The 72089-nt window shown below is 33.7% G+C and overlaps 3 protein-coding genes, 1 long non-coding RNA gene and 1 pseudogene across 14 annotated transcripts; 3 read left to right on the forward strand and 2 right to left on the reverse strand.

Annotated features, from left to right (window-relative positions):
- The first annotated feature begins 4911 nt into the window (after positions 1-4911).
- Positions 4912-23548, forward strand: LOC107950433 (protease Do-like 7). Its single transcript, XM_016885281.2, has 24 exons — positions 4912-5325; positions 5681-5751; positions 6076-6210; positions 6503-6561; positions 7275-7311; positions 8126-8251; positions 9069-9158; positions 9973-10038; positions 10135-10191; positions 10287-10352; positions 10871-10978; positions 12006-12086; positions 12261-12310; positions 12789-12954; positions 14711-15181; positions 15396-15578; positions 17921-18026; positions 18400-18570; positions 18658-18737; positions 18851-19078; positions 19245-19457; positions 19663-19820; positions 22315-22426; positions 23008-23548. The coding sequence occupies exons 1-24, from the start codon at positions 5040-5042 to the stop codon at positions 23182-23184; spliced, it is 3297 nt and encodes a 1098-aa protein (XP_016740770.2). The 5' UTR covers positions 4912-5039; the 3' UTR covers positions 23185-23548.
- Positions 23549-32581: 9033 nt separating this feature from the next.
- Positions 32582-38484, forward strand: LOC107950441 (protein AAR2 homolog). The gene is made up of 13 exons (XM_016885293.2): positions 32582-32897; positions 32987-33069; positions 33554-33611; positions 34049-34108; positions 34521-34650; positions 35202-35425; positions 35526-35618; positions 35695-35766; positions 36807-36839; positions 37113-37244; positions 37469-37525; positions 37949-38044; positions 38147-38484. The coding sequence occupies exons 1-13, from the start codon at positions 32799-32801 to the stop codon at positions 38204-38206; spliced, it is 1197 nt and encodes a 398-aa protein (XP_016740782.1). The 5' UTR covers positions 32582-32798; the 3' UTR covers positions 38207-38484.
- Positions 38485-38950: 466 nt separating this feature from the next.
- On the reverse strand, positions 38951-44348 carry LOC107950451 (pre-mRNA splicing factor SR-like 1). Of its 11 annotated transcripts, none has more exons than XM_041075787.1 (7): positions 44116-44287; positions 43381-43682; positions 42127-42207; positions 41242-41313; positions 40477-40529; positions 40297-40377; positions 38951-40005 (listed from the first exon to the last, which is right to left on the reverse strand). In XM_041075787.1, the coding sequence occupies exons 2-7, from the start codon at positions 43666-43668 to the stop codon at positions 39951-39953; spliced, it is 630 nt and encodes a 209-aa protein (XP_040931721.1). In that variant the 5' UTR covers positions 43669-43682; positions 44116-44287; the 3' UTR covers positions 38951-39950. The 11 variants fall into 11 exon arrangements, 9 of the variants coding, with proteins under 9 accessions (XP_040931721.1, XP_040931720.1, XP_040931718.1 ...); XM_041075786.1 differs by having other exon boundaries at positions 40297-40380; XM_041075784.1 differs by lacking the exons at positions 40297-40377; positions 40477-40529 and having other exon boundaries at positions 43381-43526; positions 43621-43682; positions 44116-44269.
- Positions 44349-50517: 6169 nt separating this feature from the next.
- On the forward strand, positions 50518-51486 carry LOC121204939 (uncharacterized). Its single transcript, XR_005900082.1, has 2 exons — positions 50518-50833; positions 51148-51486. It is a non-coding gene; the product is annotated as an uncharacterized lncRNA (long non-coding RNA).
- A 16639-nt stretch (positions 51487-68125) lies between these two features.
- The window catches only part of LOC107953687 (nitrate reductase [NADH]-like), a 4426-nt pseudogene continuing 462 nt past the window's right edge, over positions 68126-72089 (reverse strand).

Below are 72089 nucleotides of genomic sequence, written 5' to 3' on the forward strand. Positions count from 1 at the left end.
AGGTATCAGTGAATATGTTCATGTGTTGATGTGTTTAGGGTATTTGTAATATATACATTTGCATGTCATGATATTGGTAGTTCTGATGATATGTTCTGGTTCGCTATGTCTATATAAGTTTGTATAATGTATGATTTTGTTAATTTGTATTTTTGAATCTGCTATGTAACCATTCATGTGATTTCATGGCAAAACTGATGTGTTTCTTAAAGGTTTAATAAATTTATTTTGTAGAGCATAGACTTCCATGTCATCTGTTTTTGTTACTGTACGTCAGTATGTTCTCCATACGCACCATTCTGATTTTGTACATGTATGCCGTGACAAATTGCATGGGGTTTGGGATAACGTTAAAGGAGGAAGATATTGTACTCGCACTTTAATGATCTGTGTATTTAGTACTCAACCGCATATTTTTTGTTTCGACAACTGAGCTGCAATACAGTGGCTTGACCACATATATTTGATTTGATAGTTTAACTGCATTGATAAGCCATTGTTGCGGGGCAACTCGGGGTGACGGGTCATCGTTGACAGGCAATCTGGGATGACCTTATTAGTGTATTATGGATAGATGAGTTCAGAGGAGAACTCTATTTTGGTGTGTAGTGGAGTTGGGTAGGACGCTTTCTAAAAAATCCGCATTATGATTTTCTGAAAAATACTGCATTGGCATAGTTATGCATACTCAGTTCTGTTTGATTGATCGTTCTGAAATTTTCTGTTTTGTATATCGTAATCTGTGTAATCTCAATTTGAGTTTTAGTTATACATTGAGCTCTATAACTCGCCTGTTTGTTTTATTTCTGACGTGCGGGAGCTCGAATGGTTTTATCAGTTAAATTAAATTTGGTGATTTTTCATAATTATTTATTTTAGACTTTTGGGGATTGTAATTTATTTTTGGGTTTGTTTTGGTTTTCGTTTAATTTGTCGATATTGATATATGCAAACTTGATACTGCAAAACCTCACAGGTTAAAAATTAAAATTTGGTTTTCAAAATTAAAACTCTGAAAGTTTTCTATTTCAAACTAAGTAACCCTTAAAATTTTTTCTGTAAATAAACAAACGACTTTAACAAGTGTTTACCTCAACACTAGAAATGATTTGTTGAAATAGATACATTCAAAATTCACGATTTAAAGTACAAAATTTTGGGTTTAGAGTGAGTATTTTTTAGACGTAACTTTTTCCAAATGTTTGTGAGAAGTTTTCTTAAACTTTATGCTTTTTAAATGCACACATAATTTGATTAAATCAAAAGTTCCTTAATAAGCTATTGTAATCTCTCTAGACTTGACCGTAACGTCTGGGTCGGGTTTGGGGTGTTACAAATTAGCTCTACTTGAAGAGTTTACTTAAGATAGTCATGGTAGAGACTCATCTGTTTCTCACTTACTGCAGTTCAAACTCTAGATCCAAATATCCATCCCGAACTAGCAACAAACATTGCTTAGAAATGTAATTTCACTATTACTACTATTGTACATACAAATTACTTACACTTTCATTCGTTGAAAATCTCATGCAAGAACCATATACACTTACAGTCTTACTGTTTAATTACCATATACAGATTTACTCATTCAAAACTTAACATGCAGAACTGAAATACTTACCCTGATGCGAAATAACTATTGATCATAAAAGAACCATAGCTTCTAGATCATCGATGTAAAATACATTCAAACTTAAGGATAGTACCAATAAATACCACTTAATGGAAAGGAAAACGAAAGAATACCCTTTTCAGAACTCATCTCTCACATATAAATATGACTCAACTTACTTAGTGAAATTTAACAAGTGTCATATGTTTCAGAACTTGCATTCTTAATAGCCTACGATTTTTGAGAGAAATATTAATAAAGGTCATGCAATCACAATTATCCAATTTGGTTATCTAGTTGATTTCTAACCAAGTTACTTAAAATCTAACTAGCACAATATTCCAAACAAATCAGGCGTACTGTACATTTGGCGAATACCCAATCCATACTTCCCCTTTATCTTATAATACTAACTTCTCCTAATATAACAAAATATCATGAAGTCAAATTCTTACTAACTCATGTGGCAGTTGTGGCAGTTACTATACGCCTACACGTATACGCCAAAATAATCATTTGGGTGGATAACAATACGCTAGACATACTATTTACTAATATATGCCAAACCTTTAAATACAAGTTTTCTATCCTTAGTTCTCTTATGCCACAAGCCAACATTGCACCATACTTCAACCAATTAAAAAAAATCAAAATTATACAAAAAAAAATCACTTATAACAACCATCCTAAGTGCCTAGCCAATATATTACAATTGACACCTCAATCAACAATTCAAAGTCAACCAAAATATCACATTCAAACCATACCAATATGCTTGCAAAGGCACCTCAACATGTTCAACTTAGCATACATCATTTAACCCTTTAAGACATATTGAATAACTCAACATCAACCACAAAAACATGCAATAAAACTTATCTCATCACAAGTTCAACACAAACCTACCATTTATAGCTTTCATAACCATGTATCCAAACACATCACTCTTACGGCTTAGACCATTAAACATATATGTCAAACTACTTCAACAATATAATATTAACATGACCATTTCCAACATATACTTATACATTTATATACTTGATTCTTAAAATGCTACTAGTAATCAAAATAAAATATTGTATAATTAATTGACACCTTAGGTATATACCATGACCAAAATTAATACATCACCAACACTTGAGTCCGAGATTGTCACTGGATGCTGAGTTGACGATTGAATCGAAAAGTACCTAGCCTGTGTACGACAAACAAAACCATATGCTGAGTACATTTCAGTGGTATTTTTATAATCGAATATTAAAATATAATATAAATCATATAATACAACGAGCCAACAAACCAATAATTCAAATGCAAGTTAATATGTCAATCTTGATTATATAGTTCATTTTGCTTATCTTAAATCGAGCTATCACAGTTGCAACATATAATTTTTTTCATATATCAATCGAATCAATTAAATCGTGTAATATCAAATTCACATTTTCGAACTTATATTTCGATATCCACTATCCACCCTTATTTCAATTTTATTTATAATCAATTTCTTAATTCCAAATATGAAACAACTTATTTCAGCATAAAATAGATTCAACTGAACATTTACAACAATCTACAATATTTTCAAAACTATTCAATTTAGTCATTATCGCTAACAATCAATCTAAATAAGCTCGTTTTATCATTTCCAACTTACCTTATGGTCTTACAATGCAACAAAGTTCATAAATGCAACAATTGAAAATGTTTGAATTATAGAAATACAAACAATAAACTTCGAGTTATTCGTCGATGACTTTATCCTTTCCCTTCCTTTTCGAGGAATTCGAGTTGATGTTAGCTACGGATTAACAAAAACACATAAAACTATCAAAATACAACCAATTTCAGAATCAATCGTCAATTTTTCTCAATTTTCTTTTTATTCAATTTAGTCCTTAGAATCGAGACTAACATAATTCACAATTTAGAACTCCAAATTTCAAACTGATTTCACTATAGTCCATTTAGGACATTCTATTTCTTAATTAACAACCAATTTTACAATTTATGCACTTTAGTCCTTAATGCTCAAAACTTTCAATCAACTTTACAATTTAGTCATTTTCCACCTCTAAGCTTAAAATCTATCAATTTAGCCCCTAAAACTTTAAATTCTCAACTATAGTAACTTTCAAAACTTAAAAAATTCTAAAAAATAATACATAGGTTGAATAAATTAGACTCCCAAGATTTCAAAAACATAAAAATTATAAGAAAAAAATTAAATTGCACTAACCAATTAAAAGCTTGAAATTTTAAACCCCCAGGCCGTGGGTCGCTTCTTCTTCATCTAACATTCGGCCATTTGAGGTCATTTGAGGATGAAAAGAGAAATGTGTTCTATTTCATCCCACTTAATCCATTTTATCTTATGTTTTAATATTATTAATATTATAACATATGTTTTTATAAATTTAAAAATTCACTTTTATAACATTAAAAAGCCACCGTTCACTATAATTTAAAGAAGGTATAATTGCTTTCCTAATCTCTGCTACTTGTTTCTAATTACAATTTTTCTAGTAATTTAACTTTTATCACTTTTACAATTTAGTCTCTATACCTTAATAAACCACTAATTCGATAAAATTATTTAACTAAAATTCAATTCACCTATAACAGAACTCCTTACATATTTAGTAAAAATATTTAGGGCCTCTGCTTATGAAAACGAGTTCCCAGAATTGAATTTTCTGATATCATTGACTTTCGAATCATTACAATAGGGCATCCATGATGTTTTTACCTCGTGATTACACATCCTCACATGCTTTAATTTTGTTTGGTTGGTTAAATTCCGTTACTAATTATTGTATTTTACATAGGTTATAGATTTAGTTATTGTATTTTAATTTAGTCATATTTAGTTTTGATATATTTTGAATTTTGAAATTTTAATATTGATTGTACAATAATTGTTTAATTCATTAAATTAAATTCTATCATTTTCAAAATTTTATACATCAAACCTATCGTTACATGTATAATGCCATTCAACTTGCTATTTTCACGTGGATTTAATAGTTACAATTTGAGTTAAAGACTAAAATTTTGTAATTATATTGAATAAGACTAATAGCAAAATTTAGTCAAACAAATTTTGTTGTTACACATTGAGTTAGGATTGGAAATTTTTTTACATAGAGATTAAATCTGTAATTTATGCGTGATGGTAGAATTTGACATACAACCAAATAAAAATGCAAAAAAGGGAAAAAGGAAAAAAATCTCACTTCCCCACTCCAACCAGCAACGCAGTAAGAAAAGCGTAATAAAGTCGAATAGAATGACGTAAAAGTTAAAAACAAAAATCAGCTTTCAATAATTTGGATTTGGAGGACATAAAAAGATTTCGGAAATCAAAGTAATAATACACTTCTTTATTTTTAAAAATTCTCTGAATTCGAAACCCTAACCTTGGATGGGAGACCCATTGGAGAGGTTAGGGTCGGAGGCAGCCATGGGATTAGAATCCACGATCAAAGAAGAGCTTTCCATGGAAATCGATCCTCCGCTCAAAGAGAACCTCGCTACCGCTGAGGATTGGCGGAAGGCCCTCAATAAGGTTGTTCCGGCCGTCGTCGTCCTCCGAACCACTGCTTGCCGGGCTTTTGATACCGAGCCAGCTGGTGCTAGTTATGCTACTGGTTTTGTCGTTGATAAGCGGAGAGGAATTATTCTCACTAATCGCCATGTGGTCAAACCAGGTTGACTTTCGTCAACATTTATTATTCTTTCCTTCTTTATTTTTTTTTTGTGTTGGATTTGCTTGATGCTTTCTGTAATTAGTCTTTGCCTCTTCAATCAAGATGAGGAAAAGTTCGTTACTTATTGAAAAAAAAAGTTATGAATTGAGCTGTTCAGTTATTAAATGAATGATTTTATTGTTGTGTGGATCAATAGATCTCCTATGTTTGAATGAGCCTTGCATTTTAGCTATGTGCTCATTCTACTCAAGTATGAAGAAAGCAAATACTAGGAAAAAGCAATAGCTGAATGGTCTTTTCTTTGTCTTTAAAATGTCGGAAACAATGTTTGACTTTCTCTCTTGTCTGTTTTTAGGACCTGTTGTTGCCGAAGCAATGTTTGTAAATCGAGAAGAAATTACCGTGCATCCTATATACAGAGATCCGGTGAGTAAACCATGCTTCACATATATATTTGGTTGGTATTTTTATGGTTCTGATTTGTAATGTAGTTCATTCTTCTGCACTAGGATTTTTTGACATGACTTCTGAAATGTACTAGTATTGCCTTTATGTATGATTTTGGTTGTTTTCTAAGGAAGCTTGATTTGTCAGTCTATACTGTTTGACATTGCCTGATTTGTTGTATTTGGTTCATCGTCACACCATATGCATTGCATTCAGTTTAGCTTTTTCTTTTGTGCTCTTTCAAACAACACTTGTTATTTGTGGGTTCTGCTAACTGGCGAACGTTATGCTGTTCTTCATTAGGTACATGATTTTGGCTTCTTTCGTTACAATCCTGATGCCATTCAATTTTTAGACTATGAGGAGATTCCACTTTCCCCAGAGGCTGCTTGTGTTGGTTTAGAAATCAGGGTCGTTGGTAATGATAGCGGAGAGAAGGTAATTGAATTGCATTAGTAGTCTTTGCTTTACTTTCGTTAATTTATCACTTTTATTTTGTTAACATTATGCACTTAGTTTAGTATTATGTTTAATTCCATTTACGATGAGTGTAAAAAAATTTCCACTTACGTGAAAGGAGTCCTTTTAAGTTGGCTTTTGAGAAATTCATGGCTTTGCTAACTGGATACTGGTTATTTTTCATGAGTGATATCTTATGATGTAATGCTACTATAGATCATAAAACATGATGCCTAACAATTATTGCTCTGATTTAAATAATTATTTGTAGGTTTCCATATTGGCTGGCACTCTTGCTCGTTTGGACAGAGATGCTCCTCATTATAAAAAGTATGTAATAGTTTTAACAATTTGTATGAATCATCTACTTTACCAATAGATTTACCATCAATATTGTCTTGACAGATTATCATCTGTACCAAAACCCTTTGATAACCACATGATTTTGTACTAGTAAACTGGTTTGTACAGTTGTTGATTTTCTCCATCTGCTTTGTAATATTGATAGCTATAATAGTTTCACATATTTTCATCAGCACTTAAGAGATTTGTTGTTCCAAAATTAATCATGGCAACTCGGCCTTGATTGAATTTTGCTTGTGAGGCACTGTTGTTTTATCATCTATTATACAGTTTCTCAAATACATTTATATGGAACCTGACTGAGATGATTTTAAGCTTTAACTTCTACCAGTTGAAGACATAGTACCCCCTCTATCTTGACTTTGGAAATTATCATTCTAATGCTCTATACCTGGTGGTGTGCGCTGCACGTACTGCTTTTCATTGTAGGAGTCATTCTGTGTCACATATTTTTCTAGTTGGCATACTTTAAACTAATATGATATCCCATTTTCCTTTGATAAGATTATATTGTAAGTAGTGTTTGATGTTGTGTACAGCCTCTTACATTGTAGTCTTGACTTCTGGTCACTAATTTGTTCTATGCTGTCTAGCTTATTATTGTAGAACCTTCTTGCTTCTTATTGGTTCTTTCACAGTTGTATGTGTGTCATGGTTGTTGACATGCTTATTTGTTGCAGGGATGGCTATAACGATTTCAACACTTTCTACATGCAAGTATGTATCATATTCTTTGTGCCATCTATTGGAGGATTTCTTTTTCTCCTTTGGAGGGCAGGGTTCAACCTTTCTGGATTAATTTTTAAAAATTTTCTTCTATTATTCTTTGAATATGAGGAAAAGCACGGTTTTATCATGGAATGTATGAAAAAGTATCTCACGTAACATATCTTATGTAAATTATGTACTTGCTGATTTCTTTATTTTAAGTTTTAACACCAATGTTTGACTTGCAAATAATTTCAGAAACAGGTTTTGACTAAGATTTCTTATATTAAAATTCCATTATTTTAAATATATTTTATGTCTAATGCCAAAATATGTAACATAAAGTAGCAGGAGTTTATTTATTCAAAAGAAGGAAAAAGCACACCTATGCAAAAGAAAGGGCAAATTTTTAATGTCCTAAATGAGAAAAAGATAAAACATTTTAATTGTATAGGTCTCTGTTAGAAGCTTGTGGTAAGTCATTGAAGTAAGTTATATGATGTAATCAAAATGAAGCTTAATACAATCTCGTGGACATGATATTTAAAAAGGTTCAGAATAAGAAAACAATTGTAGACAGTATTAGACTGTTTTAACCTGAATAGCAATATGGTTGATCTGCATCATTCTGATTGAGTATTTCTTGTAATGTTTTCAAACAGTGTTGCTTGTTAAAAAGTCTAAGGATGGTATCATTATTGATACTTCTCTTGGCCATTGTTTTAGTTGAAGGAGCACCTTCTTGGTTCTCCCATTGTCTGACTTTTACATACATGCTTGTCTATGTTTGATTATATTGTTTTACACTTATGCTTAACTTCAGGCGGCATCTGGGACTAAAGGTGGTTCAAGTGGATCCCCAGTGATTGATTGGCAAGGCAGGGCAGTGGCCCTGAATGCTGGTAGCAAGTCATCAAGTGCATCTGCCTTTTTTCTTCCTCTAGAACGAGTGAGTAGTATTTTAACAGCTTGACCTTTCATGCTGTGTTTCTGGTTGGTATTATCTGAGATTCTTTTATTTTTCATTTTTTATTTTAAGGATTGAAGATTGTATAAACTCAATTAAGAGATTTAAACCTATTGGTTCATTTAGCCCATACTTCCAATAATTCCTTAGAACTGGCAACTTTATGGAGCGACTAAAAGACCTTGACCTATTTGCTTGAAACCATTTCTGTGGTTACCCCTGGAGTAAAATTTGTATTATTTTATTATTACTTTTGGTTGTGTGACTTGTAAGTATTATTAGGAATTGCATTCACTTTAGATTTCCATCTGCGAATCTGGAGCTCATAAAAGTCAGTCCTTTTCTGGTTATGCTCTGTGGGTTGAAATACAAAACTTAGTGATGCATATTTGCCCTGTGCACACTGTTTTGTCTTGAAAACAAGTTTCTAAAATAGAGGCTATTTCTTGATTGCAAGAATAGCGTTCTCAAAGTTACTCCAGCAAGCTATTTGTTGACTAGATCAGTACCTGTGTAGCCTTATAAGCCATATTGACCTGCTCAAGATTTTTTTTGTAGGTTATTTGTTCATGCCATGTTTCTCCGCTTATATTCTTGGGTCAGAACTAGCTCATTTTACCTTTTTTCTGATATGTTACCAAAGTACTTCTTACGGATACCTTATACATGCTTCTTAAAATTGCTGTGTGGAACACCAATAGCCTTTTCAATTGATTTCTGGACAAGCAGAACCTTAATTCTTATAGGGTCTACTTCCAATGAAAATGAGATATTGAAACGTTAGATATTTACTTTTCAGGTAGTAAGGGCATTAAAGTTTCTCCAGAAAGGAGGAGATTTGTACATGAGTAAGTGGGAAGCAATTTCTATTCCTCGTGGTACGCTTCAGGTTTGTTGTTGATTTTATCCTTGTAGAGCTTTGCTTCTGTTTTTATCCCCTTTCTCGAGTACATAAGGTTCATTGTTGGTTAGATAATTGGAAAATTTATTGTTCATGTCTCTATGTTCGAGCAATTATATGAAATTGAAAACTAGAACCATCTGTTTATTTGTTTATTTCCTTTCCTGGTATCTTTAGAGTTGATAAGCTATGATGCCATGCTGGATCCTGGTCTTTTCCTGCTTTTTTTTTTTTTTTTAAAAAAAAAAAACTTTTAAGTAAACTGACTTGGTATGCTTGCACTACCTTCAGTTAACAAACACCAAGTATATTAACTTACAAATAGGACAGTAAATGCTTTGTGATCCCAGAGTGAGAGAGACTATGGAGGAGAGACAGAGAAATATTGACTAAACAGAGAATCAAGGATTAGAGGGAATACAATGAGAAGATAAGAGAAAAAAGTGAGGAAGAAGAAGACTGGATATCCAATTCCAATGATTCAATATATTGACATATTTTATAATGCCTAAGTTCCCTCTAGAATCACAAAGTGAACTATATATAGCTTTCTATTCATAATTCCTAACCTATATTGCTGATCTTCCTTCAACGGAGGCTCACTGAAAATCCTCGATGGGGCTGTATTTATTCAAGTACTAAATAACATTGCTAATACCTCTTATCACCATCACACACAGCACAGTTTACCAGCTGCTGCAGTATGTAGATAGTTTTCTTTGTGTTTTTGCTTTTTGGCATTTCTGTCAATATTTGAGAATTTGCTTTAATACAATTTTAATGTTGGATATCTTTTTTATAGGCTACATTTGTCCATAAGGGGTTTGATGAGATACGCAGGCTTGGTCTCCAAAGTGAAACAGAGCAGGTTCCTAGTTTTTTGTTATCAACTATTTTTCTAGCTTTCCCATGGCATACATAAAAAGAAGTGTTTCCTCATTTAATTTCTGTTTTCTTAATTTAGATAGCACGCCATGCTTCTGCACTAGGTGAAACTGGAATGCTTGTTGTTGACTCTGTGGTGAGCAAACTTCAGTTTTTGTCATACAGATTTTCTTTAAATTTGCCGTGTTTTCTTTTAGTTCTGCTATATTTTGAATCTCAACATATCTACAGGTGCCAGGTGGTCCTGCTCATAGTCACTTAGAGCCCGGTGATGTGCTTGTTCGGGTGAATGGGGAGGTTAGTCATGCACTCAGTCATTGGAGAAGCATGTATTAATTCTTATTTTGGAATGTTTGGCTTTTCTATTCCGTGCTCCTATATGATTATGCATCTAGAGGAAGAATCAGCTCTGTCTCTGGCTTGGCTTGGCTAAATCTCAATACTGGACATGGATATTATGTATTAAATTAAATACGAACTTCTTCAAGAGTATTCATGATTGGGTTTTAGACCATATTCTTAATTTTTGGTGATAGTGTATCTTTCTAATTGACTTGCCCCCACCCTCTCTCAGATGGGAGCTTATTTTTTATGTGTATGATTTATATGGAACTCTTGAGGATTTTCTACCTTGTTTCAATGATTTTCTACCTGGTTTCTTGTTGCCAGCATAACCCTTTTCTAGTACCTACTCAAATAGGAATTTTGAATGTGACCCCTTTTCATTTTTTAAAAAGTAAACTGACAGTGGCAGCTCCCTAATAGAATTTGCTAACTATTATTGGCTTTAATGTGTTATTGAAAACGTATTGCAGGTAATTACTCAATTTTTGAAGTTGGAAACTTTACTTGATGACAGTGTTGAGCAGAAGATAGAGTTAGAAATTGAAAGAGGTGGCACACCATTGAGTGTGCAATTAGTGGTAAAACTTTTCTCTCTCATTTATGCCTATTTAGATTATCAATATTTGAGGCCTTGAGGTTTAAATTAGATCACATGTTATACAGTTTGGGTTGATTGCTACTTTGTGGTAGTGTGGCCTATGCACCATGACTAATTAGCCTAATTTCGGAAATGGTTTTTATTAATAGTCTGCATGTCTTTGCAAATTTTGATAATTGAGTTACTTTTATCTGATTGGCTAATTTTGTTGTAACACATTGAAACTGAAGTAGTACTTGTAAAAAATAAAATTTGTGATTTCCGGTTACAGCATGAATTTTCAAATTAATGCTCATAATGTAGAAACTGAATACTTAGTTTCTCGCTCACAATTAAATAGTAAATGATGAACTGAATGTCTGAAAGCACTGGCATTAGGGCAGGTATTTGTTTTCTCCATTGCTCTCATTCTCATTAAAGTATAGCTCTTGCATGGTCTTTTGTTTCTTTAGGAAAGGGATTTGGCACCTCAGACTGCAGATTTGCCTAGATTCTTTGATGTCTATGCCCTTTTCTTAAAATTTGGGAGGAAATTAATGCATTTCTGTATTTGCTCCCTATGTTGGAGAAGATCAACAATTTAGTATTAGCTGGCGTAAGGCTGTTCCCTATGCTTTTTTGATTGCTTTGAAGTATGAACCCCAGGTATTATTATATCTTATATCCGGTATTCAGACTGTCAAATTACTTGAAACTTAACGTCAAACATTTGTTGGTACTTGGAAAAATAATTCTTCCTTGATTTCCATCCACCTGCCACCAGAACGAATTTCAGGGACAACCAGCTCTTAAATAGCCTTGACTCTGATAATTGTCATTGTGTGGGATTTAGTCTCAGTTTGTTTGTGTGATATTGATACAATGATGTCTTGAATAAGTTTGTTTGAATGTGCTGTAGAAATTTTTGGCTGTAGCTATTGACTTAATTTACCAACGCTTGTTCTTTAGTTTTCAATTTGCTTTGACTATGATTGTGGAAGCTAATATGATTCCCTTTTCTTTTTCAGGTTCAGGACTTGCACTCAATAACTCCTGCTCACTTCTTAGAAGTAAGTGGTGCTGTAATACATCCCCTGTCTTACCAGCAGGTAGGTTGCAAATTATTCTTGGCACTTGGAATCCTCCGCCTCTTTTTAGCTCTGGTTTTCTGTACATTGTTCCCTGAATATGATTTCTTAACTGGTTTTTATCTTATGCTGTTTGAGGATGGTACTGCTATTATTGGCAGATAATTTGACTTATTTTTCTGTTTCTTGAAACAGGCAAGAAATTTCCGTTTCCAGTGTGGTCTTGTATATGTCTCAGAACCTGGGTTAGTCTACTTGATTATTTATGAATATTGTCATACCTAAGGACTCAAAATGGGTCTTGAAGCAGGCAGAGAAAAAAATGAAACTTAGTGCATGCATATGTTTCAGTGCCTACTTTCATGGCTACTAATTTATCAAATAAGTAAACCTTGATTTTTGGCTATAATCCATGAATTAAGTTGTGAACTACCTATTATTGTAATATCTTATAAGAAACTCTTTTTTCTTCGCTATGCATGGCATCCTGGGATTGCTTCATCAATTTTGGAGGTTGAAAGATGATATTGTATGTTACTTTCAACAAGACATAATGGTTCTCTATGAAAATTATTGATCGTTATCCTTTTCAGCCAAAGTGAGAATATTGGAGTGTGTATGACGCAATTAGATGTACTCTGAACTGTATCAATCACGAGGTTGCTTCTTTATTGCTGTGGGCTTTCATTGGTTGGTTGATTGCTAGATTTCCGTATGTTCCAGGTATATGCTATTTAGAGCTGCTGTTCCTCGACATGCCATCATTAAGAAGTTTGCTGGTGAGGAGATATCAAAACTTGAGGATCTAGTCTCTGTTCTATCTAAGCTTTCTCGGGGTGCTCGGGTTCCTTTAGAATATATAAGCTACATGGATCGTCATCGGAGAAAGGTATTTTATTGCTGATTATGCAGTTTCACCTAATGCTTACGTTTCTACTAACTGCTATGGTTGAAAATTGTGCACACAAGCTATTGATGAATTTTGAATTCTTTTGGAGAAATGAATGGCTAAGGTATACTTTGATCCAGTTAATATTTCTAACAATAAATGGAATATATGATGAATTGAGGTTGAGTGAGGAACAGTGTAGGAAAGATTTCTGACCTTACCCGTCATTAGGCTATATTTTTGAATGGCATTTTGTCCAGATATTACTAGGCTTGTTACCAGGCATTGAACTTGTAATTCTTTGGCTTAGTTGGGTTTATCATTTTGTTGTAGGATACCATCTTTAGATAACATTTGCATTGGATGTTTTTGTTCAAATTTATTGTGCAAAAGTGTATGGGGTTTCCTTCTCCGTTCAAGGAAAAGAAGCATGTAAATTAGAGAAAACACAAGCAGGTAACCTTTGGTGGAGCCTGCTTTTGGGTGGTTCCTAAAAGCCTCTGGATATCAGTATTTTACTTCTTTTGTTGAGAGAAATTAGGGGTAAAAATGAAAGTGTACTAGTTGAATGGCTTCAATTAAATTCATTTTATGTTAAACAAGTTTGCATGAAACTTTAAAGCTTATAAATGAGCCAAATCTTGAGGTGTTCAACTTATATATGCTGACGAGCAGAGCTTGATCAAATTCTTTGCAAACATTAGTGATAAAAGGCAGCAGTGTACATAAATTTGACTCCATAGGCGTTGACTTGAGTTTCGAGGTGGTGATGGTGGTAAAGTTTGATTCAACTCTTATTCATACAAGAAGAGTGAAGCCTTTAATATGATGATTTTTGGTTATTTGCCTGAGGATTTTTTAGAACAGCTGACATCCTTTGGAAGGAGCCTGGAGAGAAGATTAGATTGCTTCTTCAAACATTTAAAGCTTTATTTTTAGGCTCTTGAGTGGTCTTATATTCTCCCTTAATCAAAAGACGCAAGGTGCTGTATTGCTTGGACGCCAAGCACAGAAAAGGTTCTGCCTAGTGAAGCAGGGGGCTAACTATAAAAGAATTCTTGAATATTTATCGAAAAGAAAATAAAAAATTTCCATTCAGGTTAAAACTTTATATTCTTTGATAATTTGACTCCGTTTCTTCTCTAATGTTCTATAGCTTTACTAAAAGCCCCCATCAAATCTAGCCGTATGTATCCATCTTCAAGCAGTTATAAATGGGCAATGCAACTTTTTCCTATTCTTGATAGCACATATGCACTGTCACTGTCAATGTAAATGTTATGGATAAGAAAAAGAATGAGGCATTTCAATAAAACTAAATGGAACTTCTGAGGTGTGCCCTTTTTTAGTTGTTGTAAAAGCCCTTCCTCAGGACCGTTTGAGGACACTACTAGATTGGTGTGCCTTAGGCCCCAGTTGCACTGAGTTGTATACCTTGACATCATTGTGGGATTCTAAATTTCTATTACCCAAAACCAATTTGCTTCAACATCCAATTTCTGTTTAGAATTTTGAACGGATCATGGTAGGTAATGGGATCTGAACAAACCTCAATTCGGTAATTGTACTGTATCAATTACTGTGACACTTTACAAGTGGTGCTGGTTAGTTTGAATGGTTATATTTTAGGTAAATTGAACCTAAAATTGATTGATTTTTGTCCTATCTTTTCAAGTATATTTTGAATTTATGATTTATCATTATTGAGATTATCTGCGCTAATTGTTGAAATTTGTCATTTTGTTAATGGTTACAGTCTGTCTTGGTCACGGTTGATCGCCATGAATGGTATGCACCTCCACAGATATACACTCGTGATGACAGCTCCGGATTATGGACCGCAAAGCCCGCCTTTCAACTGGATTCCATGATTCCATCATCTGGTGTTAATGGCAAGGCTACTCGTATGGAACATGTCAATCAAGTTAACCACCAAGAGTTGACTGATGGTTTGTCTAGTATGGAAACCTGTTGTGAGCATTCGTCTGCTGAATTGAATTCTCATAATGAAGCAGGTATTGGTTCAAAAAAAAGACGAGTAGAAGAGGATATGTCATCTGATGGAGTTCTTGCTGATGGTTCGTTAAATGAAACTGGTGAAGTTAAGTTGGAGAATAAAAGTGCCACGGAAAATGCTGTGGTAAGTGACTATCCAGGTGCAACAGCTGCAGCAGCTAATGCTTCAATTGCCGAACAAGTAATAGAGCCTACTCTTGTAATGTTTGAGGTAACCATCTGTTGATTGACATAGTTCATTTTTGGTACACTACACATTTTACCCTTTTCCTTACCTTTCTGTTAATTATTTGTCACAACATCAGTATGATGGTACTGTTCTCTTTAAATCATTAGTTATTCTTCTTTGATCATTATACTGTATGAAATCTTACTTCTTTCATGATTTGTTTGTTGAAAACCTAAGTTGATTTTCATGGTTGCAGGTTCATGTGCCACCATCATGCATGCTTGATGGTGTTCATTCGCAACATTTTTTTGGTACTGGCGTCATTATATATCATTCTCGTAGTATGGGCTTGGTTGCTGTTGACAAGAACACAGTTGCAATTTCTTCTTCGGATGTGATGCTGTCCTTTGCTGCTTATCCAATTGAAATTCCTGGAGTGGTGTGCTATTTAACTTAAACATTATTAGAAAACCATAACCTATTTTGTTGAGTTTCCTATTTGATGCAGGAGTTTTTAAGTATTTTATAATTTATAATATCTTATGATTTCAGATTTATTTATTACGTATTAGATATATTGTAGACGGCTAGAGTTATTATTTATCTTCAGGGTTTAAACCTAGGGCTGGGAATAAAACTTTATTTGCAAGACAGCCTAGTAACTTTACTTGCTAGAAAGGTACATGTGGAAGAGCAAGAGTATGATCTAGACCCTATTTATGAAGAGTACTTGGAAGAAAGTGAAGATGCATATCTAGCTCAAGGAGAGTCCTTGATTTTAATGTGTTTACAACAATTGAAGCGAAGTGGAGTATGATCTATTAGACCCTATTTATGAAGAGTATTCAGATGAAAACAAAGCTGTAAGTGCCTATGTTGAATGGCAACCTTCATTTGGTCTTGCTAAATTTAGCATCATTTATGGGTGTGGTTTCCTTCTTTTACCTCTTCATATTCACCTTCATGCTTGTGAGTTTTCAAATTTCTCTTCAAGAAAGAGACCTTCTAATGAGACTAATGAGACTACTTCTGAATTTGATTCTGCAATGAGTAGCATCTTTCAAATTTTTATGGATGCATCTAGAGAATTTTTGGTTTATAAAGCTGCTGTGGGAAAGAGTAATCAAGATTCAGGTCCTTATGAACTGGCCAATCTTATTCACTTGCTTGCATCTTAAGTTCATTCTCCTTGTATTTCAATTTGTTTGATTCAGAGAGAGAAATGACCACGGCAATTCCAGCATTTAGTCAAATGCAAACCTGCTGGTTTCAGTTATGTTGCACGACTGATGAAATTAATTCTCTATTCTCTAAATGCTCATTAAAAACTAAAGTTGGTGAACCTACTGGGAGTGAAGGCGGGAGTACTCCTGCACACAAGCGAGACACCGTTTGGGATAGATGAGCAAAATTCAAATGGTAAATCAACTGTCAGCTCACCAGCTCATGAAATAGCTGCTTCAGCTTGTGATGTTCGAAAAGAAGAAAGTAAAAAATATATATGTTACTGAAGCTGGTGCAAAGGAACTCAAAAACAATGGCTCTCTTGTGGTTATGGCCTTCGTTCAAAGAGCTAATTCTTTGGAACCTGAGTGCAAAACCCATATTGGCTTAGAGAACCTTGCAAGGTCACTGATTCCAAATGGCAATTTAATTACAGAGAGTGATAAGGAGGTTGATAGTACATGCCCTCAGAATGCTGGTGAAAAGAAAGATTTGTCTCGAGTAACTCTTGCTTATGGCAGTGATAGAACAGATTTAAGTGTTCAACCTCCAATGGATCTACCTTGAACTGTTGAGTGATAAAACAAACATAGAGTCTGGTTTTAAAGAATATTCGAAAGCTGATACTCCAGGTAATAATTCTAGAGTGGTCCTAATTGTTGCAGGTGTGGTGGGGACTTTTATTAATGATTCTGAAACCAAAGATGAAAGTCCTAGTATGACTGAAACATATTCTGGAATTAAAGTGGAGCCTTCTTTGAAGGGATCTCTGTGGATTTTGTATGGAAACAGTAGAAGTGTTGCTCTTATATTCCTACAAAAATACTGATTGCTGATTGATCTGCTGTTTGTTTGCCTGAAGTATCCTTTGACAAGCCACACATGCTTTCTATAGTTATTAGGTGATTTACGTCAGCTATTGTCTCTATGGGGTTCAAAGCTTTAGAACACTCGAGCAATCTTGAGTTAGTTCTTTGGCGGAAGATGCAACTACATTCTATGAGACTGTTACTTTAGATAAGGAGGGTTATATTATTCAGGTTCACAACAGGGAATTAGATATCCTTGGGACAGGATTGTGCTCTCTCAGAGATTTTACTGCTGAATCAACAAATGGGGTTCATGATCTAGATACTTATGTTGAAATGGTGTAAGTTTTCTCGCAGGAATCGAGTTCTCCAAGCCTGGGAGACAGCTGCAGGATCTTTTAATTATTTTGTACTTTGTAGTATTTTATTGTTTCAGAATTATTTATTAAGTATTAGATATCTAATAGATGGCTAGAGTTATTAGTTATTTTTTGGGTTTAAACCTAGGCTAGTAATAAAACTTTATTTGCAAGAAAGCCTAGTAACTTGCAAGAAAGAAAGCCCGTATAAATAAGTTGTAGTCTTTACAGCCAACATTCTTATTATTTTCTTGGAATTTTATAAAGAAACTAGAGGTTTTCTATAACCCTCTAGAGCTCCATCTTCATTCTTACTCATTTGTTCAGCCCTAATTCTATTGATAATTGTTGTTCTCCCTCTAAACCACATCACTGTTTCGTTACTGCAGGTTGTTTTTCTTCACCCTGTTCACAACTATGCTCTAGTTGCATACGACCCTTCAACTCTAGGTCCTGTTGGTGCTTCTGTGGTTCGTGCTGCAGAACTACTTCCTGGTAGGTTCTACATTTTGCAATTACTCTGTGGTTTGGTCATCGGACATATTATTACTGTATATGTTTCTCCTATGCAACCAGGTTTGCTCTTCTTTTTGTAAATATACTGTATGCTTGATTTTGTCATTGAAAATTTTCTTAGGAAACTGATGACAGGAGGATAAAAATATTATAGTTTTTTGTCTTAGAAACTGTTTCTGGTATAACTTAAAAGGAAGTCTGTTCTCATTTTTGCAATGGAATAGGAGCTGGGGGTGGGGAAGTTAATATTTATTTCCACTGTGTGTGTGTCTGTCTTTTCTGTTAATTTAGGTGGTAAAACATTGCAAAACTACTTTTGTCAATTCTTTTCATTGTGTTCTGTTTGAGACAGAGCCCGCGTTACGTCGAGGGGATTCAGTCTATCTTGTGGGTTTAAGTAGAAGCTTACAAGCGACATCTAGGAAATCGGTTGTGACCAATCCATGTGCTGCTCTAAACATTGCCTCTGCTGACTGTCCACGGTACAGAGCAACAAATATGGAAGTAATTGAGCTTGATACCGGTAAGTTTTCTGACATTACTTAAAAAGTAATCTAATTTTTGCGCACGTGCTGATTTCACATACAAAATGCATCTTGTACTCTTGCAGATTTTGGTAGTACATTTTCAGGTGTGCTAACAGATGAGCATGGAAGGGTTCGAGCAATCTGGGGGAGCTTTTCAACACAGGTTTCCACTCTGATTGAAAAATATGAAAAGAAAAAAAATCTTATATTAGTTAGCCTTTTTGAATAAACTGCATTATGCCCAAGTATTCTGATGCTTGCTACCAATGATGTCAGCTGAAATTTGGTTGTAATACATCAGAAGATCATCAATTTGTGAGGGGTATCCCGGTTTATGCAATAAGCCAAGTTCTTGATAAAATCATAGCTGGTGCGAATGGACCACCTCTTCTCATAAATGGTGTCAAAAGGCCGATGCCACTTGTAAGGATTTTAGAGGTTGAATTTTATCCTACTCTGCTTTCGAAGGCCAGAAGCTTTGGACTGAGCGATGACTGGATACAAGTATTGTTGTTGTTTCTTTATTCTATCAATTTTGTTGAGCAATTTTCTTTTTGAAACAAATTTTTCAATATTTTAACACTTGCTAGTGAGAATAGCCTCTTTGCAGTTTTGTATTTTGTACTTTTTAAGTTCCACAAGGTCACATCATTTTCTTATTATTTTTTAGGCTCTAGTTAAGAAAGATCCAGTTCGACGTCAAGTTTTACGTGTTAAAGGTTGTTTGGCGGGATCAAAAGCTGAAAATTTGTTAGAACAAGGTGACATGGTTTTAGCAGTAAATAAAGAGCCTGTTACTTGCTTTCGGGACATAGAAAATGCTTGTCAAGCATTGGACAATGGGGACAACAGTGGGAATCTTAACATGACCATTTTTCGGCAGGTAAGCAAGTAGATATTAGCTGAAAGATTATCTATTTCTTTTTCCTCTTTGTAATTATTATGATATTAGTTTGACTAAAAGCATTTTCATAAGCTCTATGTACTATCTAATTTATTGTGTTCTATGCTTATAGTTTTGTTAATACTAATACATAAATGTAGAAACAATTTTGCCTGATTTTCTTTCTACTTGTCTTTTTTGCCAGGGACGTGAAATTGATCTTCTTGTTGGTACCGATGTTAGGGATGGGAATGGCACTGCACGAGTGATTAATTGGTGTGGGTGTATTGTTCAGGATCCTCACCCTGCTGTGCGTGCTCTTGGGTATCTTCCTGAGGAAGGGCATGGTGTTTATGTGGCACGGTTAGTGTTTCTTCTCCTCTTAGTAGAAAAGTTTTCATATTCATTTTAGTTCGATAGTAATGATGAGAACATAGCATGTGGCAGTAAAGCAATGGAACCATTCCTAGCCTCCAGAATGCATTAGAACCCTGCTACTGAACTAATTGAATTCCTTACCAACCAATTCATGAACATACCAGAAGATAAAAATATTCTTGCTAGTTTGATTGCTGAAGGTTGCAATTGGCTTCTGAATTTAAACATAAGATATCAGACTAATTTCATTGCTGAAGGCTGCAATTGGCATCTGAGTTTAAACAAAAGATATTAGGCTTAATTGAAGTTGTATGTTTTGAAGCTTTTTATGAACCATGGATTTAATGGGTTCATGGCTTTAGGATCTGGCATAAATATAGTTGCTATCTTTAGCTCCTAACTATGAGGTAGTGACGATCAGATACCTTTTGGAATTTGTTGAATCTCTTTTTGACTATTCTCAGAAGCTTTTTGATGTTTATTGTAACTGTATTTGACAAATAATTTAGTACATATTTATCTCACTTTTCTGTAAGTTTTAAGATAATGAGCTAATAAGTAAATCTTCAGTTAAGAGACCTGTAAATGAAATATAGGCACTAATATCAACCAAATTTTTTAAAGATTATTTTACGATTTTCAAATTATAATTTCAACCAAGGTGAACCTGTTTCCAATGTTTTGTCTTTTCAGCACAAATACTGACTATCATCTTTGTGGACTAGTGAAACCCACATGTCATTAGTGTGGCTGGTCTATGTGGGGATTGAAAAAGCGTACATAGAACTAGGGCTTACCTTTCAATTTTTAGAAAGAAATAGATTGGAGTTATATTTAAAACCCAAAACCAATTAAAATTTGGTGTAAGGGCGCTTTAGATTTCATTAGGGGCGGCAAAACCTGCCCAATTGAAGGATTTCAAACCTGTCCGCTCTGAGTGGAGAGGTACTAATTTGCCCTTAATTATTTAGCTTTTTAAAGGACAACAAACAAGCATATAATTATATAACTATTGAATGTACTTACCTTTTTTCTATTTTAACCCATTATAAACTAATTTTAAACAATGATGTTAAATTGTAATAAAATGCAGATTGAAAAAAATAGAAATAATTAATAAAACATGGAATGGGCTGGGCAGAGTGGTGCTGTTATGGATGTATCCAACATTTATAGTGGTGGTGGTTATTGAACTTTTGACATCCATAGTGGAGTATGTGGAGATTTGTCATATTTCATTGTAGGGTGCCAATTCTGTTAGGCGGCAGAGCCTAGAGGCTACTTTGAGATCCAAATTATCCAGGTTAGATTATGGTTAGAACCTTGTATGACTATAAAGCTTCTGGGTTTATTTCTGACCTGGATCATTGTAGGGCTGAATACCATTTTGGTTTTTTTTTCTCATCTAACCCAACAGCCCATAATTCAACCTAAAAATTTTGAAAAGTTTGCATCTTGGTGCTGCTGCCTGACAGCATATAGAGATAATGGCTGAAAAAGTAGAAACTTCTAAATTCAGTTCCCTCTGCTTAGTTAAAAACTAGGCTTAAATAGCTTGACTACATAAAATTCTGATGGTCAAACTTCATGGATTAGTTCAGCATGCTTAAAGTGTTCAGAGGACTTCATTTAACACAGTGGCACATTTTCTGATGCTACCTAAGAACCTGAAGCCCTTAATACATAAAAAATTCATTCTGATCTTCTCTTTTCTTTTGAATGATTGGAATGATTCCCAGTTACCACTTTGGTTATATCTAACAAGAAAAATTCTAAATGACAGAACTTCTTGAATTTTCTAACTATCTCTTAATCCCTACCAACCTAATATGAAGCTTTCTTAATACGAGGGTTTTTACCCATCTTGAAAAAAAAAAACCTTCCGCATCTGATGCTCCAATCTAGCTTAATCTTGCTAAATCCCCAACCCCATAAAAAGAGATGGTTCTTTTCTTTTTTGTTTTGTTACATTTGATAAATTAGCTGCTAGGTTACTAATTTGCTTGTGGTCTCTTGTTATGAAATTATTTTAATAAATCTCCTCACTCCAGTTATTAAGAATGAAGGGACGTTATGCTATAGTAAGGGGCTCTTATAGTAGGTCAAAATATGCTGTCAATCCTTGTACTTGAATGAAGTTTGAGATTTAGTCCCTATGCTAAAAATTTAAAAATTAAATCTTATTACTTTTTTCAATTTAAAAATCATAGTCCAATCATTGACACAGTCAAAATTTGCTATCAATACACCCATGTAATCATACTAACTTAAGAATAAATCATTGTAAACTTAGTAAGCATACCTGATAATAAGCAGATTTTGACGAGATATACCGAGTGCTAACAGTGTCAACGATTGAACTTTTTACTGTAGATATATTTTTTAATATCTTTAGAATGACAATTTCTTTTTAACAGAAGTTTCATTTGTAGTATTCTGTTTTATATGTATTTCTTGTGACAGTTTGTTCTTTCCTCAGGTGGTGTCACGGTAGTCCTGTTCATAGATATGGGTTATATGCCCTACAATGGATTGTTGAAATTAATGGAAAACCAACTCCTGATTTAGATGCTTTTGTTAATGTGACGAAGGTAACCCTTGTTGCTTCTTTTTCTTTTGTATGTAAGTACATTTTTAAGAAGGTTGAATCTTTCACTTTGGTGGTAATGTTGAATCATCTTTTGTTTTCAACTAAAATTAAATGGTATATGAATCTCTTTCATTCCATAAACTCTGATTGACTTTCTAAGGTTTTTGTATTGTTGGAGACAGATTATCATATTTCTTGTCATTTGTGAGATGAGCAAAGCTCTTATATGATATGGGGCATAGGAAAGCATATTTCATCCTAGTTAAATAATGTTTTTATTTCACCTCTTCTTTCTACCCTGCATATTGCAATTTTGGGGTTAAAAATAGACTTCGGACATGGTTTAATAATGACTTGCTCTTTAATTTGATCAATGCTTAACTGAATTTTGTTTTGAGCTTTTATGCATGATGTGTTTTTTAACAGAGTTACTGATTTTATTATGTGCAATGAAACCATATCAAATCGACAATGAATCAAACCAGACGTGATATGATTAATTAGTTTCTTTTTTTTTAACTATTTATTCTCTAGCAGTTTAGTTGAATAATAATATATACATGAGCTATCTATATTGAACAGGAGTTAGAACATGGGGAGTTTGTTCGTGTGAGGACGGTTCATCTGAATGGGAAGCCTCGAGTTTTAACGTTGAAGCAAGATTTGCACTACTGGCCTACATGGGAGTTGAGATTTGATCCAGAGAGCGCGATCTGGCATAGAAGGATGATCAAGACCTTAGATTGTCGCAACTTGTGAACTGGGTCATGTGGTCTAACTTCTTTTCAGGAAGCAGTGGAACTTCGAAATTGGCTTGGCTGTGGGGATCAATTGACAAATTGATCAGACTGAGAGAGCTGGTGCTGCCATTGGTTTCTACCTACAGTTGATTGGCGTTTGTACCCAATTGGTGGCTGCCAATGTGTGAGGTTTAAGCTTGAAGAACGTAGGTTGACAGTCAATCCGGTGAGGCCTAAAGCATTTATTCAGCAATTTATATTTATTATTGTATGAAAATATAAATTAAGTTTCAACATCTTCCATATATATAACTTTGGTAAATCAAATTATAGACATAGGCAAATGGTTGCACGTAATAAAACAACAAACTTTCTTTAGTTTACTCACAGCTCCGGTTGGGATTCATAAATATAGTAGTGTCTGCGAAGTTAACATACTTAACTGGATTCTCATCCCCATATATGCTATTGAAGTTAACATTAACATAGACAGGATAATACCCATTGAAGAGATCAAGCTCTCAAACATCTGATAATGCTTTCGCTATTGGTTTTCTTTTGAAAAAGAAAAAAAACAGTATAATGTTCTCCCAATATATATATATGTGTATATGAAGTGCTTCACTAACATCTTTTGTAATAAAATCGAATTGTGAAATCATTGGAATGGAATGAATTAGAAATTAGAAAGTCGTTTATTAGAGTAAAACTTCTTGAGCAAGTGATCAATTTAAAGTTCTAATCTTTCTTTTCTTGGTATGATTATTTGAGAAGAAAAATAACTTTTTTTAAGTTTAATGTAGTTTTCTTTTTCTTAATTTGACTATTAAGTCTACTTTGATATTGGGTCCATTTTAATTTATAAACTTGATATTTTTACTATTTTGCACGATGAATTAGGGGTGAGCAAAACTTGTTCGATTAGAAAATATTTTTTTTTATTTTCGAGTTAATCGAATTGAGTTATTTGCGTTATTTGAGTTATTCGAGTCAATTCAAATAACTTGATTCTAGTTGAATTTCATAATTCGATTAATTTGAATAATAGATTTGTATAAATACTCTTTTGGTCTTTGTTAACTTTGTAAATAAGTAAATTAGTTTCTCACAATAAAAATTAAAATAAATCAAAATAAATTTCAAAATAATTTCTAAAATTTAAAATATTTATAAAATTTCAAAATTATATTTTTAAAAAAATTTAAAGAATTCTAAAAAAGTTAAATTTTAAAATTTTTTTGAAATAATAATTTTGGACCTAATTAATGATTTAAATTTATCATACGGTTTCGAATATATACGGTTTTAAATTTATGTGTACTAATATGGAATTAGTTATATTGTAACTATATTTTTATTTGACATGTTTAATTTTTTTAATTTAACTTGACTTGAAATTCATTTGATTCGACTTGATTCGAAAAAAATTTAAATTGAGTTAGGATGATAAAATATGACTCATGAACTCAATTAACTTGAAATATTTTACTCGATTCGATCAAACGCTCACCCTTACAATGAGTCATGATGTAATGCCCCAAAATTTTAAGAATTTAATTGTGAAAATTTGCAGTAATTGAATTTCTGTATCTGTGATCTTATGCTCTGCTTTTGTGTTTAAGGTTTGGAGTTTGAGTTGTATTGTTAAAAGTTTTATCTTTTTAGAACAACCCTTATCCATTCGTTATATGATTAAGTATAATTTTGTATGAATTTATGTTAAGAATGAACTTGCTGGTTTACTGGTTAAGCATTTATTTGTATCTTGTTGTCGTTTGAATCCCATCGTATGCGTTAGGGAATTTTTTTTTCTTGTTGTCAGAAGTACGTTGGTGGTTAAGACAAACACATAATTAAAACTTTGTTAATGTTCTGTACTTTTTCTTTTTCTTTTCCTTTTCTTTCTTTTTATTTTTCTTTTCTTTCTTCCTTTTACTTCTTTGATTTCTCCTTTTCGATTGTGTTTAACAAGTGAATATCGAAAATTAGTGAGACCCTTAAGTTATTAGAAGACTTCTATGTAAGTACTGTTAGAATCATTCAACTTCTGCGAAGTTTTGTTAGATTTCTGTTGCGTTGTTAAATTAGGAATTCTCTGATTGTTTTACTTAAACTCTCTAATACTAGTCATTTTGTTCCCCTAGGCATGAGTACAGAAAGAAGTGATCTTTCACGTGTTGTGTCGATTTATCACGGTTGAATCGTCAATAAGCGTTCGCTGTTGAAAGTTTCCTCGTGTCGATTTATTCGACATAATTGATTGAATATTAACATTGCGTTATTTAGTCATTTTAGTCAAATGATTGATTGCCAAATGGTTAATTAGGTTCCGCGTAGTCTCCGCGTTTTTTTTCCATCAAAGCGAGACCAGATGCGTACCGAAAACCTTAATTTTTGCAAGTTTTGGTCGTCGAAAATGGTGGTTATTGAATCCACACAGCTAGGCACACGGGCGTGTGTCTAGGCCGTGTGAGCCATACGATTATGTGGCAGGCCGTGTGGGTGGCCGTATAACTCACTGTTCATCAATTTAGAGCCACACAGGCAAGGCACACGGGTATGTGTCCAGGTCGTGTGTAACAATGTTAGTGCAAGGTTATACGGGCAAGGGACGCAGGAGTGTGTCTAAGCTGTATAACTTATTGTTTATGACTTAGGACAACACGAGCGAGCACATGAACGTTTGCCTAGGCCGTGTGAGTCACACGGATAAGGACATGGCCGTGTGTCTAGGTCGTGTAACTCTCTGATTTATGCTTTAAAACCACACGGGTAAGGACATGGGTGTGTGCCCATGCCGTATGAGCCACAAGGGCAAGGACATGGGCGTGTGCCGTATATAAAAGGGCTCGAAAGTCGCTTTTGAGGCAGTAAATATTACTTAAGGCTGATATTGATGTCCTCATGGTATGAATGGTCTGAATTTGACCGAATGAGAACTCTTTGATATCCTGTAACATATGCATGAATTCTATACATGTATGTGCACTGTGATACTTAGTCTAATATTAAACTGTACTATCTGCTTGTGGAACAATTTAGAATAACTGAATGCATATTGTGGATATTGGTTTTCTGCATATGCATGGGCTGAGATATTATGAAGAAGGAAGTGTTATGTTCTAAATTAGTGGCTAAGCCACCATATGTATAACTCTAATCCCGGTGTTTCGTCTCATTACAATTTAGCAGTTAAGTTACGTTTCTGTAAACGTGTCAGACAGACACTCTTTGGTGTGTAGGGTTGGTTGTGCATTGAACGCCTTTAATGGTGTGTTAGGACGGCTGAAGATAGTATGTAGCGGATGAGGGTTAGGAATACTTGCATCTGACTCTAATCTATTCTGTATATGAAATTGAAATTGTTTCTGCATTTGAAATTAATCTACCTTGGATCTAAAATAGAAATGTTTCTGTTATCAGATCAAATCTTTGAATACGGGCACTGTTTGGTAAATGTGTTTATGTGAAACAAATTTCTATATGCACTGGGTTCACCACTCAATTTATTATTGGTTGAATTTCATGTGGTTCTTAGTCTTGAACGGGTAGGCACTGCGAAAGCTCGGTCAAGCTTTTATCTTTCATTTAAATACTACTTTAGGAATTTTGATAAACTATAATAATATGACTTTTGAAAGATGATATACTTAACTAATCTTTATGATGAATATTATGCGATGTATGGCTTAGTATTATTGCGTTATATGTATGGCATTTGAGGATCGTTGATGTAACTCTCTAAACTTGAACTGGACGTCTAGGGCGGGTTTAGGTGTTACATTAAGTGGTATCAGAGTCAGGTTTGTCAACACTCGGACTGTGTTTTGGCTCATAATGTGTGAGAAAATTAGTTGGGTGATAACTTAGTATCTGAGTTAATATGGAAAAATTGAAACTTTAGTGAATGACTAAGCCTCTAACGCTAATATTGTAAGTATTTTTGTTCTGTTATAAAGATTGTAATACCTAAACTGTTGTTTGGTTAAATGTTTTGATGTGAACTGGTGAAATTATCTTGTTCGATGTTTGAACTGATCTATGCACTCTGACATTGTAGCTAGACTGCAATAATGAGTTTGCGTGGTAATCATGAACGTGGTATTCGGGGGCTTTGAGGACGTCGAGGATGAGCTCGTACAGAGTCATCCTCTATGGGTAGTGTACCCAATTTGGAGACTAACAAGACAGTGGGTACTCCCATTTCTTAGACTCCGACGGTTGAGGACGACGCATTATCCCAGGCCATGATTCGAGTACTAGAGAGGGTCGCAAGGACCCATTCGAGATTAGGAGGTCGAGGGTCAATTATTAAACGAATTCGGTCGAATGGAGCTGAATTATTCAGGGGCGTCATAGGAGTCGCTCCTACTATTGTTGAATATTGGCTTGATGCTACCGAGCGTATTATGACTAATATTGACTGTACTCCCACTAATAATTGAGGGGCGCTGTGTCTCTACTTCGGGACGAAGCCTATCAGTAGTGGCTGACAGTAGAGTAAGGTACTCAACCTAACAGGTTAACTGATATTATTTTAAGAACGCCTTCCAGAGTAAGTACGCGGGGGTGAGTTATGTTGAGGCTCGTCGACTCGAGTTTCTGAGCTTAGTTCAGGGTGATCAGTCGGTGGTGAAATATGAAGCCAAGTTTTTAGGACTAAGTAGGTATGCACGGACTTTGGTATCGTCTGACTATGACAAGTGTGTGAGGTTTGAGGAAGGATTGAGATATGATCTACGAGTTCTAATAGTTCTTCAGAGGGAGTGATTTTTGCAATTCTGGTTGACAAAGCAAAGATAGTGGAAGAAGTGAAGCGCATTGAGCGCAAACGGCGGGATTGGGAGAGGGATCAGAGTAAGATTAAGAAGGATTCGGGTCCCTCTGGTTCTGGTCAGTGCCCTAAAAAATGGTTGAGGTTTGATTGGCCCCCGAGGGTCGATGCACCAGTTGTAGTGACTGAGATCCAGCTGTGCAATGATTGTGGGAAACACCATCCGGGTGAGTGCTAGAGAAAGTTAGGAATGTGCCTCTGTTGCGAGTCGCTGAAGCATCGAGTTAGGGATTACCCTCGTCGACCAGATCTGATGCCAGCTGCGGCACAGACTTCAACTTCGGGTTTTGTTGAACCTCCGAGAGTGGTTCAGCAACCACCTAAAGGTCACAGTACTGGTAAAGGCGGTAATAGTTCGGGGAGAGGACAGTGGGCACCAGGTAAAGGTGCAGGTCAAGCTGAGGCTCGTAAGCCGGTACCAGTTTATGCAGCGAAGCACTGCGAGGATAACGATGATGCTGATGTTATTGCTGGTACCTTCTTTATTCATTCTGTTCCGTACTATGCTCTCATTGATATTGTCTTTACTCACTTGTACATAGTTAGTGTTGTTTCTACAAACCTGGGTTTAACCGCTAAAAATATTGCTAGAGAGTTTTCTGTGATTAGTCCTTTAGGTTAGTCAATTCAAGTTGATAGGGTTTACAAGCGGGTACCCTAAAGCTCCAGGGTATGGTATTTTCAGTTGACCTGATGGAATTACCTTTCAATGAGTTTGATTTGATTCTGGGAATAGACTAGCTTGTGGAATATCTGGTCAGTCTAGATTGTGTAACTAAAAGAGTTACATTGAGAACTGATGAGAATGATGAGGTGGTCATGGTTAGTGAGCGTCTGGATTACTTCTCTAATGTAATCTCTGCTCTTGTAGCAGATAAGTTAGTCTAAAATAGGTGTGGGGCATACCTAGTGTACGTATCCAATTCTGCCCCGCAAAATTTTTTGTGGGAGATATTTGTACTTTGAGGGAATTTTCAGACGTCTTTCCCGAGGAATTGCCCGGAGTACCTCCGGATAGAAAGGTGAAGTTTGAAATTGACCTGTTACCAGGTACTGCTCCGGTGTCCATTGCGCCTTACCGCATAGCATAGAAAGAACTGACCGAGCTGAAAGCACAGCTTTAGGAACTTCTTGATAGATGATTCATTCAACTATATGTGCCTCCGTGGGGGGCACCGGTGTTATTTGTTAAGAAGAAAGATGAGTCGATAATGATGTGAATAGATTATCGACAGTTAAACAAGTTGACAATAAAAAAATAAATGCCTGTTCTTGAGGATTGATGACTTGTTCAACCAATTTCGAGAAGCGTCTGTCTTCTTCAAATTCGATCTGCGTTTCGGTTACCATCAACTCAAAGTCAAGGAGACTGTTGTGTACAAAACCACATTCAGGACTCGTTATGGACATTACGAGTTCTTGATAATGCTTTTCGGTTTGACGAATTCTCCGGCGGCGTTTATGGATTTAATGAATCTGGAGTTCCAACCGTACTTGGATAAATGTAATGATTTTTATCGATGACATCCTAATTTAATCTAAAACTGAAATTGAACATGATAATCACCTTCGTATTGTACTTCAAGTACTCCAAGAAAAACAATTGTATGCTAAGTTCAGTAAGTGTGAGTTTTGGTTACAAGAAGTCGCTTTTCTGGGTCATGTGGTAACTATGGAAGGGATTCGAGTCGATCCCAAAAAAATAGAAGCTATAGTTTAGTGGAAGCAACTGAAAAATGTAGTTGAGCTTTTTAGTTTTCTAGGTTTAGCCTGTTATTACCGACGGTTCATTGAGGATTTTTTCTAATTGTGTCACCTCTAACAAAGTTACTATGCAAGAGTGCTCCGTTTGTGTAGTCTGAGGCACAACAGGCTAGTTTTAATAAGCTCAAGTTCGTTCTGACACATGCTCTTATTCTAGTTCAACCAGAATCAGGTTAGAAATTTATGGTATACAGTGATGTGTCACATGTCGGGTTAGGATGTGTACTTATACAAGATGGTAAGCTGGTCGCTTACGCGTCGCGACAACTTAAGATACATGAGGGTAATTACCTTACGCACGATCTTGAGTTAGCCGCGGTTGTGTTTGCTGTGAAGATCTGGAGACACTATCTGTATGGTGAAAGGTGTATCATGTACACCGATCACAAGAGTCTCATATTTGTTAACTTAAAAAGAGTTAAATATTCAGCAGCGCAAATGGGTTGAATTACTTAAAGATTATGATTGTATGATAGAGTACCATCCAGGTAAGGCTAATGTGGTAGCTAATGCCTTTAGTCGTAGAGTGATGATTGATCTGAGAGTAATGTTAGCTCGTTTGAGTTTGGTTGAGGATGGGTGGCTGTTAGCAGAATTACAGGTTAAACCGATTTGGATAGAGCAGATTCGAGCTAAATAGTTAAGCGTTGAGTCCTTAGTTTAGTGATTGCAACATGTTGGTTCGAACGAGACTTCCGATTTTAGCTTGAATAGCGATAATGTATTGTGCTTCAAAGGTCGAATTTGTATACCTAATGATAAAGAATTGAGGCATTCGATCCTACAGGAGGCGCATAGGAGTCCCTATGCTATGCATCTTGGTGGGAACAAAATGTATCGGGATCTCCGAGAGTTATATTGGTGGCCCGGGCTGAAACAGAAGGTAGTCGCTTTTGTATCCCACTGTCTGATGTGTCAAAAAGTTAAGGCTGAACATCAGTTACCTTCCGGATTACTTTAGCCAGTTAAGATTCCATAGTGGAAATTAGAGCAAGTAATGATAGATTTTGTTAGTGGATTGCCTTTAACCCCCACTAAGAAAGATTCAGTTTGGGTCATCATTGATCGGTTGACCAAATCAGCCCACTTCATTTCTATCCGAATAGATTATTCCCTACAGCAGTTAGCTAAACTGTATATTTTTGGAATTGTGAGGCTACACAGGGTTCCAGTCTCAATTATCTATGATAGAGACCCACGATTCACATATCAGTTCTAGAAGAAAGTTCACGAGGCTTTAGGCAACCGACTTAATTTTAGTACTGCGTATTACCTTTAGACTGACAGACAGTCTGAGCGAGTCATTCAGATTCTGAAAGATATGCTTCGGAGTTATGTGATAGACTTCCGGGGTAGTTGGGATGAATATCTACCATTGGCTGAGTTTGCATACAATAACAGCTTCCAGTCTAGTATTCAGATGGCACCGTACGAGGCCTTGTATGGTCGTAAGTGTCGTACTCTGTTATGTTGGACAGAATTAAGTAAACGTTAGATATTGGGTTCTGAGTTGGTTTCTGAAATTGAGAGTACTGTGAAAGTGATTCGTGATCGCATGAAAGCAACCTCTGACAGACAGAAGTCTTGTGCAGATTTAAAAAGAAAGGATATTGAGTTTATTGTAGGTGATCAAGTGTTTCTAAAGGTATCACCGTGGAAAAAGGTTCTCTGATTTGGACGCAAGGGCAAGCTGAGCTCGAGGTTCATTGGACCTTACCTATTTTGAAGCGTGTCGGGCCCGTTGTGTATCAATTAGAATTACCGTTAGAATTAGAACGAATTCACAATATGTTTCATGTCTTGATGTTAAGACGGTATCGATCTGATCCGTCGCATATTGTCCCTGTCGACGAATTCGACTTACGACTAAATCTAACATTTGAGGAGAAACCGATCCAGATCTTGGAGCGTGATGTTAAAGTATTAAGGAAGAAAATTGTTCCTCTAGTAAAAGTTTTGTGGTGGAACCATGGTATTGAGAAGGCCACGTGGGAACCTGAAGAATCAATTCGACGGCTGTATTCGTATCTATTTGAGTCAGGTGAATTTCGAGGCCTAAATTTCTTTTAGGGTAAGGGAGTTGTAACGCCCCAAAATTTTAATAATTTAATTGTGAAAACCTACAGTAATTAAATTTCTATATCTGTGATCCTGTGCTCTGCTTTTGTGTTTAAGGTCTGGAGTTCAAATTGTATTGTTAAAAGTTTTATCCTTTTAGAACAACCCCTATCCATGCGGCAGTATATGATTAAGTGTAATTCTGTAAGAATCACCGGTTAGGCATCAGCCAAAAGAGTATTATACCTCTATGTATATTTATAGGGTAAGTAAAAGAGTTGGAACCCCACTCTAGTGTAAGTCAAAACCCAAAAACAAGATGAGTTGTATTAAAATATGAATAATTATTTGGATTTGGTACAGTGTCATGAAAATTTTTGAACTATATATTCCTAAATTATATCTAAAAATAAATAAGAGATATGTCAAACTTTCACCATTTGTGTATTCAATATTTACCCATAAAACTTTCTCATAGCAACAACCTTTTGCAAAAAAATTTTATTACTACCTTCCAAGCTCAACAAAGTAAATCCATTCCATAATTACTTATATATGTATGTATATATACACGCCATGATTGTATTATACTTACAATATATTTTAAACATTTATGATTTAATGTTAAAATAATTACAATAAATTTTATTTAGTTTCAAGTTTAATCACTAAATATTTGGTTTTTAAATAATATTTCATAGAAAATAATTATAAGAGATTTTATTATAAGATTCTAATGCATTTATTATCGCTCTGGCGTACCTCAACTCAAAGTGCGGTACAACATAAGCAATTGTACCCAAAAGCAGCCAAACCCAAGCCCAATCTTCAAAGTCCAGACCAGAGCTTGGGTTGACTCCAGAAACTACCTCCACTCTCTTCTTTACTCAACCGCCAATCTCCTCCTACTCCTTCCTCCTTCTACCTTGTTTTAAGAAGGGAGCAACTTCAAGTTGAGAACTAAAACCGAAGGGGAAATGATGGATGCAGATAAGGCATTGGAGTTAGTAAAGAGCGGAGCTACGCTTCTCCTCCTTGACGTCCCTCAATACACTCTTATCGGCATCGACACTCAGGTACTTTTCCGCCCCCTTCCCTATCTCTCTTTTGTTTCTCAAATTATATTTTATTCCACCTTTTTCTTTTCTTTTCTTGTTATTTGCAGGTCTTTTCTGTGGGGCCTGCTTTTAAAGGCATTAAAATGATTCCTCGGGGTGTTCATTTCGTCTTTTACAGCTCTTCCACCAGGTTAGTATCAAAATTATCAGCCAAAAGCTTAGCACTTTGTCAACTGAATTTGGTCATTTTTGTGGGTGTTGGATCTTGTGTGCTTAATGAATGGAGCAAGTTACTTTATGATGGTTTTGATTTGTAAAGAGGAAGCCTATCATACTGCCTTTGAAAATATGAGGTAGTGGAGAATGCTCCTGGCAAGAGGAGGATGAGTAGAGATACAACTCTAAAATCACATTTTTACTTGATTTTAAAAGTAAAATTAGCAATGGTGTAAAATTATCCTTATAGCCAATCACATGTAACTGAAAAGAAGAGAATTTATTGTTATCGTGCTTGGTAATTACTTGATAGGATCGTAGGCCATCATCACTTAACAGAAGATGCAGTTCAGATTAGCATTATATGTTATCTCTGAAAAAAATCACATTTTTCATTATTTCCTTATATATTTTCATTTGGAGATCTATATCATTGGCTTTTATTGGTTAACATGCAGGGATGGCAAAGAGTTTTCACCAATTACTGGCTTCTTTATCGATGCTGGATACTCTCAGGTGTGAAGGTCTTCGAACATGTTTGTAGAAAATTTTGGTAGTAGAAAAGGGAAATACAGTTTTCTTGTTGCTATTAAATAAAGTTGAGGAAGGAAAACAGACTTTTATGTATATATATACAATATACATGTAATGCTATTCTGTCAATTGAGTCTCATATTTGTTGTATGCTGCTGTATTTGTTTTTCTAATGATGGTGTTTTTGAGCACTTATATTATCTAAACTAGATTAGTTGATGTATAGCCATCTTATGCATCTTCTTTGCTGAGTAAAAATATGGACTGGCTAGAGTTCTAATTTAGCCATTTGCTTGTTCCTCAGTGATAAGTTAGAATCTTTCAAGATCATTAACTCAAGTGAACACAAAGTTCGTTGTTAATTTATCTCAGATTGGTAGCTTGACATAACTTGTAAGAATATATCCTACCATTGGCAGGTGGTTGTTCGTATGTGGGATCAACAAGAGGAACGCTTAATTAAAGTACCAGAAGAAGAGGTCTGTATTCATGTTAATTGTGCTTCTTATATTCTTTTCGATGATTCATTTAGATATTGATACCTACTAGATTGGTAATGGAAGTGTGCTGTAATATGGGATTCAAGCCCCAAAAGTGGGGTTGTTATCTTGTCCATTAGTTTTTGGTCCATTACTTTCCAATACATTAATCATCATTATTTTTGTGTAGACCCACTTATGAAGTGTGCAGGTCATACTTATAAATGGCCAGTAAATTTGCATTGGATGGTAATGGATAGGAAAATAATGGAGTGGAGCTTGACCCCTAAAAGTGAAAGGCAATGCTTATTATTTTGGAAGATTTGAATTGAGCTATTTTTTCTTAATGTTATGAGCAACACTTCTTTTAAATAATGCGTTTAATTAGTTCATACTTCATTTCTGTTTCTAGGAAGAGAGATACAGGCAAGCAGTTAGAAGTTTTGAATTTGACAAGCATCTGGGCCCCTATGATCTAAGCCTTTATGCAGATTGGAAGAGATTGTCTAATTACATTACAAAAAGCACTATTGAACGATTAGGTTTGCTCTTTTTTAGATACAGCCTTCTGATCTCCATGTGTATGGCACTGTTTTTATGATGTGTGTACTTTTGCTTATGTATGGATGCTCATGCTTTTAAGTTCTCACCTGGGCTTTCTTACATTTCTGTTTTATCATTTTTCTTGGTTTTAACAAGGGAATGCAGGGCGTATAGTGAGCTTAAATTGGAAAGTGTGGACTAGGTGCACAGCTCATTTACAAGACAATTTTGAATGTCAATTTGTACTTCATTCATTTTTTAGCAATGTAAAAAAAACTTCTTAGAGTTCCTTTAACAGTTTTTAATAGAATGACATTCTTATGGCTCCTTAAAGGACATTCTTATGGTTAATGAAATTTTTTGACTAGGTTTCATTGAAATGGATTCTTGTGGCTGCCTAAGATTCCAGTGTTCTGGGGTATCTCATGTGTTCCATGTTGCATTGTTTATGTTTAGTGATATGACAACTTTGGTGGGCTTAGATATGTAATATTATCTCTCCAATTAGAGTCTGCTTAGCATGATCTAACATGATACATCCAATGTGCAGAACCCATTGGAGGAGAAATTACGGTTACATATGAACATGGGATGCTGAAGAATACTTGTAAGAGTGCTATGGAGAGAGTTTTAGATGAGCAGTTGAGGAATAGTAAATTCTCTTCACCTGCTGAGGAACATCCAAAAAGAGGATGCTATTATACACCAATACCCCGTATCATAAAGCGCAAAGGAATTGAAAGTGAACAACTTACTTCTTTGAATCTTGACAAGGCAAGTGTTGCTAAGTCATGGTGTTGAGTGTTATTAAATTTAAATAGTTTCTAAATGGCATTTTCTCGTTTGACAGTAATTTTTTTGCTTCCCTATGCAGACCGAACTATTAGAGACCTTACTGGTGAAGGATTATGGTGGCTCTGAAGAGTCACTTCTTGGGGAGCTGCAATTTGCATTTATAGCTTTTTTGGTATGAACAGAATAACATACATTTTCCTCTAAAGTTGGATTCTGTTTGAATTTCACAACATGTGATTATCCTGCAGATGGGCCAATCACTTGAAGCATTCATGCAATGGAAATCTTTGGTTAGCCTTCTGTTAGGCTGTACTGAGGCTGTAAGTATTTATTTGCCAATTTTATATTCACATCATATTGGACCCTTGATGAATGGTTGCCATGTATTTGTTGGTCTGTCATATCACCTAAAAGGGGTAGGGCAAATAGTGTGAATGTTGTTAATTGCTTCTTTCAGTTTCATTTTTCTTCTCTATATTATATGACATCTCCATCCATCATACTCTATTATCATTATTGATTTCTGGTGATGGTTTTCTTGTCTCTTTATTAGGCAGAAGTAATTTGATGCTTTTTTGATGTGCTAGAATCACTCTTCTTGTCAAAGCACTGTTTGCAAACTTGAAGAGTTGAATCCTTGATAGTGACAAAGAGACTTAAAGCATGTTTGGATAATGTTAGGGCTATTATCCTTACTCTGGTGTCGTCCAATGCTTATAATTTCTTCAATTTACCCTCTGCAAATGACCTGGCTTAAAATGGATGCCACTATACCTTCCACTGTTGCATCGGGATCAGTAAAATATGAGATATTGTGGAATATGAAGAAGGAGCCACTTGTTCTCTATTACGATTTATTGGTTCTTTAATATTTAAGGATAAGTTAATTGATCCTCCATCAGCAATAGTGAGTGGAGATATACCAAATAAGAAGGAAACTCACTACTGGGTCTTCTTGGTTAGTCATCCTAATTGATTGAACTTTTAGCATCCGAATAGACTGCCAATGCTTGATGAGGATTGGAGTTAAACCACACTCTTGAACAATCAACACCTTCATCTGAAGCTGCAACAACTTGAACATTAATTTATATGAATATGGATGCTTGATTTTGGAAAATTTTATTGGTAAGAGATCCTAGGTCTGACCTTGGATGCACAAAAACCATGCTACTCACCGAACATTCTGTCTGCTGCATAAATGTTTTATTAGTTGCCTTTTTCAAAAGGCTTACATTTCCTCCATGTAAATTCAACTGTTTGGCTTGTTTCCATTGTTAAATTACTTAATGCGAGTATATAGCAAATGGATTTGTTATTTTTATTTGGCCTTGACTTTTCCGTTGTATATATTTTGCAGCCTTTTCAAACAAGGAGTCGGTTGTTCACAAAGGTAATTTTCTGAATTTATCGTTTCTTTGTCTGGGATCCTTTTTTGGGTAAATTTGCCTTAACTATATAATTCTGCACATTATGGTAAGAGCTCTATGCCTAGATCAAAAAATATTTGCTATTCCATTCAAGTTTATGCGTACTGAATTGGAGCTATCTTTTTTCTCTCTTAGTTTCAGTATATGCTGTCTGTCAACAACAAATGATTCCTTTTTTCCTGTCTTGATGTTTATAGTTTAGTGTTAATGTCTAACATACGTCAGGATTGTGACAGTTCATTAAGGTCATCTACTATCAACTAAAATATGGACTTCAGAAAGATCGTAGTGTTGGAGAGGCTGGGACATCAGCATTATTGGATGATTCATGGTTTTCTTCTGATAGCTTTCTGCACCGCCTTTGCAAGGTAGTTTCATGATTTTTAGATGTGTGGTTGTGCTGACTGATTCTTAGCATGATTATTTTGCCTTGAAATAGTTGAAACCTGCATCTTTTTGTCAAGTTCTGGCATTTAGTTAGAAATAGGAGCACCTGACTTATCGTTTCATTTTACCTAACTTTAAAGTAACCATTTTTCAGTAACATTAGCCTACACCAAAATTGATAAGTAGTTTGATGGTGGAATCACAGGATTTCTTTTCGTTAGTGCAAGATGCTTCAGTTGTTGATGGAGATCTTCTCTCATGGGTATGTGTTCTAAGCCTGGCTTTCTACGTTTCAATTCTTACCGATTTTATACTTGCCAAAACATGTTACGAGCTAGGAAGGTTGCTACACTTCACCTATTTCTTCCGTATAGTTATCCCTTTCCTATTTTTTTTTCTCTCCTCTTAAAAGGAGTCAATGGTGACAAATGGAGACTAGGCTTATTATTCATCTACTACTTTTTTTTCTTCAATCTTTAACTAATTAAACCTGATTGTTAGATATAAAGACTGCCTGAACCGTGTGTATATGAAAACCCTTAAAATCCTTGGGTGATTTGGCTAGTATCTGATGGGAGAATGTGTATGACTTTTAGTCCCCTGCAATTATTTATTTGCAAGCGGCTGGTACAAGTAAATTATGTGAAGTGAAAATCCTGAGTTTCAGTATATGTGAATTTTGCAGACAAGGAAATTAAAAGAGCTGCTTGAAAATAGTTTAGGATGGGAGTTCCAGCAGAAAAGTGCAGTTGATGGAATCTACTTTGAAGAGAATGATGAGGTCTCTCTGATTTTTTCATGTTCATGAATTTCAATCTCTCTCTCTATATATATGTATATAAACAATATCATCCCTCACCATTCCTGCTTTTAACTTGTGCAGTATGCTCCTGTGGTTGAGATGTTGGATGAGCCGAGCGGGAGCGAACCAACATCATCTTAGATAGTTGCATCATGTCTTATTATTCTTTGTTAATACATTAACGGCTGTGAGGGTAGTTTTCAACTTTGGTAATAGCAAGTCTGTGGTATATCAGTTTACGTATAGCCTATAGGATCAGAGGTAAACAACAACACTTGAAATTAATTCCATGTATAAATCAATTATCTAAACTACAATGAACTTCCAATCTTGTCTCAAAATTTGTGTGATCATGGACTGGGACATATGCTTAATTTAAGCCCTGAAATGCAGTGTTCGATAGATGCAGCTATTTTTTACTTGCTGTTCTTTTCTTCTATTCTGCTTATCCTGCTTTGGTTAGAGAACTAGCAAGACAAGGGGTGATGCATTTATGATGAACTCCTTTCTCAAATTAGAAAATTGTCTAAAATTCGTTACAATATTCATAAGATAGTAGTAATGGTTATTGAATTTATGTTTATTAAAAATTAATCAATAATTGAGTTGGAAGTAAACCTGCGAAATGTTTACAAATAAATATTCTTTGAAGTTAGAATTCAATCTTTAAACATTGAAGGTTGCATATAAAAATATCAAAAGATGAGAACACCATTATATAGATATTTAATTATTTTATAATTAACTTTGAAACAAATATCATATTTTTGTTAATGTAAATAATTCTTAAATTTGAATCTAGATAATTATTTTTTTTCTTCTAATTTCATACTTGGTGTTTAGATAATAACCAACAACGAACAAACAGCTAGGCATTCGAATAAGTTGAAGTTTAATTTTGGAATCATCTGAAGTTAAAATTAAGAAGATAATGGAACATTAGTATACACGTTATGCCAGTCGTGACCACGACTGCATCTATCCATCAGCAATCCAGCATTGTCCAGAAAGGGAGAATGAAAATGTTGACAAAGTTTGTTTTGTTTTTGGGTCTGATTTGATTTGATTTGATTTGGTGTTCTGCAATGCACCCACCCACCCTATTATTTCCAAGAAGAACCACCTAGTCTAATCACCTCTTTACCACTGTTGTCCCTCTTTGCTATCCTTTCAAACCCCCCATCATCTCCCTTTGTATCACTTACATCACCGTACAGATCTTTCAGCTTCGCCAAATTACTGGATGCCTTGCCTCCCTCTTTTGCTGGACTTGGAAGTCGATCATAATGACTGTTCCCACGTTGCTCACTCTGACTTCTGCTCCTCCTGTTTCCGCTCACACTCGGACTTCGGCTTCTGCTCCTGTATCGCCTACTTTCATCAGCGTACCTTGACCTTCTATCATAATCATGTCTTCGCTCCCTCTCCCTCTCCCTCTCCCTCTCCCTGTCTCTGTTTCTTTCTCTATTACAATCCCAATCCCGATCCTGATCCCTGCTTCTATCTCGTTCCCTATCACGGTCCCGACCCCAACCCCAGTCTTGGTCCCTGCTCCTCTCCCTTTCCCTATCCCTATCCCTATCACGATTCCGATCCCTATCCTTGTCAGAATACTCTCTATCACGGCTCTGGCTGCGACGGTGGCTCGGAGACCTCCTTGCATCATCACCACTGGATCTGTCATAAGGTGATGGGGGTAGAGTGCGACGCACAGGGGAAGAGTCCCTGGTCGATGCCCGATGAGGGGCACGCTGACCAAAGGAGACAGAAAGTGCTGCTTTTACAGAAGGTGGGCGGCGAGCAGTGTCATCAGATCCATGACGGTTATTATCCCCAGTTGAACCTGAAGGTTTAGTAGGCAGCTTCATCTTCTCAAGATTGGATGTCACCTGCCGCAACACAGGAACAGGGATTCGGGGGAAAAGAGTATCAAAATAGTACTGCAGCAAGAAAGTCAAGAGTGTCAATTTTTTTCCCTCTATGAAAAAAATAACAACCAACAACAAACCTAAATGAAAGACATGACAAAGTCTAAATGAATTCGAAGAACAATCAACAAATATTGTTCATCTTGGACAAAAAAATCAACACAAAAGACCAAAAAAGAAGTCAGACAAATAACCTAGCATTCAACTCAACCAAGGGAAACAAACTCTAAGAATACTGGGAGCTTACAATAGTACACTTAAACAATAACAATCTAAATGATGACATTCTGTTAAGTATCGGACCCTATACAGATGGAAGTTCTAGGCTGTGCTTCAAGTTCCAATCCAGGAAGAGTCAAAGAAGCATGCATTCGGCCCGCATTGCTGCTGCAAACCAATGAAATGCTTTGAAAATAAAACGAAACAAAGGAAAATAAAACTCAGATTAAAGGATACATTGAAGGGCAGACTGAGAAATAGTACCTTCTTCGAACATACAATAGCAGCAAGAGCAAAAATCTGGTTGTCCAGAAATTCTTTGCCAATCCAGAATGCAAATAGCATAAGCGTTATATTGCATTTAAGTTCATTACAGGATCAAGCGGGGAATACTAATTAGATTAATTATGTTCCGCACTACTGCTTTCAGAAGAATTTCTTCAAATTTCAGCCCAAATTTCTTCTACAACCATTAAATAGACCTCCAATGGTTTTTGCATAAATTTTAGAATATTTAGCACGGAATGCTACTTTGTACTATGTTTGCAATTGACTCCTAGCTTTAGTAATAAGTTGACCAACTCTTTCAAATAAAATTCCATTTGGGCCACTGGCAAGCTGTTCAAACAAATTTTGATGCACTTATCCACAAAAGATAAGGACTTCCTCAGACATGCATCATCTTAAGTAGGTATATTTAAAAAATCTAGAATCATGAAAGAAGAGAAAAACATTTTTATTATTTTTTATACCTGGAGATATAAATGCAATATCTGGTTGAGTTATTATGGTTAATCAGAATGGTGTAGCACGTCCTTACCAGCAGGTAGGTTATCATAAACTAAATGCAAACTTCAATGAGAAAACCAGAACAATTCCTTTTTGCACGATAAGCTTACAAAATTCAAATTGATCAAAATATCATTAAAAGGCTGACAATTTCTCACTAGAAAGGTGGTTCAAGTCAACAAGTGAATGGCAGGGAAAACATTTTTTGTATCATAAAGCATGTTGAATATTCAGTCTAACCTGTCCAAGAAGTAAATCACGCACGTACACGCCCATTGTGGTCATTCGTCCACTAGATCCAGGGGAGAATTCCTGAAAAAGCCATGATTTCAACTTGTGCTCAAAACATAAACAAAGCTCCATATTCTAAAGTCGAAGAAAAGGGGAATAAAAATGAATAATCATTTGCAAATAAAATTTGTACATGTTTTATTGTTAATCTTCTATTGTCATTAGAAAAAAGCCCAAAACAGAAACAAAGTTTTACATGCTAAAATAAGGGGGGGTGGGGGTGAAGGAATATAAATGAACAACCATTCCTAATATTTTTTATATGCCTTTTAAATTATTATTAAATAAATCAGTCAACAAGAAAGAAAGATATCAAGTGCTTGCAAAATAAAAACTATAGAAGTTATGAGTTACACCGGAAATAATGACAAAGTAGAGAATGCTAGGCTTGATATCCATAACTGGATTAACTAGTCAACCTATTCTTAGTTACCGCAGGAAAAGAATGTTGAGGAAATAGTTATCCATTAGAATATTTACTTATATTTAAACACAAACCAGCTCATTAAACAAATTACAAAGCATGATGGCACCCAAACTAATGAATAAAGGAAAATAATTCAGCCTTACTACAATCTGCAATTGTAGAGCAAAAATTGACCTTAAGCAATTTATAGAGTAACTTAACATCAAATATCAAACATTACCAATAGAAAACTATAATGCTTGGTAAACAAAAAAATAATGCCGTATTTGGGAACAAAAAATTGTGGCAAAAAGAGATTTCCTGACCTGTACAAAAATAAAAACATCAATGTAAATGATATAGTATTTAGGCAAATTTTACCACAACAAATTAAAGTACCAAAATTCAGTAGTCAAAGCATCTATTACCTCTTCATCTTTGATGTATGGTTCAAACCAACTCCATAAAGTCTTCGGATCGGCAGCATATCTCAAGTAGAGGAATCCAATCTGCAACCATAAGTTTAATTCATTAACTATACGGTTAATGGCTAAATGAAAAAAACAACCATAGGCAGCCATATATACATTCACATTGTAAAAGAACCAGAGAATGGGAACAATGAATCTGTAACAAGATGCAAGACATTGCAGGTATTTTCATGAATAATTTCAAGGAACCAGATAGCAATGATCTAAATTAGTGTAGTTAGGCAACTTTTAAACTGTGGGAGTAGTCTGTGTGCAAAATGAGTAATTATTTTGGTACGACTAGAATATGAGACACTGCATGAACAAAAACAATGAGCAACTGGTGCATTATTTCAGAGAGCCTTGACTGGGAAAATCTGATAAACCAAAAATATAGAGTGAAAGGTGAAAAGTACATAATCAAAGGCAAATAATAAATGAAAATCAGCCTTAGTTAGAAAGCATAAGAGAGAATTTGCAAACCTACATAATGCCCAATCTTCAGTGTAGCGATAAGGAAATAGGATCTGATTCCTATTCATGTAACTACAAGTCCATAGATATGGTAGATTAAAAATACTTAAACTAGATGAATAACGATAAGTGATTCAACAAACAATGTTGACCAATCATTCTGAAAATGCAGGACCGAGAAATCTAAGTAACCCAAGAAAAAAAAAGGAGACTCATCAAACCTTGGATATTGCAGGCATCTCATAAGCATAGCAAGTTACTATTATATGGGGGTTGGCAAACCCTCGCAACTCAAAGAAAAAATCACATGTCAACCTTTGTTTGTAGCAATCTGCTATGTAAAACAATTATATTATAATGCTCACATATTTGTTTTTACAAAAAAAAGAAGAAAAATAAGGCAAACTTGGTGAGGCAGTCCACTTGACTAAGCAAGCACTTATAACTTTTAAAATGTCCAAAAATACAAACAACAATGATAGAGTAACTAAGTCATGTTTAAACCATAATCAGGTTGTAATGACAACTTCAGGTTCACAACAATACTAATGAACTATAAGTTGATAACAACTGTACAAAAGTGGGAAAGCTCAGCTGCATTACACATCAAAGATCAATAGACATCAATAAATGCAAAAACAATGGTGAAACGACTATCCATCCTCTCTTCCAACAAACAACTTCTACATGGTTGGGAAAAAAAAAAAAGAGAAGATAAACAGGAAAATTTCCACTTACTGCTCTAATGTAAGGAGAATCAGGGTGCTTCAGTAGCCCATGCATTTGCTTGACAGTAAGTTTCATGGTAAAAAACTTGTAAAGAAGGCAGAATGCAGTAGAAGGACCACGACAATTCCCAGTCATCCACGGTTCGACATGATCAACTTGATTGTAAATTTCATCAATGACTTCATGGTAAGTCTTTAGTCGGTAAAGCTCTTTGAAATAATCAGAGGATAATATATTCATACAAAGCACCTTCTCTAACAGCGAATCAATCGGTTTACCACATGTCTGTATCTCCATGACAATACCCCGCACTGTCAACACAAGAATACACCACACAAAGTGTCATAAATCATAACCTTACTCCGCTCAAAGTAACATCATCTGATTTTCGAGAGAAAAGAAACAGACACAGAAGAACCAGAAAACCCATCCTGATTTCTAATATCTAAAAACAAAAACCTTGAAATTATTCGAAATACGAAAACCAACCCTAATCAAATTAATTGGAAATAAGGTATTTTCTTTAAAACATCGTACGTAGAAGCATATTAATCGTCAATCAAATCTCAAAACCTTAATAAGTACAAAAGACAAAGCGAATCCCTTGAAAATTTTTCATTTAACAAAATATCCACGGCCAGAATCGCAATAAACGAATAAAGAGAAGAAGTAGATAGATTCAACATAAGATAAGGGGGAAAACCGAGAAATCATAAGGAAAGGATGAGGAATTGAGAAACGCACCACTAAAAAGCGTGAGAGTGATGAAATTTTGGGAAGGAATCAAAGCAATTGACAGGAGGAGGATAAACAATAAACCCTAAGTCGAAGAGAGGAGAGCTTAGGCTTAGCTCTTTAGTTAACCAAACTTTTTCCTATGGCGACCGAACCATGACCCACGGCTATATCAAGAATAGACCCGAGGCCATGTGATGCATTCAATATTAAAACATTAAAAAATAAACACAGATGATTCTACAATAAAAACATATAGTTTGAGATTAATTATATATGTTATTGGCAGATTAAAAATATGCATAAAATATATTAAAATGTAAATTTAATTTGTGTATTTAAATTTTATTATATATATTTTTTTCAAACAAAAATATTAAAATACACTTAAATAATATTTTAATTACGAAAAGATATTTTTGTAATTTTTTGATTGATTTGGTAACTCAATTTAAGGTGACATTAACTCAGTTAATGACTTAATAAATAATATTTATATTTAAATTTAGATTTAAAATTATTTTATTAATAAATAATATTGAACCCATTCGTGAAAAAGTCTTTGTAATAAATTTATCAAATAATTACATGAAAAACAAATGTAGGGTTAAAAGTATTATGAAGGCTCTTGTACTAAAAATCAATATGTATTTACTCTTTTTACTCAAAAAAATGTGTAAATTAGTCAATATACATTAGATTAATAGCAAACTAATGATTTCTATAAATAATTTCATCTATTTCTATTGTTAAAAACTAGTGTTGCTAATAGAATAACCAAACAGTTACATATGATATGTCACATGTACCTCATTCTAACATAAATGAACCAGTTTTTAACAGTAGAATTGATGATTTTTTTAATAGAATGACCAGTTATCTTTTTTACCTAATGTACAAAGACTAATTTACTTATTTTTCTAGTAGAAAGAACAAAATGTAATCTAATTTTTAATATAAAGGCTTTCATGATACTTTTGTCAAAATTTTGAAGTCTATACATATTTCTAAGCTATATGTAAAAACAAAAGAACCCTCAAAATTATATATGTTAGGTTTATAAAAAATCTTGGATTTTATTAAAAAAAAATTGGATTTTGGGCGATTCATAAAGACCCTACACGTGCTGCTCCAACAAGCAAACTTTGGCTGGAGCGGAAGGTTGATTGTATGCGCTTGTCGAAGCGAAATAAACTTACCGCTAAAGCGGGAGGTTGTCTATTTGTGCACTTTGGAACGAAAAAATCTTCCACTGAAGCGGAACTGCCTTAATTACTATGTCAAGCTATCCTTTCTTCATGTTATCTCAGAATTACATTAAGTAAGAAATGTCGTAACCATTTGTTTAAAAAAAGGGATCGACTTGATTTTGAAAACGAAATTTAAAATGAGAGTCACCATCGATCTTGATTTGGTATGATCGGATCACATTTGTTTTAATAAAACAATTTTAGTTTACTAAAATGACATTTTGGTCTGCGAAATCCAAGAGAATAGGTTCGGGAGTCGGTTACGTGCGAGGAAGGATTAGCACCCTCGACACACCCAAAAATTGGTACCGAATTAATTAGTTAATGTCTTAATGTCGAAAGTTGAAAATCGGGAATGGATTTTAAATACGATCCTTTTTTATTGACGTCGATTTTAAAAATGCTTGAGTTAGCTCAAAATGATTATTAAAGATTTCCTCGTCTCAAGATATCGGAGTATCACATCCTGTAAGTTAGGACGCAATACCATGAACTCCCGAGCGCAAGTGTATCTTCATTTAAATTGGGATTCCATGCATTTTAAACCCAAAAGGATACTTAGCTATTTAGAATCAACGAGAGAGTCGAAACCCCGTAAGTTAGGGCACAATTCTTCGATGTTTCAAAACGCGAAACATTGCCTTGTTTTGAAATTTTGTTTTTGAAATAATAGCGAATACGATATTTAAACAACATGTATTATTTATTTAGGTAAAAATAAAGTGATTTATTGGATAAATGTTGTAACACCCCTTACCCGAGACTGTTTCCGGAGTCGAGCACGAGGCATTACTTAGCTTATCTTACCAATTCGGAGCATAAAAACTAGGTTTGAAAATTTATTTCATTATTCGCAGCAAATCTGTCCAATCGCGCAGCAGTTACTAAATTAATTATAACTTGAGCTACAGAACTCGAAATTTAATTCCGTAAATTTTCCCTGAAACTAGACTCATATATCTACTCACCATAAAATTTTTAGAATTTTTGGTTCAGCAAATTAGTACAGTTTATTAGTTAAAGTCTCCCCTGTTTCACCACCTGACTGCCCTGACCTCTAGTCACTAAAAATAAGTTTTCTCACTGTAGGATTTTCATATGAAGTTCTTATTTGTTTCTACAGAAAATAGACTCATTAAGAAATCTAAGCATGTAAATTTCAACTCATAACCATTTTTGTACAATTTGTAATTATTTTCTAAACTCAGAACAGGGGACTCCAAAAACAGTTATGACCCTATCTTACTAAAATTCACATATCTTAAAATATAAATTTCCTTTTTCTACACCGTTATTTTTCCATGAAAATAGACTCAACAAGCTTTAATTCCATATATCATTCACCCTCTAATTCATTTTATACTATCTTGGGAGATTTTTCAAATTCACGTCACTGTGCTGCCTGAATTCTGTTTCTTTGCAAAATTTTATCCTTTCATGATTTCCATGCATAATTTATCACCTAATCTTTCATAACAACAAACACCTTCATCCTTAATCATTTTAATAACCATACATCATCAAATACTTACACATCACTCATTAGCAAAATCATCATTACAAACATACAAAATAACTAAATCCCTATACATGCCATAACTCAAACGTGTTTCGATATAAAATACCGAGCAGTTGTAGTTGATAGTGTGGACGATCTCCGACTTCTTTAGGATCCTTGAAGTAGCTTTGCAATACTATAAGAGAAAGAGAAATAAAAGAAGTAAGCATAAAGCTTAGTAAGTTTACTAGCAAATAAATAACAATATTTAACTTAAATAATTAAACTCAATGTCTATATCTCTAGTTTACTCTTTAGTTAATCTCATACTAGTTCTCTTACTTGTTTACTTAGAATACTTGTGTGCATAACTTACTCAATCCTTGCTGCATCGTTGAACATCAATTGATAGTATAATAAGTTCTTAAGTCTTACAACTTACCTGAGCTTGCCATTTATGCTTTAAACTGAACTTTCATGAACATGATTCGTTTACAAGCCCGTTGAGCTACATTGGAATAATAAGGATACCCGGGTCTCTTCTGATAATAACATGCCAAAGCCATGTCCCAGACATGGTCTTACATGGGATGTTCTCGTGATGGTGCCCATGCCATGTCCCAGACATGGTCTTATAGGGGACCTCTCATCTCGGTGCCAACGCCATGTCACAGACATGGTCTTACATGGGACCTCTCGTCTCGGTGCCCATGCCATGTCCCAGACATGGTCTTACAGGGGACCTCTCATGATCTTAAGGATGCCAATGCCATGTCCCAGACATGGTCTTACATGGGATCTCTTTACCCAAATGTCATGACATTCGTATCCAGTACCATCCTTATGTATCAACGGGACTTTTAAATTTTAATTCTCTATCATTTCATGCTTGGATCATCATCAAATAAATTCATAAAATAAATTCATAATTGCTGGAAATTAACAGCATTAATAATAAATATTGAAATATTGCATTTATTTACCGTAAACTTACCTCGGTACCAATTATAGCCAAATTCACCAACTTAGTCTTCAACTTTATTCTTCCCTTTGTCTAACCTCGAGTTTCGTACCTTGATCTAAAATAGTAAATTTAACTTATTTAATAATCACATTCATCAAAACAGCCCTCGGCTCTAACTTTTTCAAAATTAAAATTTTGCCCCTAAACTTTTACATAATTACATTTTTGCCCCAAGGCTCAGAAATTAAACTTCATCTCTTATTCTTATGTTTTATAACATTCTGAACATTTTTCCCTTCTATGGCAACATCAAATTCCCACTCTAACATGTACTTATGAACATTAGGTATTTTTACCGATTATGTCGTTTTACTCGTTTTCACTTAAAATCGCTTAGCAAAAGTTGTTTAACATAATTTCTAGCTTCATATTCTATCATAAAACATCAAAATAAACACTTTTCACCTATGGGTATTTTTCCAAATATAAACCCTAGGTTAAATTATTGCTAGAATAAGCTAAATTAAGCTACCGGGATCTCAAAAACGTAAAGAACATTAAAAACGGGGCTTGGGATCACTTACTATGGAGCTTGGAAGCTTGAAAACCCTAACTATGGCTTCCCCCCTTGCTGATTTCGTTCATATGAAGAAGATGATGATTTTTGCCATCTTTTTCCCTTTTAATTCATTTTAATTACTAGATTACCAAATTGCCCCTAACTTAAAAATTTTCTATTTCACTTATCTCATGTCCATTTTTGTCTACCAAGTTACCAATGGTATAATTACCATATAAAGACCTCCAATTTAAAGTTTCATAACAATTGGACACCTCTAACATGTAGAACTCAACTTTTGCACTTTTTACAATTTAGTCCTTTTGACTAAATTGAGTGCCCAAACGTCGAAATTTTCGAACGAAATTTTCAAAAAATCATTTTGTGAAATTTTAGACCATAAAAATATAAGAAAAATAAAATTTTTCTCATCGGATTTGTGGTTCCGAAACCACTGTTCCGATAACCTCAAATTTGGGCCATTACAAATGTATTGGGGTTTAATTTGAGGCAATGACATGAAATGAAGTATAGTGCGACATGGAACAATTATTCATGCATAAAATATTCCACAAGCGTATGGCAATAATATGAATACGAGTAAGCAAATTTACATGCATGCAATAGCAATAATTTCACAACATACATTATTTAACATTAAGCTTAATAAACATAGAAACGAAGTAATAGTATGAAACAACTTAAATCAAATAATAAGATAATCTTAAATATAAAATATATATGTAAAAGGTTTAAGATAAGTACTATAAAAGCAACTTAAAGTAAATGATAAAAAATAATTTAAAACCATTAATGAAAAATCTAAAATAAGTAATACGTAAAAAAAAATTAAAAAAAATAATATACCTGGTATATAAAAAAGACAACTTAACATAAATATATGTATATAAAGAATAAATAATGTATAAAGAGTTTAAGATAAAAACATAGGGAAATTCAAAAATAAGTGATCCATACAAAAAGAAGTTTAAGAACAAATATTCTATAAACTTAAAACAATAAGCTATTCAAAAATAATATATAAAAAGGTTTTAAAATAAATAAATAAATAAAATGTAAAGTGATTAACATATATATAATAATTCAAAATGACTTATGTAAAAAAAGGGTTTAAAATAAATGATATGTAAGGTAATTTAAGATAAATAATGAAAATAAGTTTAAAATGAATATTATGTAGTGAGAAATTTAAAATAAATAACATACAAAATATTTTAAAAATAAATGGTATATAAAAAATAGATAATACATATAAAAATTTGAAATTGATATATATATGGAAAAAAAATTAAAGTAAACAATAAAACAATTTAAAATGAATAATACATAAAACAAGTTTAAAATAAATAATGTATAAAGTGTTTTAAAATTTATAATACACAAAGCAAATTAAAGAATGACATATATGAATAATTTTAAAATAAATAATATATAAATTAATTTAAAAATAATTAATAAGAAGTTTAAAATATATGATACGCAAAAGAATTAAAAATAGACAATATAATTATATTTTATAATAGTAACAGTTCAAGGGTAATATAAAGAGAGTCATTTGAAATATATAATATACAATAACTTAAAATATAAAATAATTTGAAATATATATATATAACAAAATAATTTTTAAAGAATTATAAAGATATAAAAAGCTTGAAATAAACTATATGTATAGATATATATAATGGGTAAGGAATAAAGAAATAAATAATACATATAAAATAGATTAAAGTGGCATATATACATAAAGTAAGTTAAAATAAATAATAAGAATTTGAATAAATAGTACATTAAAATAAGTTAGAATAGATATAAATAAACAACATATAAAATATTTGAAATAACATATAAATGAAACAAAAAAAAGAGTTAATAAATGAATTAAATAGATTTAGGACATGGCTAAAAACAAATTAAAATTCGGTATAAAAGTATAAATATTGGATAGTTAATTAGGGATCAAAACGAAAACCAAACAAGATCTGAGGGCCAAATTTAAAAAAACAAAAGAAGATAGAAAATGGGGGTTAATTGAACGAGGTTGCGAGAGAGGAGGACTAAACGCAAAAATTTCCCTTTTAGGGAAAGTGCACAGACCCCACCCCCAAACGATGTCATTTCAAGGGTGAAATAAAACCCAAATTTCATTCACTCTTTTTGATCTGCCGTTCTCTTTTGTTTTCCAAGGAAAAAACAAAACACCCTCTCCCCTTTTGTCTTTCCAACGATCGAGCTCCCTCACCGCCCACCGTACCACCACCATTTTCGGTGGCCGGTGACGCGCAACAATGGGTATTTCAACCCTTTTTTGGGACCCTTTGAAGGCCGAGTTTTCAGCCAAACAATGTGGAAATGAAAGGGTCTCTCCCTCTCTAAACGACGCGACCCCAACGACGGAGGAGGGATCTCCGGCGACGAAGCCCCGAGCGATTCCGGTGAGGCCCTCTACTCCCTCATTTTATTTATTTTCGTGCCCACTTTATTTAATAGATTTGCAAGTAAAGATAAAAAGAAACTAAAAGAGATTAGCAATGAAATGAAAACAAAGAGAATAAATCGGAAATCACCCTTTTTTATCTGTTTTGCTCTTGATTTTTATTGCTAAATGTTCGTGTCCAAAAAAAACTACAAATGGATGTTTCGACTTTTATAACCGAATTACATAGATTCGTTTTTTGTTTTTTTTCTTCTTGTCTGCTATTTTTTCTTCTTCGTTTCTTGTGTTTCGCGTGCTAGTTTCGTCTTGCAGGTGTCAGGCGCGTGGAAGGCTGATGGTTGGTGCCCCAAGCGGTGGTGGTGGCGCGCGTGATGGCCAAGGGCAGAGGGGGGAGTGGCGGCTGAACTTTGGTGGCTAGGGTTAGGGTGGCTGCTGAAAAAAAGTTTAAGATAGTGGGCTGACTTGGGCTTTAGGGTTTTAGGTTATTGGGTTTATTTTGGGCTAAAATCTGGGTATTGGGTTTTAATTAGGTTTTGTTTTAATTTTGGGCCATGTATTGGACTTTTTTTGTTTATTTGGTTTGGGTTCTTTTAGGCCAAAATTGGCTATTACAAGAAACACTAAAAAATAAATCCAATTTAACACTAAAAATATATAAAATTAGTTAAAAACAAATAAAATAAAATTCTAAATTCATACCAGAATAAAATACACATAACTTTAAGATATTAGATTTATCAATGTCTTATTCATGCTTATAACATACCGTTTAGGGTTCATGCGTTGTTCAATATTCATATGTCACGGTTGTTTATCTTAACTTCAATGTTATGCTTTTATTCTATTTGAGTTGCTTCAATAATGAATGTAGTGGGTTGCATCCAAATCCATCAATTTGAAGAATGTAAGATGTTACAATTATAAATCCCATAACTAAGGCTTTATCGATAAACAATTTAAAATCATGTGGATCATATCAAACTAAATGTTGTCTATTAAAGTGAGACTTCTTATAACATGGCAAGGTTAGTCATATTCACAATCTAGAATTTATCAACATGTTTCAATTTGTGCACGTAAAATTTAGATGCTCAATTGGACTTTGAATGATTAAAAAATTCATTCATAAGTTTTATATCATCAAGTACTCTTTTAGAGATGATCATGCATTGTAATACATGAAAGGATTAATAACTCCTAATCATATAAATATATGTGTATTTCCACTTAGATTTATGTGAGTTATTAAGTAAGATATAATATTTAGTTGCAGAATTAGAGTATATTTCATGCATGACATCATATTTATGTTTTTTTTCTTGTTTTCAATTAAATTTTAATTATTTTAAGTTGTAGATATTTTAGTAAGTGTTTTTGGCTTTACTTAGGTCCAATTTGGCATGAGGAATGAGTTCAAATATGAGTAGAAGTAAAATGAGAGTCGAATTTTGAAGAAAATGCGTGAGTGTCGAAGTACCGTATGCCCTATAGAACGTTGTTCAACCATACATGGGTGTTGCCCCATTTTGTTGTCTTTTTGTGCTCGATTTCATTTTTTTCACGCCCAAGTCGAAGCCCTAATTGGGTCAACATCAGTCTATAAATAGTCATCTTTAGGTTTCAATTAAGAGTGTTGAAAGAGAGAAACATTAGTTTTTCTATTTATTCAATTTCTTCCAGGTTTTATTTTAGTTTTTCTTACAATGTAATTGTAGTCGTAATGCTAATATTCATCGAAGCAACACTTATATTGGGATTGGAACTGCAACTATTCAATAAGATGGCTTTTCTCTTGATCTTTTTTCAATTACTGTCATATGATTGTTTTATTATTCTTGTTTGTTGTTTTGATGCTCATTATGAACTAACCACTTAAGTAATGGTAAAATAAATAGGAAGTTAATGGATTATTAATGATATAGGTTAGAGATAAGTTTAAGATTATGGTGAGATTAATTGTTAAGTGATAATTAGGTTGAAAGACAACCTAAAAAAAAGTTAAACAACAAGAGTATTCGCTTAACCTTAGGAATCTAGTTGAATAGTTTCATAAACTTGCTAAGATACACACCAATTAACAAAGCTGCTTATAATATATTCACCAACTTAGGTAGTATAGTTTAAGGTTTAATTAATTCCTATACGACATATACAAAAGTAGAGTTCTTTAAACACTTGTAAGACATATACCAACGCAAATATTTACATCTTAAGATCATTTTAGTTATGAACCTTAGGCTTATCAATAATTAATTAAATTAAATGAGTAAATCCATTAACTAAAAATAAACTTCATCACTACTACTTGCAGACTTAATTACTAAATAAGTTATTCTATTATTTGCTTTAATTATTTATTTAGTTGATTTTTTATTTTATTCTTACTCTTTTAATAATTGTTTAATTTATTCTTATTTAATTTAGATTTATATTAGTTGATTGAATTCTCGTGCTGAAAATTGAAAATCTCTCTCCAGGATTGATCCTCAAAATACTTCCTTCACAGAAATTATTTCATCCTAATTTCTCACTTGACCGTTATCTCATTTATTTGTGAGCAGTGGTAATGATTTTTAAGCTTAAATTTTATATATCAATTTTACCATTATTTTTATACCCACTTTTCACTTTATTAAGGATATTCAAATTAGAATAGTGAATCTTTAATTGAGTGGAAGTCAAATAAAAGTATTCTATAGACATATTAAAGTTTGTATTGAAATATTAAATATTTAAATTTTTGGAGTTATCATATGATGGAAGTGGGAGAATCTTGAATTTAATATGGCCAATAAGATAAATTATTATTTATTTATGTGATATTAAAGTTAAACGTACACTGGTGTAAGTGTAAAAGATAATCACTCTAAGTTACTGATTAGGCTAAAGTTTCCTTAATGGTATGAGTTTAACCATTAATATAGGTCCCTAGTCTAGTTTATAAATCCTAAATTGTGAACACCTGATATTTGTTTCTCTTGAAGTGAAGTTATTTCTTAATAAACAATCTTATTATTTAATTTATTAAATATCATCAAATAATATGAAAAGTTAAATATTTCTGTATATTCCATTCATAGAATTATCTATATTTATAGAAGAATATGGGAGATAGATCTTAAGAAATCTACTAAAGATTGAAAATTTATATTATAAATAAATGGTAATTAAAATAACTTAAATCATAATTAAATAAATGTTATAAAATAGATCTTAGAAATCTACTTAAATGTACATATATATTAATGGTTTATGAGGAAAACACAAATTTTATATGTAATTTAAAGTAATACATTCACACAAAGATAGTAAAAATAGAACCTAATGTGATGGTTTGATGGTCAAAGGTGTTCATCACTCTAAGTGTGGTCTTGGTTTGAATCGTACTAATCGCATTAGTTATTTGGGCTTTGTCCTGTTACTGTAATTCACTAAAAAAAAAATAGATGTAAATAAAATTTTGACAAGGTCACTTGCTCACACAAGTAGTAATTTATTTCAGTAGTTATTTTTGTTTTTCACAACTTTAGCTTAATACTTCTCTCAGTATTAATTAATTTGTATTCCTATGTGATGTATGAATCGGATGTATATATTAAATTTATTACATTGATTTATGTTTAAAAATTTTAATGAATTTTTTAAAATATCATCAATAAATGGAAAAAGTAAAGTAATTACATAAAAATTTTAAAAATATTTAACGAATTTAGAATTAGTTATATTAAAATTATTTAATTTTAAAAATATTTAATATTAAAATAATAAAATAAATCATCATTGATTGAATATTAACATTAATATATTATAATTTAAATAGTATTATTAATAATTTCTTATATGTTATTTATTTTAATGTTAAAATTGTTAAAATTTGATTTTTTTTTAATTTTATACTTATTTTTACTCTACTTTAATTAACGAATGTAATTAAATTTTATTATATTTAAAAAATATAAATTTAATTTGATAAATGTTATTAATAGGTGTTTTTTAAAAAAAAACTGTACTTTAAATTTAACAATTTAGTATTAATTAATTTTAATATTATAACATTAAAATTTAATTCAATTAAGTAAAATATCAAAAAAAGGGTTAATTTATTTAAAATCAACTTTATATTTAACATATAAAATTATAAAGAAAATTTTAAACAAAAAGCAATGGAATAATTTAGAAAAAAGGAATGAATAAAAGAATAATTTACCAAAATTATAAATAAGTGCTTCAAATGTAGAGTGTGATGTGTCAAAAAAAATATTATGTGAATATGATTATTAATTTTTTTTAACCTCATATTACCATAGTGTGTATATATATATATATGAATGAATAGTCGATAACTTTTTTTTTGAATAATTTTATTATAGGTTCTGATCATATCTGAGTCTTTTTTACATAATGCTTAGAATTACCTATAGCCCCTCCCCAACCCATAAATATGAGGATAATGCGCTTCAACACATTCAAACCCTTGTCTTTTTACATCGATAATAATATTTGTACTAATTGAACTAATACTCAATTGGCATAGTGAATAACTTCTTAATATTATTAATAAATAGTTTCATTTAAATTACTCTGATGGTTTTTGCCTGAATGAAAACGTAATGGTTTAAATTGATAGATTTATGGTACTATGTATTGTTTCACGATAGATTAAATTTTTAAATGGTGTGCCCGGATAAAAACTAAGCCTTTGCTAAATTAATTTTAATATGGAAAGTAATGGTTTACAAATCGGATAAATTGTAAAAATAGTCACTTTTGTTTGCTTCATATTACATTTTAGTCACTTATATTTGAAATGTTACGTTTTAGTCACTTACGTTATCGTTTTGTTACGAAGTGGTCACTCTACCGTTAAACTTCGTTACCTCCCTAACGGCAGTCCTACGTGGTAGTCCAAATGGGTTCTAAATGCCAACTTGGATGTCCAATTGTTGGGATGAAATTAGGTTTTTAATTAAATAAATTTAATTTGGACTGCCACGTAACATCCAAGTTGGCATTTAAAAACCATTTAGACTGCCACGAAGGGCCGTCATTAAGGAGGTAACGGAGCTTAACGGTAGAGTGACCACTTCATAACAAAACGAAAGCGTAAGTGACTAAAATGTAACATTTCAAACATAAGTAACTAAAATGTAATCTGGAGCAAACAAAACTGACTATTTTTGTAATTTACCCTTTGCAAATCTCTAATTTTGCTCCTTTCAGTAAAAAGAAAATCTCTCATTTTGCTAATAAAATGATAATGTTTTTTAATTGACTAAATATATATTTTTAAAATATTATGTTAAAATATCAATAAATTAACTTTAATGTTTATTGTCGAAACCATTTTTTTTAAAAACGGGGTCGACTTTGGTTTTGAAAACGAAAACGAATATGGGAGTCGCCACCAATCCTTTTTACTTAGGTGCGATCGGATCACCTAGAAATTTGGTCATTTTAATAAAATATTTCGATTTATTAAAACAACAATTTTGGTCTACGAAATTCGAGAAAACGGGTTTGGGAGTCGGTTATGTAGAGGGAGGATCAGCACCCTCTTAACGCCCAAAATTGGTACCTAATTGATTAATTAATGTCTTAATGTCGAAATTTAAAAACTCGAAAAGAATTAAAAATACAATCCTCTCTTTTTTAATGTTGATTTTTTTACGAAGAATTTGCTTGCGTAAATCGAAACGAATGTTAAAGACCTTCTTGTCCCGAAATAATAACATGTCACATCCAGTAAGTTAGGACACAACATTTTAAAACCTCGAGAATAAGCTTGTCTTTTGATTTTCAAAATTCATGCGTTTTAATTTCAAAAAGTTATTCAGTCATTTGGGTTAAACGAGAAAAATTGAAACCCAGTAAGTTAGGACACGTTTTCTCGAATTTCCAGAAAATGAGATATTGCCTTATTTTTTAAATTTCTTTTTTGAATGACAAAAAGTGCAACATCTAGCAATGTATATTTATTTAGTTTGAAATAAGATAAAACGGTCTATATTAAATACATGCATTTGAGCTTTAATACACGATGTGATTTAAACGAAATGAAACAAAAGGGAATATAGAGCGCAAAATAATAATACATGAATTAAATGCTAGGTCAATGAATGTCAACAATATGAATATATTAACAAATAATTTCTAGAGCACATAATGGACATGTTCACATAATACACTAATTTAAGAGATCAATATTAATAATCATAAAAGAATGAAACGAAATAATATATGAAAAATTTTAAAGTGAATAAAACGGGTTAAAATAAATAACAAAGGGGGTTTAAAATAAATAATGTATAAAAATTTAAAATAAATAATAAAAGGAGCTTTAAAATAATATATGAAAATTTTAAAATGAATTACATATAAAACGGTTTAAATTAAATACTATATGATATATGTTAATGAGAAATATGAAATTAAAATCACGATAAAAAATATATGTATATAATAATAATAGTAATATAATGGCGATAGCAAAAAATAAAAATAATAAAGTTAGTAATAATGATAATAATAATAGTAACGAAAGGTAAAATAATAACAATGAATAAGAAGAAGAACAATAATGATAACAGCGAAAATAGTAATAAAACAAAAACCATAATAATAATAGTAAGTAAAAACAGAATAATATATGGTGAAATAAAGACAATACAAAATGAATTAGTTTAATACTATGCTAATAATAACAATAACAATAGTGAATAGAATAATGACAAAAGTAGTAATAAGAATGGTAAAAGAAAATAATAATAATGATAATAAATAATAGTAAAAGAAAAATAAATAAAAAAAATCGCCAAATAGCTAAAAAGAGGACTAAATTGAATTTAAAACAAATATTCGGGGCAAATTTGAAATAAAGAAATAAAGAAATGGACCACATCGAATGCGCAAATAACAAGGAGGGATTAAAGGAGAAAATATCCTGCCCCCCTAAACGCAGCGTTTTACGCGGGACCAAAACGAAATCAAAACAAAATTTCAGGGCAAAATTAGAAATAACGAAAGATTTAATTGAAAGGTTATAAAAGAGTGGAGGGGCTGGGATCGCAAATATCCCCTTAAATAAAAACACGAGGATCCTAAGCTAAACGACGTCGTTTTAAGGCTCATGAGCTTAGGCCAAAACGACGCCGTTTTGATCCCTTATAAAAGGCAAGTTTTTTACAAAAAAAAAAAATCATTCCACCCTTCAAAAAAAAAATAAAAATTGAAAAGCTCTCTCCCCCCCTACCTTCTCTTAGCCCAATCTCCAGTGGGAGCTCCGGTCACCGCCATCGCGCCGGATCGAAAAAAAAGTAAAATTTTTATTTTTATTTTGCTATATTTATATGTAAATATATATATTCTGTTTTTAAAAGAAAAAAAAATAGAGAAAACATGTATGTGTAATCAAAAGACGAAAATAAAAGAAAAAGAAATGGGACCTTGACGCGATTGAATCTGTTTTTTTTCTTCAATACTTTCTTCTTTTTTTATTATTGTAGATATATGTTTGAAACACTGATTTTGCATTCACACTCTTCTGATTTTTTTTGTATTCAAAATCCCTCTAATACAAGTGATTTTGTGGCTTTATATAGCCATTCTTACAACTTGTTTTTTCTACTTGATTGCTTTGTTCTTCTTGCAGGTAAACGGCAGTGGCAACAGTGGAGCAGGTGTGCCACTTGCGCTAATGGTGTGACGGTGAAGTAGGCGGTGCGGTGCTAGGGTGCGGCGCGCCTGTAGGTTAGGGGGCTAGGGTTTGTGATTTTTGAAAATAGGTTATGGGCTAGTTAGGTTTGTGATTTGGGCTAGGGTTTGGATATTGGGCCTTGGAAATTGAGTTTAAATTAGGCCGATGAATGGATTTATTTGTATATTGATTTTTTTAGTTTTTTATGGGCCCGGGTAAAATTTGGGCTGTACATTTATGATTAATATTTTTCTTGAAAGTAATTTTCACTTTATAAATTATAAGTGTACTTAGACGAAAATACTATATTTAAGACACTAGATTCAACATGGGGAAAGTAATTTTTTTGTGGGAGAAGTAAAAGGAAAAAAGGTTTTGGGGGAAATATAATTTTTGGGGAAAAGTAAAAGGGTTTGAGGGGGTTAGAGAAAGGAAAGTAAAAGGGTTTGATATTTGGTTTATTCTAATTCGAAAATTCAACTCGATTTGAACTCGAAATTCGAAAAAAAATTCGAGTTGATTCAATTAACTTGATTAATTCGAAATTCAAACTTTTTTAGTCGAATTGAATTTTGCTCACCCCTAATTATAATTCGCCAAACCTGCATTTATTCACTTTCACACTTACTTTATCGTAACAACTCTCGAAGGACTAAGCCAAATCTACTGTAATAAATATATAGGGGTTACTCTTACGTCTAGAGGATCGATTAAATCGAAGCTCTGATATCACTCAATTTGTAACACCCTATACTCGACCCAAATGACAGATCCGAATACCAGATGCTACACCAAACTCAATGACTTAAAAGGTTCTTTCATTTCAAATTTAATTATATACTTTAATAACTCAAAATTTTGAAAGTCTAAATAATACAATTCTCATACACAACCGTGGGTAATCCTTACGTCCCTAATTCCAACATTTATTTACAATCTTTGGATTTATACTCGAATACAAACATAATCGGCTTAAACCTTAAGGCAAGGCCTCTATGGGTGCCCCTCTATATACGTGAGTAGTTATAGCACACCACTTATTTCGGCGGAAAGTGGCTTGCTCCCTCTTGATGCCCACATCTTTACTTAATCCTACATTCAAGCAACATTTTCAAAAGTTCAAAAGAACTTAGTAAGACCAACACATTGCTTGCATATATATATCTGTATAGGTCTCGAGAAAATAATACATCTGGCTTAAAATCAAACTCCCTCGTTTTCATAGAAGAATTTGCCAACTCAGTTGGCAAGACTAGTGCCTTAATTACCCTGAGCCATTCATTGGTGGGCAGGATCCCTGGTACTTATATTTATTACTCTGGACTAACGATACTCATCGTTTTTCAATAATTGTTGACATGTGGATCTTCGCCAAAACACAATATTTACTTAACATTTTCTTAACATTTACGATACTCGCTCTTTCCACACCTTCCTTATAGAGGTTTCATTGGACTTGCAGCTCCAACCTAGGGTAGATCATCAAAATTATTATCAATTTTCATGGTCCTGGCGAACTCCCACCCTTCACTAACATTGGCGAATCCAGTAGTCATTCAACATTGGGTTGAAACTTTCTTTCTAGAAGACTCTGGTAGGTTTTCCCAATCTCACGTCTACTTGGTGGTTGACCTACTGTTTAGCTTAATTCCATATCCTTTCAAACAGTGTGGGATCCACACTTCCCTTGGCGGTCTCGGACTGAACATAAATGTATACCTCCTTATCTAATGAGTCACTTCCTCTTTTTATCCTTGTTGGTTTGAGACGTTTTGTAAACCACTCTTATTATCGCCTTTGATGAATTCTCTACTGGTATATTGATCTATGGACTTTCCTGGTGTAACTCTGTGTTTACTGTCTCAGCAGACTTTATTGGTCATCATAGCCAAGCTATGATCTTACACCTTAAACCCTTTGAAGGCGTTGCCCCGAAGAACTTTACCGCCGCCGTCGCAATATTGTTATATGAAACCTAATAACCATTGTCACGGTGTCATACCAAAAGACCTGTTTCACATTTCACCTTGATGCTTGAACATCGAAGTGTCCCCCCTACATTTCACTTAATAACCATTGTTGCGGTTTGCTCCCAACAATCCTGGATAGCAAAATCTTAATAAAATTTTAATTTCCCAATTACTTCTCCCATTCCTCCTTCACATCTTTCCTAACCTTGATGTTTGAACACCGCAGTGTCGCCTCCGTAAAGCCCGAAGCTTTGCTCATCACGAGTGCACTCAACAACATCATATGGTGATATCTAACATTGTAACATCCCGAAATAGGGCCTAAACGGAATAGTGGTTGCGAAACCACAAATCCGAGGTAGAAAAATTTATTTTATTATTATTTTGAGGTTCATGATATGATTGCATGATTGTGTGAAAATTTCGTGATGAAATTCTATGAATAAAGTGCTTAAGTTGAGGTTAGGGACTAAATCGAATAATTTGCAAAACTTGCATTCTAGAAGTTTTTAGTATGAAATTGCTTTGGAATATTAATTAGGAGGGTTTAAATAAAAATTTTACCAATTTTAAGTTCATGGACAAAAATTAGGACATGGAAGTAAATTTTTTAAAGTTTAGGAAGGAGGGGCAATTTACACATTTGGATATTAAATGAATTAAAAAGGGAAAAATAACACAAAATTTGTTATCCTCTTCTTTAGTTGCTGCCGAATTTATGCTGTCTCCATAGCTAGGGTTTCTTCAATTTTCAAGCTCCATAGTAAGTGATTCCAAGCCTCGTTTTTAATGTTCTTTACGTTTTCGGAGTCCCGATAGTTCGATAAAGCTTATGCTAGCAATAATTTAAGTTAGGGTTCATATTTGGAAAAATACCCATAGGTGAAAAGTGTTTATTTTGATGTTTTATGATAGAATATGAGGTCTTAGATTATGTTAGACAACTTGTGCTACTCGGTTTTAGGTAAAAACGAGTAAAATGGCTTAATCGGTAAAAATACCTAATAGTCATAAATGCATGTTAGAGTGTGAATTTGATGCTGCCATAGAAGGGAAAAATGATTAGCATGTCATAAAACATAATAATAAGGGATAAAGTTTAATTCCCGAGCCTAGGGGCAAAAGTGTAAATATGCAAAAGTTTAGGGGCAAAAATGTAATTTTTGCAAAGTTTGAGTAAAGGACTGTTTTGATAAATGTGAATATTAAATAAGTTAAATTTGCTATTATAGATCAAGAAGAACGAAATTCGGGAGTAGATCGGGGAAAAGAAAAAGTAAAGGACTAAATTGTAAAGTTTAGTCACATTTTGTATCGAGGTAAGTTTACAGTAAATAAATGCAATATTCTTTTATTTTACATTATTATTGTCAATTTCCAGCATTTATATACTTATTTTCTTTGAATATTTAAAGTCGAATTAAAGGCAAAGTGACAAAGAAAAAGCATTAGGAAGCCCCGTTTGAACCTTAGGAATGTTAGGATATTGGGGTTGACAGGACAGGACAGGACAGAAATGAGCCATGTAAGTCCATATCAGATATATGGCTTTGGAGACAGGAATGAGCCATGTAAGCCCATATTAGATATATATATATATGGCATTGGAGACAAGAATAATTCATGTAAGTCCATGTCGAAGACATGACATTGGCAGGATATTGATAGGCAGGAACGACCCTAGTATCCTTAGTATTCCGAGTGGTTCAACGGGTCATTGTATACGTTAAATTACAGTGAATTATCAGCAAAAAGGGAAGGTAGATTATATTTATGAATAGTGAAAGGTTAGGTAAGAAAGAAGGTAAGTGAGTAAAGAAGAAGGTAGAAAATGAGAATGTAAAGAAAGTTTATGAAGCTAGGTGACATTATGTATATTTATTCATTATGTTGAATGTTGTAATTTATTTGCTTGTAAGCTTACTAAGCCTAGTGCTTACTCTCTTTATTTTCTTTTTCTTATAGTTTTTATCAAGCCATTCGGGGATCGAAGGAAACGTCAGAAACCGATCACACTATCGAAGAAATCACATTGGTATAGTTAGACGTTTCGTTTTGTGTATGGCATGTATAGGAACTTGGGTTCTTTTGATATGATATGATCAATGAATGATGTCTTAATACTTGCTAGTGATTAACTAATAGAATGGCTGATGATATACATGTTTAATAGTATATATGATTAAGTAGTAACTATCACATGAAAACTAAGAAAAATGTGAAAGTAACTTAAAAACAGATTCAAGTATCAGAAATAATGTGATTTTGAAAAATCACAAGAAATTGTAGAGACATGGGTTGATGGTGAATAATATATAAAATTAAAGCTCGTAGTGTCTATTTTCATATAGAATAAGCAAAACAGGTAAAGGTTTTGTATTTTATAAGGTATCTGAGTTTTGGTGAAATAGGGCCAGAGCGATTCCTAGATCCCCTATTCCAACTTTAGAAATTCACCATAAATTTTAAAAAAATAATTAGGTGGTGTACTTTATATGGTTAGAATCCTTATTGAATCTAGTTTTAATAGAAATAAACGGTATAGTCATATGATTTTTTTACAGAGAGAAAAGTGGTTCGTAGTAAGTAGAGGCCAGTGCAGTCGAATTCTGAAATAGGGGTAACTTTAACTAATAAACTGTACTAATTAGCTGAGTCAAAAATTCTAGAAAAAAATTAGTAGATAGATATATGAGTCTATTTTCAGGAAAAAATTATGGACCTTAATTTCGAGTTTTGAAACTCAAGAAATGAATTTTTAAGCAACCATGACGCAGAAAAATAGTTTATTTCGAAAATTAAAATAAGTGGTTTAGAGTTGTTTAAAAGGTAAGATAAGTTTAGTAACACCTCAAGCTTGACTCCGGCGACGGTTTCGGGCGTGGGAGTGTTACAAACATAATCACCATTTTTCCCAATCCTAACTTCATCTAAATTGCCAACCATTTTTCCCATTGCAACATGCATACGATACTCAATGATATCATACAATTTATCATTATGCATACATCACACCAGATAGGTATGGAAATCAAGCTATTTTCTTGTAATTTTTATAGATTTGTGATCATAAGAGCTTGATTTTTCTAGCCAATGTACCAATTTGATAAATTGTTAAAGTTTTCGGAAGTTTTCATTGATGATTTCTTGATGAATTAAAAAGGCTTAGATTGTAAAGTTAATCTAACTTGTTTATTAACTTTGTTACATCAGGGACCAAATTAAATCAATGTAAAACTTTTCATAAAATTATGTTAGAAATAAAAAGTATAAAGTCCTTAATGAGAATATATGAAATCATATTTTAATTCAAAACTAGGAATCGAAAGTTATGCCTATCCCGAGTTTAGAGACCAAATTGAATAAAATGTAAAATATTAGGAAAATCAAAAAATAGATTTATATATGATCATGCATATCATGGAATAGTATGAAAATGTTTGGTATTGATTGGTTGTATAAAATACTTTTATAAATAAAGATTTAGATCAAAGTGGACCTAATAAGGGAAAATCTAAAATTGCAGATTAATCCTTGAAGAATCCATTCGCGTTGGTGTTTTGAATGGGTAAGTTTACATGGAGCTTACTAGCTCATCTTGTGTGGTATGTATACTTGCATTTAATTTGATATATAAATGGATATGTATGTTTAAGTATAAATTGATAAACTAGTAGTTGGCACATATGGCTAGAACGGATTGAATTGAAACATGTGACTAACTACAGGGTATAAATGTATGAGAATGATTTATTGCAAGGATAATACTGAAGTATATGTAATTGAAGCCTATGTGAACTTAGTAAAAGCTTAGGATATGATTGACATGCCACTAGGGTCATATGCGCGCTTGATTAAAGATTATTACAGATTATATCAAGATCTAACATTTTTTTGTAGATTCTCGGGTAATATAACGAGATCTAGCCTTATTGTAGATTCTCGAGTAATATAGTGAGATCTAGACTTGTTGCAGATTCTTAGGTACTATAACGAGATCTACCACTTGTCGTGGATTCTCAGGTAATATATAACATAGGTTTGGCCCAAATGGGTAACTTGATGTAATTTCAGCTCAGAGAGCAACTTAGTTTACTCGTGTATCCAAGTTCGTTTTACTAGAGTTCCATCGGGCAATATTTATTTTAATTGAAATAGGAAAGCTTGAAAATGTATTGAATATGGAATGGTATATGTTTATAACTTTATATGTGGCATGTAATTACTTTGGATTTAAGTGATGTTATTGATGATATGTAAGTGTGTCAATCCTATTAGGATGTTAATGTTGGTATGTGACTAGCTATGACATTATGTGTCCAGGATAGCCAGATTGCATGTCAAAATGATTGGTAGTTGTTATACTTTTAAGTGATCAAGGTAAGCATAGTAATTCTATTTGAACTTAATAAGCATTTGTATGCTTACTCTAGTTGTTTCTTTTATTTTAGATCATCACCTTACGGAACTTGTCGAGCCGGATCAACGTGAACCAAACACTATCAAAATACAATAGAATTATGTCCATTTTGAGTCCAAATTTTGAGGTATGTATATAAGGACACCTTAGTGTACAAATTGTAATTTTAGATGGTTAGCTATATAACTATTGTGAGCACGATTGATCTTGTGTAATAAGATTCCTTTTTGACTTGGTTGACGCATGATATTGATCATGTCTAATGCTAGTATGGGTAATGATTATAATCTTGTATGAATTGGTATGTTAAAGGTTGCAAAATGAAATAATTAGGGTATTTAAATTGATGTATGGTTGGAAAAGGTATGATTGAATGCCATGCTTGAAATATACTTAGTGTATGGTTGTTTTGGTTCATAACAAGGTCATATAGGTTCTTGATGCACAAAATGTTTAGGTATGTATGTGTTGAACTTGAATGACATAGTTGAAATTGTTAGGTAGGTAAATGGTTTGATTGAACTTAAATGAAAACCATGTATTGTATGTTATGTTAAATGGTTGATTCCAAATGTTATAGACTTGTTTTGACATGATTTTTCATGTTTTGGTATAGGTGGAATTGGCATATGAATGAGTGTAATGAAATATTTTGATTGGAAAAAGTGAATAGGTACCAAATGCATATTTTGCCAGAACCAGAGGCAACGTCATGACCATGAGTTCCAGACATTGCAACATATTCTAACAGTGAGTGGCATCACGACTTAGAGATGCTTGACGTCGCGACATAACTCACTAAGTTGATGATGTTGCGACGCCCACTTGAGATTTTAAAAATTTTACAATTTGGTCCTAATTCAAGCTCAGGTTAATAGAAGAGCTTTTGTAAGCTCGTCAGAGACTCAAAAGTGATTATATAACATAGAAGGAACGTGAAATATATTAAATTGCATGTGTGAATGGTTGTATGGTGTATATGTGATTGTAGTTATTCCGATAACAGTTGTGGCATTCTATAGCTCAGACTAGGTGTCTAGGTCAAGTATGAAGTGTTTCAATTTGGAAAAGAAGGAGGTTGAGATGATCGGAGATATCAAAAAATGGAGATTATCGGGTAGCATCAATTTTGAGCTTGATAAGGTATGCACTCTCTTAAGTTCCATCTTACAAAGGAATATTTATGCTTGAATGTCTAATACCTTTATTGAGTGTTTTAGAAGTAACAAAATGGCGTAGGATTTGTGTGTGGCTAATGAGTTGAATGTATTTGAGAAATGAAATCATTAACAAGTATGTGAGTTAAACTAGTAGACATGGAAATGAGAACTACTATAATTGTTATAATGTAAGTGTGTGTGTGTGTGTGATATTTATATATATGAAATGATAATTGGTTGAGAAAATAATTAAAGTATTGGATCTAACTTGAAATGTGAAAGGGTATGAATTTTCATTGAGCTTATACTACATTTAAGCTTAAATTAATATGAGTTATGAAAATCTTAAATAGAAAGGTTTAATGGAAAAAGGGCGAACTTTAAAATTTAATTTATAAGCGAGGTGGCTAAAGGAGAGGTTAGATATGTATTTTGACATGGTTTGAATTGATTAAGAAGAGGAAAAGTAGGAAACATTGTCTTGAATTTTGACTTACTAAGAATTGAAAGTAAATCTCATAAAAAGAAAATAAAGGATTTGTGGCAAATGATAATAAATTTAAACTTTTAAACGAGTGAATGATGATGTTGGTAATTAATTTTTATAAGAGTGACTATTTGGTATAATCATGTTTAGTTAGGGTAACATAAGTCGGTTGTAATTCAATAATAGTGGCACAACTTTAAAATTTTACCATAGAAACAATATTAGAAGTAGAGCATGTATTAAAAAGCTTATTGAGCCTAGTTTTTAACGGAACAAATAGTAGTGGTGCAATTTTAAAATTTTATCAAAATTTGTAAAGATCATGTTAGAAGTAGAGGTGAGCATGGGCCGGACCGGCTCAACTAAAAATTTAGGCCCGTTTGCTAGGCCTGGGCTCGACTCAGCCCGAAAAATGAGCCTAAAATTTTGTCCAAGCCCGACCCAAATAAAAATGCTAAAACCCTGGCCTGACCTGGCCCGCCCATATTAATTTTTATATAATTTTAAAAAATATATAATACATCAAAAATATTAAAAACATCAAAATAAATATTTCCCAACAAATTGAAAATAAATTTTAAAATATATATATACTTAAATAACACTAACATAGATGTAACTTAACAAACAAATGTCTCTAAAATAATATCAAAATTAAGAAATGTCTTTAAAATAATAACAAAATTAACAATAAAAGAAGTTTTATACAATATCCAAACAATAACAATAAAATAGTAGCAACATAATAGTAAAATGGTAGCAAAAAAGGGAGAAAACAACAAGAAAATAGTATTTAAAAAAACAGATTTTTTTGTCCTTTAGCGGATTCGAGCCAGGCCGGGTCGGGCTCGGGCCAAAAATATCATACCTGAAGCCCTGCCCATTTTTTAAATAGGCCTTATTTTTTTGTCCAAACTCATTTTTCGGGCCTATATTTTTGCCCAAAACCTTCCACATAGGGCGGGCCTTCGGGCTGGGCTAGGTAGCCCGGGCCATAATTAGGTCTAGTTAGAATTAGAGCCTGACATGGTTAAAAATTTTATTGAGTCTAGTTTTTAATGGAGGAAATGAAAGTTATATTAAATTTGACATTGGGAAATAAAAATATTTTAATGAAGGTAGCTCAAAACTTCTTAATAACGATCTTGTTTTGACTTGGAAAAATTAATACACTTTTATGTACTTGCTATTAAATTTTAAATTTTGTAAGGGAAAAAGGTTACTGAATCTAGTTTTTAAAAAATTGATCTTGATTTTGCATAAATAACTATTTTTCTAACTAGTTTTTAAGAAATTTGTACTAATTTTTTTTATATATTAACCATTATTTAAAAAAAAAAACTCATGAAATATGGTGTGATTGTTGCTCACCTCATTATTTAATTATGTGGTCGAGGATTCAATCCCCGCTCATGGAAATGAAACACATTTAATCGCCAATAATTTATCTTTTTGAAGAGCATTGAATTAGTCATTATTGTCAACTGTGGATATATTGATTACAATAAAAAAATAAAAAAAATTATACATTTAACCTGTTCACACGAGGTAAAGAAAAAACTAGTTGACGCTGTAAAGTAATTAGTACTTAAATATTGGATATTGGGTTAGACATTTTGGCCAAGATTTTGGAATTTTTTGGAAACTATATTTATATATAGAACTTGATATAAGTAGACTTTTTTTTCCTTCTCTCAAACAACACCACCTTTGATTTCTCTCCGTACATCATTTCCCCAACAACCTTATTAATCTAAGGGAAATTTTCTTTAAAATATTAACAAAGAATCCTTAATGTCATAGTTCATCTTCTCTAAGTTCTGCTGCACGGTGAACTGGATCATCTGCGGTGGCCCACAAGCCAACGCGAGAGTATTGCTGGAGCCCTCTGGGATGTGATCCCTCAGCACACTATCCGAGATGAAACCTGTGCTATATTGCCCTCCTTCCCTTATAGATTCTTGCACGAGATACTTCACGTACCATACTTTCAACTGATCATGCTTCTTAGCCCAATCGTCGAGCTCGTCTTTCAGCAAAATGTTGTCCTCAGTTCGGTTCGCGTACACCATATACATCTCGGTCTCGTCCTTGGGGTCCTTTAAAATAGCTTGGATGACTTGATAAATTGGGGTGATCCCCGTCCCACCGGCAAACATTGCTAGTTTCTTGGCAAACTTAGGTTTGCCGTGAACCAAAAAGTTGCCTCGACCGGTGTATTGGATGTGACCCATAGAACCCTTCACCTCTAGTGATGAACCCAGTGGGAGAGAATCCAAATATTGTGACATGAGCCCGCCGTTAGGGAATTTCGGATGCACCCCTTTGAAGTAAATCTTGACAAGTAGATCAATGTGGCCAACTTCATCAATGCTGCTGGTTGGGGTGTAGGCTCTCATGCAAAGCTTATCATCAATGGTGGCACACAAAAATATGTGCATCCCTACGGGTAACCCGAGCACTTGATCTTCCGACGGTAACGCGAATTGGAATCGACGAACATCGTCAGAGATGGATATTTTATCGACAAGTTTGCATGGTATTTTCTCAGGTGGAACAAGCGCCACGGGTCTTGTGGCTGCAATTTCTTTAATGGGACCTAAAAAGCTAATGTTCGATGCTCCATGCACGGAAGTATTAGGCGAGGATGCCGCCGAGTCGGAAACATAACCCGTCGTGATCAGCTCACTAATTCGATAATCTTCTAGCATATTCTTGGCTTTGTCAGAGTGAATGGTGTCGAACTCGTCAGTGCAGTCGGTTCCGGCGTTGATGAGAATACTGCTCATGCCACCAGGGTGATCCTTGAGGAAACGAGTGCAATCATAGATGTGACCACGGACGACGATCCAAGCGGAATCAACAGAGTTGTGTTTCTTGACCTCAGACATCGAAATTCTGGTGGCAGTGTTCATGAAAGGAGTAGAGACACTCCTCTTTATGGTCGGGTTTTCCGGGTGTCGTTCCTCAGCCATCCATCCACCAGATTGGTTGCCTGGCAAAGTCGGATGCTCGAAAACCATCCCGTTTTCACTTGCTTTTACACGGAACCAGCAGTTGTTCATCATTCCCTATTACATATGATTAAACCCATTAACTCCATTAGCGGGGATAGACAACAAGAATTTTATTTTTGGCTAAACACAAAATTTAGTTCGTATTTTGTCAGTTTTTTTATCACTCTGTTATTAAATTTTTAAAACTTAGATCAAATTTCTTTCTTTTAAACAAAAAAACTATTGCTTTCTTTAAAAAAAAAACTACCATTTAAATTGCTGTTACGGCCGCGTTTTGGGTCATGTTGCGTTTATCGCGGTTGTAGACATAACGAATGCTATTGGGGTCACTGTGGGTATCGCAGTCGTAAATTTTTTTAAAAATTCACACAACTAATAACTACTAACAAAGTAAAAAAATAAATATCAATGGGAATAGTGGAAAAATAACGGGAATAGCGGCCCATTATTTCTACAATTGGCCATTACTCGTTAAATCACTGCCGCGATCCACCGCTATTGGTGTGACTCCGCTTTGCACCGCTATTTTCAGCAGTAGCAATTTCGGACGGTGACTCTACCGTTATGTAGCGGTCGTTATTCCGCTACCCGACTGCTATTTTAATCCCTGATTTAAATTATTAAAATTTGAATTATATTAACGTGAACATTTAAGTATAATTTATAAAAATTAAAAAAATATATTTAAAAATTCAACAAATTTTTAAAATTTCTCAAAGAAAAATACTCATCCTGTTTAAACTGAAATATCTGTTAGCACGTGTAGTGTAGTGTAGTGTAGTGTAGTGTAGTGTAGTTATTAGTTAAATTTTCCTAAAAACAAAAACAATTTAACAAAGTGTAGTGTAGGTACTTTTACTTACCAAAAGATTCCAAATGAGCTTTTCGGGCTGGGTGTTAAAGGTCTCGTCCCAGGCTCGCACCGCTATCTCTTTGGCTCCCAAAAGGTCAAGCACTTCAACATCAAGAGACCAGAAGCACCAGCACCAGAATTTACCGTATTTGTTCGGCTTTTCAGCGTGGTCCACCGTGCAAACCTGCCAGGTTTCACCACCGTCCATTGTTACCTCCACACGTTTTACTTTTTTCCCACCACCTGTTATCACCAAAATAAAACAGCAAAAATAGAATATAAAAGCCTGATTCTCATTTCCCTAAACTTGCAGTCACTACACAAATTTCCAAAGGTATTGATCAAATCATTTTTCTTTTTTAATTACTGAAAATATATATGTCGAGAGTCATTTATTACAAGACAACCTTAAATCTAGTCCAGTTTTTCAGAGGAGCATGGACCTTAGTTAAAAGCAAACCATGCGGAGACTTTTGGAATCCAATAGGAAGAAAAAGACCAAAAGATTCACTTTTGTAAAACAAAGTTTTTTTTTTTATTTTAAAACTCAGCCGAATATGCATAGCCCCTCAAAGTGTACGGCCTCCGAGTTATCCACGAGTTGATTGGCAAGATCTCTTTATGACAAGGCCTCATTATCACCGAGTTGATGTTTAGCTCATCGATGGCCCATTCCGGATTATACCATTAACCTGCAAACATTACATCTTCATGTTTCATTATCAAAACACTGTCATCGAATTTCTTATGCAAAATAAAACATACCTTCAGCGTTGGCTAGCTGTAAATCAACATGGGAAGGAAAGACCTTGTTATCTCTATAGTAATAAAAACTATCGGATTCTTTCGTTGTAACGATGATTCGTTTCAACCATTTCACCATTCTACCGCCGTTGAACCCTGGTATGATGATCCGAACAGGGAAGCCATGGTCCGGGGTTAAAAGTTCGCCGTTTTGCATGTAAGCTAAGATAATATCCCGAGATGGGTCCATGGCGATCTCCTTCTTGATGCGGGTTCCGTACTTGCACCCACCGCCGCCAGGCAAATGCTCAGCCCCTTCGAAACACACATTGAGGGCGCCATGTTTCTTGCTATAGATCCCACATCTTTTGAGCATGTCACACAATGGTACACCCCTCCACAGCGAAGTTGAAATCCCCGCAGCTCCCCAATTGAAACCCACCGTTGGTTTGATCATGTTTTGTTCTTTACGACGGTTCGCGGCGCAAACCAAGGTAACCGGGAACTCACGGCTTTGAAACTCGTTCACCAATTGGTCCATGGTCAACTTTATCGGCCTTTTAACTAAACCGGTTATTTCAACGGTCCAGTCATCCCACGAAGCTTTGGGGACCGCACCGTGGTTACGAACGTAGTGAAGAGGAACCGGAGTGATGAAACCATGCTGCATGAGGCGGTTCAAAGGGGGTTCAGAGTTGAAAGGGTGTTTCCCTGTAAGACGGACCAGGGAAGGGTTCCGCTCGATCCAATTATCAGCGGTTGCTTCGTCTCGAGGGTCCAAGATCGACGGTTCAACCTCGCTGTTGGATTTGATGATCATGGCTTTGTAATTTTCGATCACGTTATCTTCATCTTCGTTGGAGGATTCATAATCATGGTCGACGAAAACACGGTGCATATGGCGATGGGT

Source organism: Gossypium hirsutum, chromosome A08, assembly GCF_007990345.1.
Source record: "Gossypium hirsutum isolate 1008001.06 chromosome A08, Gossypium_hirsutum_v2.1, whole genome shotgun sequence".
Classification (NCBI taxonomy): Eukaryota; Viridiplantae; Streptophyta; class Magnoliopsida; order Malvales; family Malvaceae; genus Gossypium; species Gossypium hirsutum.

Excerpts from the sequence above, each read along its gene's own strand:
- LOC107950433 (XM_016885281.2), top strand. The coding sequence starts at position 5,040 with ATGGGAGACCCATTGGAGAGGTTAGGGTCGGAGGCAGCCATGGGATTA. Across the intron at positions 6,562-7,274 it reads GATGCTCCTCATTATAAAAA|GGATGGCTATAACGATTTCA; the intron begins GTATGTAATAGT and ends TATTTGTTGCAG. Across the intron at positions 8,252-9,068 it reads TTTTTCTTCCTCTAGAACGA|GTAGTAAGGGCATTAAAGTT; the intron begins GTGAGTAGTATT and ends TTTACTTTTCAG.
- LOC107950441 (XM_016885293.2), top strand. The coding sequence starts at position 32,799 with ATGATGGATGCAGATAAGGCATTGGAGTTAGTAAAGAGCGGAGCTACG. Across the intron at positions 36,840-37,112 it reads GGAGTCGGTTGTTCACAAAG|TTCATTAAGGTCATCTACTA; the intron begins GTAATTTTCTGA and ends GGATTGTGACAG. Across the intron at positions 37,245-37,468 it reads TTCTGCACCGCCTTTGCAAG|GATTTCTTTTCGTTAGTGCA; the intron begins GTAGTTTCATGA and ends GTGGAATCACAG.
- LOC107950451 (XM_016885301.2), bottom strand. The coding sequence starts at position 43,668 with ATGGAGATACAGACATGTGGTAAACCGATTGATTCGCTGTTAGAGAAG. Across the intron at positions 41,314-42,126 it reads CATACATCAAAGATGAAGAG|GAATTCTCCCCTGGATCTAG; the intron begins GTAATAGATGCT and ends TGGCTTTTTCAG. Across the intron at positions 40,006-41,241 it reads GTGATTTACTTCTTGGACAG|TACTATTTTGATACTCTTTT; the intron begins GTTAGACTGAAT and ends TTCTTGCTGCAG.